The sequence below is a fragment of the Mixophyes fleayi genome, chromosome 5 (assembly GCF_038048845.1).
Source record: "Mixophyes fleayi isolate aMixFle1 chromosome 5, aMixFle1.hap1, whole genome shotgun sequence".
Lineage (NCBI taxonomy): Eukaryota > Metazoa > Chordata > Amphibia > Anura > Limnodynastidae > Mixophyes > Mixophyes fleayi.
In genome coordinates, this window is record NC_134406.1 from 255,604,466 (window position 1) to 255,676,554 (window position 72,089).

The 72,089-nt window shown below is 41.1% G+C and overlaps 1 protein-coding gene across 1 annotated transcript; it reads right to left on the reverse strand.

The window, feature by feature from the left end:
* Positions 1-17,517: 17,517 nt before the first annotated feature.
* Positions 17,518-47,373, reverse strand: EIF3E (eukaryotic translation initiation factor 3 subunit E). The gene is made up of 13 exons (XM_075213961.1): positions 47,238-47,373; positions 45,318-45,435; positions 44,471-44,588; positions 41,171-41,213; positions 40,696-40,800; positions 34,026-34,151; positions 33,468-33,592; positions 28,968-29,094; positions 28,267-28,368; positions 25,750-25,859; positions 19,369-19,471; positions 18,033-18,167; positions 17,518-17,679 (listed from the first exon to the last, which is right to left on the reverse strand). Exons 1-13 carry the CDS (start codon positions 47,325-47,327, stop codon positions 17,641-17,643), a joined length of 1,341 nt encoding a protein of 446 aa, XP_075070062.1. The 5' UTR covers positions 47,328-47,373; the 3' UTR covers positions 17,518-17,640.
* Between the last annotated feature and the right edge of the window lie 24,716 nt (positions 47,374-72,089).

The window sequence follows — 72,089 nt, forward strand, 5'->3', positions numbered from 1 at the left end:
TTTTTACAAGTAAGCCATGGACAGATATGGAGGTTAACCACAAAGTACAAAACATGGAATGTTTATGAAATTATTCAAGACAGAAGCCTAGCCCTACAAGATTGTAATTCAACTGCCCTGAGAGATACACTGCTCAAAACAACCCTTCATTTAAAAATTAAACAGCAAATGAAAAAAAAGTAGGACAATTAGAAAAGCAGATAAGAAATGAATTTCTGAACCAGAGCAAACTCTAAAAAAACATGGTCTACTCTATTATGCGTAGGTTTGTATACATGTATTAGTGTATATGTCTATGCCACTGCATATTACATACATAGATGTTAATACATTGTCACTTTCTATCACAGCCTCGGGTCACTGCACAGTTTCTCTAGACAATCTATCTGATTAGTGGACCACACTTGTATGTGTATTATCTCCGTGATCTTCATACATGTGTCTTTCCTTGTAGACGATTTCAGAAAGTTGACGTCTGAAGTCGGGATTGCAATAACATCGTCCTGCCCCAACTATCCTAGGGACAGTTTGCTGTATTATACAGAGCATCTCATGCTTGGTATGATGGAATATGCCAATAAAAAACATTTATATTGAGTCTTTCTTGAACAACTACTTTCCTAGCTGTGCAAGGGTGTGATGTTGGGTTATAGCCTTTTGAAAGGTTGCCCTAGGCTTTTATTTCAGTTAGGTCTCTGCTCTCCTACATGTTCTAAGTTAAAGCCCCTTGTCTATGGTTGATGTGCCTTGTTTGCCTTCAGATTTCTGATTTCCGGCTTTATTGCCATGATGGACAGAAAGGACTGACCTTCACACTTAGATTGGATCTCCACAGCATAGAGAGGTTCATATCTAGGATCCCAATAGACACTGGGCTATTTCAGGGTAAAGAACAGTGATTTCTCTTCATAGGAACCAGCTTCAGCTGGAGATCACCCCAGCTCCTGACATTGGCGTGCTGGTAAGAATGCTCAGATGTCCTCTGTCTGGGAAACACATCTAAAGAAGAAATGTTCTCTCCCTTCTTATTAACTTATTAGCTTGGGCCTGATCCACCCCAAGTGTGTCCCAGATGGTAGACTTACTCCCTTTAAAGCTTTACTGTAATGCTAAATACTCATTAGTTCAGTTCAATCAAAGCATCACAATGTGGTCTACTCTTAATATCTACCTGTGGTGGCTTCCCCGGACGTTTATAGATCTTACGGCAGTGGGAGCAAGATTGGCTGTGGCTAAATTGGAGTAACTACTAAAAGTCTGCAGGGTCCTTAATGTAGCCCAGGCTATATATAGGTGGCTGTTCCACCACTATAGGTGACCCGTGAATAATTTTATGTAAAATTGTGGAATTCAATCTGTGATAAAGTAACAATAAAAAAAACAAGATAATTTTTTTATTATTATTTATACCTTGTCAACGCTTTAAAAAAAGATGACTCAGTAAAAAAAAAAAAGAGTTTGGGAAACTGATCTAAGTATAGGTCAAACCATCCGTCCTTTGTGTGTAAACTTCCTTCAGAACCCACAGTCAACTTTCATTTTATTGATAACAAATATCTCAGCTCTTCCTATTGCCTTGTGCAATATCACTGAGAGTGATGTAGGGATTTCTCTCCGCAAGATGTGTCAGATACAAGCCCTTAGATCTTCAATGGCATTGTTTACATTGCTATTCTTACTTATCTTTAGTTTTGGTCTCTTAAATACAGCAAGTTACAAGTCCATTAAAAGTGGGATCACATGTTAGCCTGTCACACAAGTTTTATTGCTGTCCCACTATTTGAAGCAGACATCAGAGCTCTCTAAACATTGACTAGGATATTAATCACAGTAAATACATTCTTTCAGGATTCACTGCTAGTACCCCCTGGAGTTGGTCTCTTACTTAAAAGGACATGTTTCATAGTTGGCCTTCAATTAGTGCCATGCAGTAAAAAACGCAGCTCCCATTCAGTAGAAGACAGTCCGTGTAAATTAAGTTGCTCACAAAGAAACATTTCATTACACATAACAGCGTCACCAGATAGTCAGAGTCACTGAAATGTGTCCACTTCTATTGTCGCTTCAGTTAATATATATATATTTTTATGTTCTTTGCATATTACGCCTCGGCAAGTCATAAATGCGTTAAGTTAGGGTCGTATACCTTCATTGAATCCCAGACTACTGTTTGAGTGACCTTTATGTGAATCCGCTGTAAAATTCCAGTCCTAGGCCAGAGGATAGAATTCCAGCTCTACACACTGTTACTTTTTGCATGAACATTAGTTTCAATTCATATTATTGAATATATTTCTGATAAAAAAAATGCCTCTGGAGTACTGTGCGGCACATATTAATTCATTTATCACAGCAGTGTTAAATTGATATTGCTTTATATTGCTAAAAAAAATAAAAAATTACTTGCTGGGTTAGAAAAATGAAAGGCATTTGTTCAGACTTCATTAGAAAGTGCTGATATGCGGAGATTGGCCCAATGTCAGGTTTGGGGCCCTGAAAATGAATGTAATGTCCAATAATGTACTTATACAAATCGATATGATCATTAACAGATAAGTTGGAAAATGTTGTTGGAACCTGACAGCTCTGTGGCTGCATGTGCGGTCTCTTCTGGTAGCACTAATTGGCCATAGTCCATTCTGGAATTTATACAGGGCCCGAGGGGCAAACCTCTAGGGGGTATATTTACTAAACTGCAGGTTTGAAAAAGCGGAGATGTTGCCTATAGCAACCAATCAGATTCTAGCTGTCATTTTGTAGAATGTACTTAATGCACAATAGCTAGAATCTGATTGGTTGCTAAAGGCAACGTCTGCACTTTTTCAAACCCATAGTTTAGCAAAAATATCCCCAGATCTCATTCAATTTGCCCACCTATGTAAGTGGGGTGGCTAATGGGGTCGAGCAGAGGATTGACCTGGGTGTGGCAATCTTTATGCTTTTGCTGGTAATGACAATCTCTTCAGTACATCTAGAGCTGTGGAATGTTAACAAATAATTGTATATTTCATTTGTTTTATTTCTATTTGCTTTGAATAGTGTGCGACCATCTCTTTTGCCTAGTATTTTACTGCACTTAATTTTGTAAAGAAGATGGAAATTGTTCTTTTATCTTATTGGTGGAGAATTAGCTAATATTGTCCAAAGACAATAAAAGTACTATGACATTAATGTATTTTTCCTGTTAATATTGTATTTTTAATGGATTAATGGATATAGTCAAGTTGCTTACTATCTCTTATGAAGCCTTCTTTAATGCCTCTCCTTCCTACATCTCGACCTTGTCAAGAAGTTCTCCCCTACTAGCCCACTGTTCTGTCAATGACATTCACCTCTCCTCATCACCTATCACCACCTCAAACTCCCCCTTCAGGACATTCCCTGCGCTGCTCCCCGCATTTGGAAGTCCCTCCACCCAGTGGCGGATCCGGGGGGGGGGGGGGGGGGGGGGGGCATCGGGGCAGTCGCCCCCCCCCTAGCAGCAGAAAGCCTACCTTTAAAATAGGTCCTAGCCACCCATCAAAACGGGAGGGGCCAATCGTGAACGTAAGGCGGGGCTAAACACGGGCCAGCCAATCAGAGTAAGGGAGGGGCGTGATTATGCAAAATCACCCCACCTAAACATAAAGTCTAGGTCCGCCCCTGCCTCCACCCAATCAGACTCGCCCCCAACCTTGAACGTTTCACACTCTCCCTTAAAAATATATATTTTGCAATGTCATTCATATTACATAAATCTAAAATATTGCCAGCACTGAAACCCCCCAAAAAACATTGCTCCATTTAGAGAGAAAGTCATATATCGGTGTTTTACAGGTATTATCTGGAATGCATGGCACACTAGGTATTCTGGATAAGTGTTTTTTTCCAATAAAATTTAATTAACATCTACTAATTCATTTAAAAGTTCCCCCAGATTCAATGTGCATTTACCCTCCTTATTAAATGTTTAGCAGAGCTCCTCATAGTAACTATTAAAAGAAACATTTGGTGATCGGTTCTGCACGTATCAATTATGACCAACAGGCGTTTTGGGTGAGTGGGCATTGTGGGGGGGTCTCTGTTTTTCTGCTTTGAGATCCACTGTACTTGTACAAGAAAGTTACACAGCGGCTAGGTCTGAGTTTCTACTAATAACTCAGAGAGGTTTCCCACGTACCCTGTGAGTTAAATACTATTAGGTAAATCGCGATAATTCATGTGCCAACTATTTTCACAGTGCAGTATAAAGCACAAATCCATTGAAAGGAAAGTAGAACAGCTATAGAGATAACTACTGTCACCAAGGCAGTTTAAAGAAATTAGTGGATTTATGTGCAAGATTAGTGCTTGGATCCCTTCCCCCCACCACATATGCATATCTCCTGTCACAAACAGCACTCACCTGAGCCTGTGTGATGTGTGTGTGGCAAAGGGTTAATCAAAAACAACCAGGTCTGTCTAAAATGATTAAAACCTTCCTTATCTATGCCACACACTAGCTTTGCCACCAACAAGGTTTTTTCTGAAGAGCTGACTCTTATTTAGGAAGCCTTTGGTTCTTCCTTACAACTAATCTATCACAATTTACTTTAATCAGAGTTTACATTGACCACAATGTTCCGCCGGGTTTTCAACTATGTAGCGTTTTGACCAAACTGAACACCAGAGACTTGAATTTATTAAGTATAATTTAATATGGGAAATACATCCACAATGCTTCAGATAAAACAGTTAGTAAAATGACATACAAATATAATTCAATGGTTTCTTAGAAAATAAAAAGGATGGAACACAGAATTGATAACTCACGTATAATCAAATTCCTGGTGCTGGGAGAAGCAGAAAAATGGGACACCACCCAAAACTTTTTAAGGAAGAATTGGGAGAAAGAAAGGGATGTGGTCTTGCTATAGAGAACCCTGGAGGCATGGCCAGAGAAATGACTTAGCTACTGAATTTCTGGACGTCCCAAGTTAAAAACAGTAGCATTGGGCATGGTAGAAGCTGTTTTTTAAAATACAAGCCCTTGAAAACAAAGCTTGTTCAGAGAAGCGTATTATCAGATATCATATTGGTGTCCTGAAACTTATTTCAATGGACATTTAAGCTTCCCCTTCTTGTTGCTATTAGAGGCATTTTAAACAAATGTTACAAGCTATAACAAATGAATTTGACAATAAAGCAGGAAGGAGCTGGGGGCAGCACAGGTGAGGACCCCTTGTTACCCATCACTAACCTATTCTGTAGGAGGTCCATGCATCTAGTGTTAGTTGATGTTTGTCTGAACCACATTACATATCTAGCATGAAGTTAGCAAGTTGTAAAAGACTTGGGTAAAACTATATATCCTGATATTTTGATATTTGGTCTTTTGAGGGCTGTGATCTGGATTCCCACATGTTTCATAGCTGTATAAAAAATATCTGATAAACAATCCCACATTCAGTGCACATCTACTCAAGACACCTTAAAAAAAGACCGCAATTAGGTTGAAACGCGTTGGTTTTTAACAGCTGAGTCACCAGGATTGTCGGACACACGCATGGATGGATGGTATCGATTGGGGTGAGGGATACATCCACCTTGTTGTTGCACGCGAGAACTAATCCGCTTTCCGGTACGAGCAATATGTATTTGTATTTTATTTGATTGTTATAAAAGGTAATGCACCAGATTGGTTTTATTCTTCTTATTTTTGGGTGAAAATCGCCAAGAGAAACATTTGGATCAAGTGAAATATCGCTATATCCTCTGAGGGCCTGATTATTTCTACCATTGAGTAAGCGCATACCCTATAGGGGACCTCCACAGAGTAAAAACACGGGTGTTATATGTACCATCAATATCTGGCACGGGCATATAGTTATATAGGAGTGTTAAAGATTTATCAAGATCACACTTTTGCCAACATACTTCACCATCAGTTTTCTGTGTATTATGTTTCATACTCCAGATTATTGAAATTTGGACATTGTTCCTATATGAAATACACATCCTTCTTCCCAGTGTGTGTGAAGACAGCGCCTAATGTATGTATCGATCTATATATGTCCATAATAATAATAGTGCTCAATTTTCATGATAGTTTCCCTCAAAAAGGTTTTCATCGACCTTCACTTACTGTTTTTACATGAATTTCTGCAATTTTTACTAAACACATCACCTTTTCTTCCTTGCTTCCTCCGTGCCTTTAGTTCTGTATTTTGTATCATGAGGCAGAGTCTGTGTAGTTATGTTGCCCAGGTCTACTACACAAAGTTGCCGTTTGAATACAAGTCTCAAAGTCAAAGAACATTATGCCACTGTGTCACATCCCAAGGCAACAAAGAATAAATATAAGTCAGATGCTGTACATACATGGCTAAAAAGCATAGGAGGAAGCTATAATGCAATGCATGCAGGATAAAGTTACAGGAGGGTATGTACAAGCCAAAAAAGTCATCTTGAGGTGGTAGAAACTCCCATTAATTCCATCCTGGACTTGGTAGAATTATTTTTGAGCAGCGATTACTAGTATGTAGTAACTAAGTTCAGCAGCTGTTCATATGACAGCTTAACATATGTTTGCATTATGAATTCAGACATAAAATTTACTATCAGGTCCCTTAATATAAAAAAGGGACATTATGCATATCCCAACAGACCTTTTCGCCAGTGTTTCATATACAGAAAATTCTGCGTGCCGATGTGAAAGAATGCTTTGTGTATTTATCCTCTTAAAACCGTGCTATTTTTACGGCGGTTCATATAAAATAAATTCAAATTCTTTTTGTTTAGTAGTAACAGAGATGAATTGAGATCCACACGTCAGTGGTCGGCCAAGCTAAGATAGATAACCGTCAGGATGCAAAGCACGCTATATATCGGACATCATGTATGCTGTTACATAAACACCATTATATATAGTTGACACTTGGTTTAAATTGCTATAATCCTCTTCATATAAATGCTTTACATATGGTGCTTCTTTGGATTTAAATCCCTTTCTTTTTACCAGACTAGACTAGAAATTTTGGCGTTTGATCTCCACGCTCACTGAAGTGTCTTTCCTGCTGCGTAATATAAAGGTAGAAGACGGTACTATTTACAGATGAGCGGCATGAATCTGGACTGTGAGATGTCTTTGCGTGAGGGTCATTGTAGTCCTGCATTTCTCATGTCTCTTCAATAAGATAAACACTCCTTTATAGACAGAAACCATGGATCACTGAAGACAAAGAGGAAAGGGGATGAGTCATACAGCAAACACGGATTTCTACTGCATCACCACCCTGACCTACAAATCAGATATTAGTTATAAAACGGTTCTCTGATGATAGATATAAGTCCGAGTGTGCAATATCTGCAATACCAGCATACCTGCCTACTTACCTAGAACGTCCGGGAGACTCACCAATTTTAAGGAGTCCTCCCAGACTCCCTGGACAGAGGCCACCCTCCCCAATCCCACTTGTCTTTCTTGTGAAGTGGGACGGGGTCGTTGTGATGCATTTTGCTCCATGGGGCCCTGTCTCTGTTTTGGGAGGATGTGATTCTCGCCCTTGGCACCTCTCCTCTGTGGGAGGTACAAAAAGTAGGCGCGTATGATGAATAGCCATAATGAAGGATGAGATAAGATCATACTTGCTAACTTTTCAATGTTGGCCTCCAGGAGATCCGGGGGGCAGGTTGATATGTGGGGGCGGGGCTCGGAAAAGCGCATAATTTAGCTCCTGTGACGCGATGACAAGAAATGCATCATTTTACTGCGGGGGCAGGGCCTAAATGATGCATTTCCTCGAGAATCGTGTCATGGAAGCTCCAAAGCCTGCCTACTTCACTAGGAAGCAGGGCTGCCAAGAGGAATTCAGGGCCCCGGTACAAAAAATTCATGGGGCCCCCCCTTATAGTTGAGTAAGCAACAGTGTGTATGGTCGCACAATTGGGGGTGTGGCAATGCGCCGTTGGGGCGTGTCTAGCACAATAAAATCAATAGGTCCTGAATTCCGCGGAGCGTGACATTTGTCCAAGCATTCCTGACTTTCAGGACATCTAGCACCCTTGTGTAGTATAGGAAGAATGCAGTGTGAACACAAAGAGTTCAGTCTTGGTCTTGGCCTGCGCCCACTGGACTCACCAAACATTGATATTGTCCCTACTAGAATCACAACATTTCACACACTATGCTGCTCTGTCCTACCAGTCCCACCGTTAAATCAATAACATCCATTATTAATAATTAGGCCTTCCTCCAGCCCCAACATTAAAATAGTATTCCCATTACCCCGCAAACAAAATAGCAGCCATTAATTAGCCACCATCTACCTCACACACACTACATTGCCAAAAGCTCCGTGCCATCACACACACATTACTGTGCCCCGTTATCATCACCACGCTATGCCCCCTTATGATCACACTGCACCCTCCATGCTGCCTTTGCCCCTTTCTTTAACCCCCTGTGCCATGCTGCTTGTCCTTTTCTTTAACCCCCTGTGCCATGCTGCTTGTCCCTCTTTTCTTTAACCCCCTGTGCCATGCTGCTTTTGTCCCTCTTTTTTAACCCCTCTGTGTCATGCTGCTATTGTCCCTCTTTTTTTAACCCCTCTGTGTTATACTGCTATTGTCCCTCCTTTCTTTAACCCCTTTGTGTCATGCTGCTATTGTCCCTCTTTTTTTAACCCCTGTGTCATACTGCTATTGTTCCTCCTTTCTTTAACCCCTTTGTGTCATGCTGCTATTGTCCCTTCTTTTTTTAACCCCTTTGTGTCATGCTGCTATTGTCCCTTCTTTTTTTAACCCCTCTGTGTCATACTGCTATTGTTCCTCCTTTCTTTAACCCATTTGTGTCATGCTGCTATGGTCCCTCTTTTTTTAACCCCTCTGTGTCATACTGCTATTGTCCCTCCTTTCTTTAACCCATTTGTGTCATGCTGCTATTGTCCCTTCTTTTTTTAACCCCTTTGTGTCATGCTGCTATTGTCCCTTCTTTTTTTAACCCATTTGTGTCATACTGCTATTGTCCCTCCTTTCTTTAACCCCTTTTTTGTCATGCTGCTATTGTCCCTCTTTTTTTAACCCCTCTGTGTCATACTGCTATTGTCCCTCCTTTCTTTAACCCCTTTGTGTCATGCTGCTATTGTCCCTTCTTTTTTTAACCCATTTGTGTCATACTGCTATTGTCCCTCCTTTCTTTAACCCCTTTGTGTCATGCTGCTATTGTCCCTCTTTTTTTAACCCCTCTGTGTCATACTGCTATTGTCCCTCCTTTCTTTAACCCCTTTGTGTCATGCTGCTATTGTCCCTCTTTTTTTAACCCCTGTGTCATACTGCTATTGTCCCTCCTTTCTTTAACCCCTTTGTGTCATGCTGCTATTGTCCCTTCTTTTTTTAACCCCTTTGTGTCATGCTGCTATTGTCCCTTCTTTTTTTAACCCATTTGTGTCATACTGCTATTGTTCCTCCTTTCTTTAACCCCTTTGTGTCATGCTGCTATTGTCCCTCTTTTTTTTAACCCCTCTGTGTCATACTGCTATTGTCCCTCCTTTCTTTAACCCCTTTGTGTCATGCTGCTATTGTCCCTCTTTTTTTAACCCGTGTCATACTGCTATTGTCCCTCCTTTCTTTAACCCCTTTGTGTCATGCTGCTATTGTCCCTTCTTTTTTTAACCCATTTGTGTCATACTGCTATTGTTCCTCCTTTCTTTAACCCCTTTGCGTCATGCTGTTATTGTCCCTCTTTTTTTAACCCCTCTGTGTTATACTGCTATTGTCCCTCCTTTCTTTAACCCCTTTGTGTCATGCTGCTATTGTCCCTCTTTTTTTAACCCGTGTCATACTGCTATTGTCCCTCCTTTCTTTAACCCCTTTGTGTCATGCTGCCCCCCCCTTTTCCTCCCTTCACTTACCTTTACTTCTCTCTTCCTTCTTGTCTTCTCTGCTGCTCTGTGTTCCATTGCTCCAGACTGACTGAATGCTGGGTGTGACATTGTGACATGATGATGTCACACCCGGCATTCAGTCAGCCTGGAGCAATAGAGCACAGAGCAGCATAGAGGAGGGACGCCGGCGCCGCAATCACGTGAGTATGGTTTTGGTTTTTTTACTACCCTGCTCCCCCCACCAACGACCGCTGCAATCTTCATTCTTTTCTCACGCCCAAGGAGGTTGGGTGCCATGGGCCTTAAACCTCCTAATAACATTACCTACAGTGGAAGGTCTCAGTGGAGCTTGAATGTGTCCATAATCTTCTGTCTGACTATTCTGTTTTACTTTTTACCATGCCCCTTGCAGTACACACAGGACTGGATTCAAGTCCAAATGCAACTTGCACGTAAGGTGCATTAGAAAAGACGAAAAAAAGGATGTAAGTTTTGTGTAGTTCGGACCGTATTTAAATGTAAACAGATCCGTCTCCGTTGAATCTGGGTGGAAGTTTACTTTGCCTAAACAGTTCTTGCCGTACACAGACACACTCAATAGACTGCAGTATATGCACAAGCGCATGTACAATAAAACGTCACATCAGAACGTTTATAAAAAAAAATTTAAGCATAAAATAACAATTGTTATCAGTATTATCATTTATATAAACATTAAAGTTCAAATAATATTTTACAAAAAATCTAGGACTTATATCTGCCTCATCTGTGTTGGAATGCCATAAATGTACGTGGCCTGTGTTAGTCCGCCTCTTCCTCCCCGATCCGCCTCTCGAATCACAGGGAGTGGTGTCGTTTGCGTTCAGACTTGAATTTCATGCAATTGCAGTCATTGCTATAAGGCCCTTTTCAGGGCATTCACAGAGCTAGCTCATGCAAGATTCACTAAGCAAACAGGCTTAGCTAAAATCATGAATCAGGCCCACAGTCCCACAAAATGGGAGAAAGAGTCTTTTTCTCTATTCAAGCACATTTTATTAGTGATTTTTATATTGCAGGCACCTGATACTCACCACAGGTGGGTATCGTTCCAAAGCGAAGGAGAATCACCTGAATGAAATTTAATTATTTTTACTTATGTCTAATAAGTGCCAATAATTTCACCTGGTCCATTTAAACATTTGTGTGGAATAAGCTATGACTTACTAGTTTTCAGTTTTTTTGTGTTTTATTGCACTGCAAACCAAAGAAATACAAATGTGGATACCATTTTTTTCTTTAATTTCAACAGTTTTCTTGAAGTAACGGGGCATTATTAGAAAAAAAAACCTGCAAGGGTGCCAATATATTTGGTCACAATGAAAAATAGTTGTTTAATATCTTAACAAGGTAATAGTACAGGGTTCAAAACTTTTTATTTTATTTATTCACACATGTAAATTTTTGGAAATGTCCTTGTCATTTATCGAAGAGAAAATATACAATCTTTATGAGAAGAGTTGATTAGTTTATTTATCATACCTTTTTCATCCAATGTTCATTAAAGGATAAATTAAAAATGTTGTATGGAATTCTATAAGTAGCAATAAATTCAAAATATTATCTGTATTCTGAGAATCCATCCAATCCGGAGTGTCCTCGACGTATGCTTCAGGCAGGATAGGCTGTCCTCGCTTCTAACGGCAGGGTGCAGCAAGCAACCTGCGTGAAAAAGAGCTGAAGACAGCACCCCAGCAGTCTTAGGATGCTCTCCTAGCTCCTGACCAGCGTGTTTTATCACAGTAGGAAATAAGGACGGCTTACCCTGACCACCACAGATGTTGAGGGGGACCCCATTTATTAGGGGGGGGGGTCACCAGAACACAAGTAATACTTTGCATTTATATTTAACTTATAGTATTCCACGGTATTAGCCTTTAGATGATAAAGGCATACAATATCCTGAACAGAGATCTTTATGTCTTAGCCTACATGCATTCATTAACATGGTGCTTCGGCAGCTGAAATAAAATAGACCATGTAAAATACACAACAATATCTTTATTTTATTGTAAATATTTCCAGACATTTTCAAAAAGGAAGTTGCTTAACAACCGTTTATGAACTCAACTGGGTAAACCTGCAGCAGATCAGACATTACACTTGTCTTGCTCTGATAATAAGGTTGGCTAGACAAGGACATGACACTGACGTCACATTCATGACATCTCATTACGCCTTACACAACAGCCTGGCTGCAGGTATTACCTTATGACACTGTATTGTCAATCTACCAAACTGGCTAAACCTTAACTGGAACTCAGCCCCCAAAAACACATTTTGACATCTTGAATGGGGTAGTACTATGTAGTAGTCTGCATTTCATTAAATTTCAAACAAATGGTTGCTCGCTGCATGCTGACATTTTTTTGTGCTTCACATCCACTCCAACATAAACTGAACAGCAATGATTGTTCCAGTGTTATTTTTTTCACCTTTACAAATTTTTTTTTTTTTAATGAAAGAGACAATAAAAGATAAGTTTCCATTATCAAACAAGGTTATATGCACCAGTACATACAGCACAGTTTGATACTTGCACAATACAAATGTATCTTGTTATTCATGTCTCTTACATGGAGTTTTAAAAATGTGTTCAGATTTTAAGTGCTTCTCTCTGCGGTTCTAGTTTCTCATGAAACAAGGACTTGTTTTGCTCCTATTACAATAGTGAAGGACCTTATAACTTGCATAATGTTCTTTATTCTAGATTTACCATTGTTGGGTAGTAAACGTTCACCAAAAAATTAGCAATATGTATACTTTAATAGCCTGCATATTATGGCCACGATTTCAAGCTCAATACAGGGAATCCCATAATATGGGACTAACTTAATTTGTGCAATAGCCTGGGTCATTTACCTAATCTAATTGGGACATCCTCATTCCTGTGTAATTGCTATAAGGTCCTGTCTGCATGCACTACTTACTAATACCGCTTTCATACTGCAGCCCTGGCAATATCACGGGTTTTTCAAGCTGGGTTTTTGCCGAGGCTCGGAGCATCCCAGCTCAGAAACACCATTCATACTGCACCACGGACCCGGGAATTTCCCGGGTTGACCCCATTCATACTGCACAAGTCTGTGCCCTGGCAATTTGTGGGAGTCATCACCAGAGCAGTTTTCATTGGCTGAAAAATGGTGATGTCACCATCCACCATTTCTCCTAAACTCCTTCTAGAATCTTTCACCGATGACATCATCCTCCAAAGACAGGCAGACAGCCAATCAGCTTGTTTTCTGTGCAACCCGGGTTGAAAAACCCAGGTTGCACCATTGATAGTGCAGGCGACCCGGGAATTACCCCTCGATAAGACCCGGGTTAATAAAGACTTGTACCATTCATATTGCACCAAGAACCGGGTCTTTTGAGCTTGCCCCGGCAAAAACCTGGGATTTTGGTGCAGTATGAATGGGGTATTACAGTGCTGACAGAAGCCATGGCACGTCATAGCTCTAGAATAATAGGAATACACTAGATTTTGACCTCCTTCCTTTGTTTATTGAGCTTTATAATTAATATTCTATAAAAAACAAAACAAAAAAAAAAACAAAAAAAAAAACAAAAAAAAAAAACAAAAAAAAACTTAAATGACGATTTAAAACAGATTGTCTTTCGGATTGTTCTATGTACTTGGGCAGCACAGTGGCTCAGTGGTTAGCACTTCTGTCTCACAGCACTGGGGTCATGAGTTCAATTCCTGACCATGGCCTTATCTGTGAGGAGTTTATATGGTCTCCTCGTGTTTGCGTGGGTTTCCTCCCACACTCCAAAAACATACTAGTAGGTTAATTGGCTGCTATCAAATTGACCCTAGTCTCTCTCTGTGTTAGGGAATTTAACTGTAAGCTCCAATGGGGCAGAGACTGATGCAAGTTCTTTGTACAGCGCTGCGGAATGAGTGGTGCTATATAAATAGCTGACGATGTACTTAATATTCTATAAAATTATATAACATTTTTTCACCAAATAAAATGTTTGCTTGTTCATATATTCTCCGGTGATAGCTTGATGGTTTTCTGATGTTTATATTATGTTAGTTTAGCAAAGTTCCACCAAAAGCAATTTAGGTGGATATTAAAACTTGGTTATGTTCTGTTTCCTCCCCTTGATTTTATTAGCCATTCATTGATGCCACAACAAATTCTCACATGGCCCAATACACAGTAACCCATTGTACTATGTAATTCAAATACAGCTATTGGAACAAGGTGATAATTGTTACTGATGAGTTACAGACATATGGTAAATATGGCATTTTAATCACTGTTCCTTTATTTATACTGTATATTGGTATTGATAACTTACAATGGCTCAAGTGATACCTAGGCATGAGTTATGGTGCCTGAATCGCCCCAACTGAGCACAGCATGGGAAGACTGGTGACCGAGGGAGATGCCATCCTGCCAATGATCTATGTACATAATAAGAGATAATTGAGGGCGCTAATGATGGGATGTGACGAACAGGAGGAGTGGGGGTTAAAAGAGGTGATAATTCTCAGCAAAGCCAGTTGATCTTTTCTGGGTACTTCTTCCTAGAGGATAATTAGTTTTAGTTCCCTTCTGCCCTGTTCAGGAAGCAGTTGAATGCTCCACAAAGTTCACCACAAATGGTCAGAAAGGGCACCTGCTGTTACAGAAGTTATTTTACAGTTACCCCCTCAAAACACGAGATGCATTAAAACAGGCCTGGCCAACCTGTGGCTCTCCAGGTGTTGTGAAACTACAATTCCCAGCATGCCCTTGCAGGCAATCAGCTGGCTATCTATGTGCAAGGCATGCTGTGTCTTGTAGTTTCACAACACCTGGAGAGCCACAGGTTTGGCCAGATCTGCATTAGAACAAAACCCAATAAAAATATAGCCACATAATTGCAAAAGTTACAATGTAAAAAGTGCAGAGCGTTATTATGCCAAAGATAATCAGTTTGATGCCGCTACTGGGTAGATCCACATCTAGTACTGCTGCAAATTTACAAAGGTTATTACTCTGCATACTGGGCAGCTTTCTAATGAGAACACCAGACCACAGTTCATTCACTTTAAATACTTAATATAACCAATGTGTATTCGTGAAGGATGACAGGATGAATTGCTGTCTGAATAGATTTCCTCAATATGATTCCCTTAGAGTGGAGCAAATGGACAAGTTTATAAACAGATTTCAGGAATACAGACCAGTGGCGTTACAGGGCTAGAACCTCATGGTCCAACCTGTGACAAAGGCTCAGACATTCCGACTATCCACGAATCAACTCCTTCACAATCTCCTGCCTGTATCCAATTAAAAGGCCATTGGTGCCTGTTTGTTTTGTTTTAAAGATGTAAATTACATTACAAAAATAAACACCTCTAAAAGGAATACATTTAAAACACAAAAGACTACTTCTGAGGACACTTTCTTGAGCACCACACCCCCTGCTACCACCTGTGCCCCAGACACTCATTCAATACAGCTTTATTACTTTCCACAGAGCTTTGTCTGGAGAACTCCAGGCAGCAGGCTCAGCAGTAGATGCTGTGTTTACTGGAGGGAACTGCAAGCCAGGAAAAGCTGGGGGAATATGCACATCACTGTCCAGTTATTGCTGGACCCAGCCTGGCTAAGTTTTATTTTGGAACATTTCTTCCCCCCCCCCCCCTTTTTACAAATATATTGATGGTCAATATGTCCTAGTTGGATACTAGGTACGGAAGATCGGCGAGGACAGAGAGCTTGGGAGTGATGCAAGTACTAGTTCCAGCCAGGTTTGTGTCCACAACAATGTTTTTTGTTTGCATTAGCTTAGTCTTTACTCATTATCCAGCAGCTATAATTATCCTTTATTTTATAGGGCACCAGAAATAGTCTGCCCTCTGTATGGTGCTACAAACAACAAACTGGTAAAAGAATTACAGCAAACAAATTATACAACTCTCAACTAATAGCCTACCTGGGCAATGTCATGCAAGCGGTATTTTCAATGCAAGCTGAAACCTGTACCCATTAGTGTGGGCGCAACAGGATCAGTGCCACCGATACAGGGGTGAAGACTACGTTTGGAGTGGAGCGAAGGGACAAAAAGCCCAGTGAAGAGGTGCAAAGTGTAGCTGTAACACTACAGGATTCCCTACCACCCTCAGCACTGGTTAACAGACTGGGAGAGGGACAGACACACTGGTCCTTGAATGATTTTAGGGTACATTATGGACAACAAAGATGTACCATATCTGGTGTTTTTCGGCACTAATACATGGAAATAGCCCCACTGACCAGGGGTAATGTGCATGGCAGGACAGTAATTTGCTGGTTACAGATCTGTGTTGGAGCTGGGGAAGGAGATATTAGAGCAAGATAACCAGACATAGCTGCAGAACAGCAAAGTAGAGTCAGTGTTTCATTATGAAGGTTTATAAGCACATGGCCAGAAGAGGGGGCAGGTTGGGATGTCTCCATGTGGAGGACTTCATGGACATTAGTGTTTAATGGCCCTTTGAGAGGAACAAGGGTCTTTCCAGACTGGATACTAGGGGTATTCCGAGTGAAAGTATGAACACTCTCGTATGTGATTATTGGCAGCATCCCAGTATTTTCCAGTTTGTTAGAAAAATGTCAAATCCTTTATTGAATTCAACTAAAGCATCTGTCAACAGAAATTCTCATGTGAGCACATTTCAATGATCACCACTCTTACTGTAAGGAATCCTTTCTACCTACTGATTAAATAAACCCCAGAAAGTAATCTCATGTCCTCTGCAGAGAACAGAGAGTCGCCGTCATGGATGGTATAGAAAACCGACAGCTACCATCTTAAAATGTCACCTTTAGTTTAAATAAATGTAGCTCGCACAGGCTCTTCTTAATGAGATCTTTGAAACCTGACTGATTTAAATCACTTCTCTCTGCAGAACCTACTTATGTATTGGTGCTCACAGGTTTACTGCACAAGATAAAGTCCTCCAAATGCTTTATAAAATGAGTAAAATTACACTTTTCCCCCCTTTAAAAGAAGCAGGATAGTGACTTAATAATGTTGCAGATTGACGCTGTGTGCCGTAGACAAGTCTGACCCGTAAATGCCAAACCCCTCCTCCATCCAGGATACAAAAGAACAGCTCCCTATTTATGGTGTAAGCTCATTTATCAGGTAGGTGTGTAGCCATTTTACTCCCCTTATCAGCTTTGTAAATAAATCAGAATCTGGGTCTGCTCCGCAAACAATACACCTGTTATGTTCATACAAATTGTGACAAATACTTTAATTGTACAAGAAGAGCACAAAAAAAAAAAAAAAAAAAATATGTTTAAAAACAAACAAAAAAACATCCTGACAAAAAGTATTTGGTCGCAATATACTTGGGAGTATAAATGCAGAATTATTAGGTTAGATTATACTCTCCAAAATGATCAGTCAGCACTTTACAACTGTAATACAACACAACTTCTTCCCAGTAGGTAATGGACTGACAAGCGGATATAGAGAAACAATAGTCTATATTGTTCACGATTACTTTGGGTGTTGAGCTAGGTATGAAATTCATACATTCAAAGTGTACTACATAAATACTAGTCATTGCAAGACGTTCGGATCAATTGAGAAATTGCAGAATAAAACATGTATTAAACTAACTTAAAACGCAACAGAGCATTGGTAAAAGCAATTGTAGCCAGTTTTATTCAAAACACACTGTACTTCAATCTTACACGGAGGTGTGAGTTTGTAAGAGAGCACAGGCCAGCACAGAGGGGAAGTTACAGAAATATCTGTTCATTCATCAATAGAATCCAGAGTCTTGAGCTGCCCAGTTAGGTGCCTGTAATGATAAAACAAAAATACTTCATTAATCTCCTTTTTCAGGACACTAGTGTCAAAATGTTCAGTTTATTAGTTTAGATCATTTTATTAAGTTTGGGGTGAGGAGCTCAGAATAGATATAACCACTGCAGGAGACCGCTGCTCTAAGTCAATCCAGGCGCCAGTGATGTTATATAAAGGGCACCTCTATCCAGAACATACAACGCCTCAATTCACTAGGAACCAATACCAATCATTATGTCCCTCATATTTGGCTGAATATTTTTTCAGCCCGCAGTACAGCCAACACCACCACATGCAATTAGTACAAGCCTACAGCCAAATCAGCAAACACAAGTCCACCGTTCTTACCTCGGTGCGTGTATTCTGGTTCATTTTCTTCTCTATATTCATCGCCAGCATCTGACTGCGGAAAGACAGACTCTTGGTCTTCTCGATGACTTGCTGATATGGCGACACGGCATTGTTTCCCATGACAACATGGCCCTACAATATAAGGAGAAGAGCGTTACGTGGAGTCTGGCAGTACTTCGGATCAGACTGCCCAAGCCAAACAAATCAGAAGGCCAGTGTGTGGAAGGAGACTGTTCGGGACAAGGATTTACAAGTTGTATATTGTTGATTGATATTATGTAAATGAGAATCCTTAGTGAAAATAGATAATCTGCCAAGAACAGACTGAATGTATACAATACAAATGTTGAATATAAAGAATAGTGATACAGTGAGTTAATGGCTCAAAAGGGGTCAGCGGCAGAACTATTAAATAGGATGGGGGCAATCAGTGCTCACAACCAATTAAATGTTGCAGTCTATAGCACCAAATTCATACTCCCCATGCCATAGTGTCGCCATTAATCCCTGTTTTTCAGCAGCAGAAGTGAAGGTGTACTTTACTGCTTAATATTAATGTAGCGATATATATTTTATTACTGCAACTACAATAACTAGAGTATCAAAATTCCGATAAAAAGGGAACTTAAAAAGATATATTTAAAAATAATTGATTTCTTTTTTTCAATTCATATACACCAAAGAAAAGGATTTGACATTTTTGCTATTCACTCTTCTGCTGCATACAAAAGTTGTGTCTAACCCATCTAAATGCATGCAGTATGAAGGGATCACACTGCCCTGCTTTCACAGTTCACTAGAAGAGACTTTTTGGAAGGCAAAGGGGATGGATCAACAAGCCTCAGAGGTAATAATGTATCTTACATGGTAAGGGATTAGTAAGTGGAAACACATTCCAATATGAAGCTAAGACTGCACTTTGTATCTCTTGTAGTACTGCATGCGATTTCCAAGGTTCTAAAAAGATTCCATTACGTGAACATTTGTGATACAACAGATCTCGCTTAGTTGGCACTTGTGTCAAGAGCTGGTACTTTACCATCAAGTCTGCAGGTTTTTATGGTGTGCGTAAGTATGTGGAAGAACTAATGCTCAAGTCAGTGTAGAGATTGATGAGAAATACGACTCTTCCATCCCAGCTACTAACTGAATTATTACACTAATTAACAGAAATCTCATGGAGGTGAGGATGACTATGGAAAATAAGGATTTACTCCATTAATGATGATCAAAACCACTTTAAACATAATTAACCACCAAAAAAACAAAGTAGTAAAAAAAAATTAAAAAAAAAAATTGTGAAGGTTCTCTAGAGGGAATAAATAAAACTCACCAGCTTGGAGTCGATCTTGGCGTCCAACCTGGCATTTCGAATTAAATTGACAATCCACCGTTCAGCTTCCTCAGGGCTCATATTCAGCTTGTCAGCCAACATACTGGAAAATAGAGAGAGATTAAGAACAGCCATATAAAAACCTAAAAAACACATACTGCCAGAAATGTTATGGTATAAACAAATGTATAGAAAAAAGTAGGTTCTTGTTGGTAACAAGGGTTAACCCAATAAACCAGGGTTACACCAGACTTCTGAGCATTCTATTAAAAGTCAGACAGTAGTTCTTCTTAAATTTTGCCCAGACCTGTTAGGCCAGAGAGATAATTGGTCTGGAATAGTGTTTCTTATTAAGTCAATTAGTAACATAGTAGCACTCAGCTGGATGTTCACTTTGATGTGTCCACACAACACTTGTTCCCAAAACATCACAAGCCTCTCCATACATTAACATGGCTCTTAAATTATCATACATCCCACGCATTTCCATATTCTCCCCACAAGTCATCAAGCACTAAAGAAACAAAGTGCTTGTAATTACACCAGGGTAGGACAAACATATGTACATTTCCTGACAGCTAATCTCTTTGTCCAATTCCCAGCCTTGCTCAATGTTTGATTAACGCTTGTACCTTAATATGCAAATGAGCAACTATCAAGTCATCGATTATGGCCATTCTACCGCTTATGTTTTACAGTTTCCTGCTTTAATTTACTTCTCGGTTGTCTAAAATAAACAATGAGTAAGTTTCAGGCTGTTTCACTCTCACGCTAGACATGTGAGTACATAAACTTTAAAGTGGCTAGCAGGGAGCACAACTGTGACTCATTCAAAGGTTTAAAGCTCAGATTAGGTTTCCTAAATAAGATTGTTCGCTTGCATGAAAACGATACCATGACAGGCAGACGGAAAACACTGCAATGCTGCGTAAAGAAAGTTTGGAGATATGTTAAGACAGGATCCGTTTAGCTAAAATGTTATGAAACGTCCACCAGGCTGGTTTTCTTCGTTTTTTCATGCCATATTCTGACTAGAACGCAACGCAGGTAAATACTCCGGATCCTGGTGCCGGCACGCGTCTGCTGTTTACACATCCAGCAGTATGAAATGTGTGCCTCAGCGAGATGATGCCTGCAACCCGTCCAATATGGAATATAACATGAGAAAGGTCTCTGCAAGCGCTTGTCTAGCAATTTGACTCTTAGGGCTCCTTCAACTTCCCTAGCTAGCTCCTTATACTTTGTTAGATACACTCTCTAGTGGAGCGGATCTAACCGTTACCATATTGTCAGAATGGTCCTCTGCTTAACTCTATATACATTTCTATATGGGCCCCTCAGCTTTGCGTCCCCATTATTTTGGCATCAACAGCTTGATTGTATGGCCCTCCTTCAACTGTGCCCCCCCTCTCTCCCCACTGCATTATTTTGGACACAGCAATTGGAAAGTGAGAGTCACCAAAACGGCATGCGGAAAATTGAGAAGCGGGTTTGGAGGAGAACAATACAGAGATTGCAAGAAACCAGAGGACCACGTTGCTTAGTCATTTATAGAACAGTTAGAAAACATATAAACTTAAGGAAAACGGCTTTTGGGGGATAATTTAGGTAAACGTCCTCAAAAGGTGGACGAAACCTTGTTCTTTCCTTCAACTAAGAGGCACAAGCCTCAAACAACTCATTATTTGTACAGTGTTCTAAAATTCTGCAGACAGTCCGTATAATAATTCATACATAAAACCAGAACAAGTATTCACGCTGGTGATGGAGAGGGAAACGAGAGGGTCCTACACAGACCATACTTCATTATGCTTCTTATAAAGAACAGATGTATACTTCTGACAGGACAAACCAATATACCACCACATTCCATGATCCTTTAGCCACAGTGTGTACGTACCAGCTGTACTGAAGTCTAATATTTGTAAGCCGATCCCACTCAAGCTAATAAATTACTATATAGATAAATGCTCATATATTCTACGAACGCTACTTAGGTGGAATTTTTGTCAAATTGAATTGTAGAAAAACAGAGTCTCCACCTTTAGGCAACTTTAGTAATTGTAAGAAGCGTGTAAAAACCATTAAGACAGTGTCTGCAATTGTAATGACTGAGCACATGTAACCTTGAGTATGGAACAGGGAAATACAATAGAAGGCAATGAATCCAAGGATAAACTGCAGGCCAATGTACACAAAATTGATAATGCTAAAATGATCAGAAGGTGGAAATCCCCTTAAAAATGTCCAGCTTGAAATTTTATATACAAACCATCATCTAAACAAGATGATTTATCTCTCTCTCTCGAATATGGAAGAGGTCATTAAGCATCCAATACAACTGTACAAGGGAAGGGTTACAAACTCTACCCAGCTTTAATATAATGTAACTACTCATGTTTTAATAAATGTTGTGTCATTAACACAACGTGAAGTAATCAGATTTGATTTGTGCTCGCACCAGTGATTTTATTTCTGTTTCTTCCAGTAACACCTAGAAAATGAGAATCACCGCGGCTGTGAGCTACGCAGAGGGGTCATAAGGCACCAGCACCGAGAGGCTAGGCAAGTTACCACATTAGAAGCAAGGGCAGATCGCGGTTTGTCTCACATTAATCTAAAACGGATTGCAGGCTCCATAACGTTTCACAGCTCCACCATCATATTGCTCTTGTAATAGGCTGTGTGTGACGTGTGTCAGGACAGAGCTGTAGAGAATCTTCCCTGAAGTTGCTCAATAACACCAACATTGTACGCTCTAGAGTGCAGCCAATGGGCCAGTAAAAGCAGTGCAGACCATTACACCTATATATTTGTGATTTGTTTATTGTGCGTTAACGAACTCTGTTCTATAAAGGAACTCCCTCAACGCTACAGAAGAATGTTTTACAGAATTAAAAACAATACATTTTATATAGCATTGTATTATCTTAGATTTTATGTTCAAATAACGATCAGGGTCTTTGTTTAATGTGTACATTTCCTTCAGTGATCTCTTGTAAGGATGCGTCTACTTAGGAGCTCATGTTGGGTTCCAAGCGGAAGGAATCAGAAGACGACAAACAAAGTAACAGTGCATCATCTTCTCCTGGTTACAGCTGCTACATTACATTGCAACCCACAGAGCATCAGCAGCACAAGAATGAGCAAATCGGGCTGTATTTAATTGCGTTGGTAAAATATAGAGTAATCCTTGCAAGGACATAGTCTGGACTGGCCCTTAGGACTTTACAAGGCTGATACTATTAACCTTGAGGTACCGCAGCAACACCCCACGTGTGATCCTAGTGGTGTTTAGCTAATGATCTTCGCTCATTTTTTGCCAGCACCAAAAGTTTTTTGTGCACATAAAACACACTTGAGGCAAATACAGAACCTCAGAGCTAAATGAATGGGCCCCTAAGAGGAGGATAACAAAAGTCTTTCATTACTAAGACCTTGCTTGCTGGTTGATTTTAGGCTTGTCCATCCCTTAAAAAAGGAGTCAGTCTGGTAAATGCGCTCTCATGAAATCCCAACGATCCGAGATTAGATTCAGCAGAGCCGTATGTGACCAACTCAGTCTGATGGGCTACATGTACAGTCACTCTCAGTCCAGTTTCAGAGGGGCCTGATGCCACCAGATGAAAACCGTACAGAGAACGCCAGTGTACACGTGGTCAGACACACCCAGATGCACACTGCAGTGAGAACACCAGATGCCACTAGATGAAAACCGTACAGAGAATGCCAGCGTACACGTGGTCAGATGCCACCAGATGCTGCTCTGCTGGAGAACAAATGTCTACATACCAGGCGTGTGGGACAACCCATTTCAGAACCAATTTTTTTTTTTTTTAATCTTTCTAAGAATTATGGTTTATGTTTTAATAACAAACCAAGTAAACTTTAAATCGCTATGTAATTAAGTTATCTAAATCCTGCAAAACACCTGTCCTCACGGGATAAAACAAAATATCCCGTTGCGATTAGGACCATATAAAGTCATGGAAAAAGCTGGGAGATCACGGAATAATAACTGGGAACAAAACAAATGTTCTAAATACAAGTCATAAATAATTCTAAAAAATTACAAAGACATAGATAAGCCGCAATATCTGACAATTGAAATAATTAAACAGGAATGTTCAAAATACATCAAGCAGCCAGATGTGGAAGTTTAACCTCCCCTCGTCCATCCCTTAACTACACTACTTGTATGGGGACCTCCCGTCCAACCACAAGATTAGACTAGGAGTAGAATTACATGCAATGGTGCATGAGATTTATGTAGAGATATGGGATGGTGTACTAGTTAAAGCTTCACCTGATTGGAAGTACTGCTGAGGATGTCCAATCAGGTGCTCTCATAATACAGTTAATATATCAAGGACAGGCTCGGTACAGCTGTCTGCAAGTCGAACACATGGGACCAAACGCAGAGGTATCGTAAGTTAGAAGTAGACATTCCTATCCAGCTACTTACTGACCACCACAAACACACAAATGGCAGGAGTACTGTATATATAACAGATGAACAATGAAGATAGCTGGATGTTTTCCCATAGTATCAGTTGGAGATTATCAGGTATCACCAATCTCTTCTAACTGGAAGAATTTGGATGCACTATTAGAAATAACATCTGCATCTGTGGAATATCATTTCTTGTATAGAACATTTCAATGTTTATATTCACCTGCATACCAACCACCAACCCTACACCATGCCAGGCCACCTGCGGACCAACCACCAACCCTATACCATGCCAGGCCACCTGCGGACCGACCACCAACCCTATACCATGCCAGGCCACCTGCGGACCGACCACCAACCCTTCACCATGCCAGGCCACCTGCGGACCAACCACCAACCCTTCACCATGCCAGGCCACCTGTGGACCAACCACCAACCCTTCACCATGCCAGGTCACCTGTGGACCAACCACCAACCCTTCACCATGCCAGGCCACCTGTGGACCAACCACCAACCCTTCACCATGCCAGGCCACCTGTGGACCAACCACCAACCCTTCACCATGCCAGGCCACCTGTGGACCAACCACCAACCCTTCACCATGCCAGGCCACCTGTGGACCAACCACCAACCCTTCACCATGCCAGGTCACCTGTGGACCAACCACCAACCCTTCACCATGCCAGGTCACCTGTGGACCAACCACCAACCCAATACATGCCAGGCCACCAGTGGAACCACCACCAACCACTTACTTTGATTGGAATTATATTTTGGAACTGGGAACCATTTCTATTAAGAACCATTTACAACAAACTGGATTACAGGGCTCTCAGAATGATAGGGAGATATTCAATGTTTATGGTTCCATAAACTTTATTTATTTGCATGTCTGATTTTTAATTGATGTAGTAATGAATACAAGACAGGTTTTTTTTTTGGTTTTTTTACTATATCATTGGCTGTATTTGGTCTTTTTGGTAGAGAGATTACAGTTTTTGTTTGGGAAGTAGGATTCCTGTTTCTTGCCTATGCTGCATCCTGAAAACTCTTCTTTGTTTTGGGCACCAGCGGTGTTTTCAGTGTGCGGACTGATTATTTTATATTAGATAAGGAAGGACCTAGAATCAATTGATCGTGACTACAATGAGATCCAGAATTTAATTATAAAGGAACATTTTGAGAACCTTAATCTAAGACCACATGTTTCTTTCAGAACAATCTTAATAAACACATTTTCTGCAATACGGTGCAGTACTAAAAAACTTTTCTTTTAAAAATCTCAAAGAAGCAGCAGCCAAGTAAACCAATGCAGTGAGGTTTCAGCGATACAGTAAATGTATAGTATGGGCAGCACGGTGGCGTAGTGGTTAGCACTTCTGCCTTACAGCAATGAGGTCATGAGTTCAATTCCCGACCATGGCCTTATCTGTGTGGAGTTTGTATGTTCTCCCCATGTTTGCGTGGGTTTCCTCCGGGTGCTCCGGTTTCCTCCCACACTCCAAAAACATACTGGTAGGTTAATTGGCTGCTTACAAATTGACTCTAGTTTGTCCGTCTATGTGTATGTGTGCGTTAGGGAATTTAGACTAAGCTCCAATGGGGCAGGGACTGATGTGAATGAGTTCTCTGTACAGCGCTGCGGAACTAGTGGCGCTATATAAATAAACAGTGATGATGATGATGATAGTATAACAGGACAGATATCTGGAACACTCAAACATTTCTTTGCTGTAGTTTTTGCCTTGGAGCAATAAAATATTCCGTCAAAGTCAGATGGCAGAAACTGTATGGTCATCGCGCGCGCAACTGTATGGTCATCGCGCGCGCAACTGTATGGTCATCGCGCGCGCAACTGGTTTGGATGCAATTAGCCCCACTCTATTCAGCAGGCTTTCATCTATAAAAGTGTAAAACCATGAAATTACCTGATGCTTATACATTGGTGGATGCGGCAGAAAGTCTCAAATATAAAAAGTCTGGCGTTCTCGATGAAGTCTTCCAGGCACGCTACAAGGAAGAAGTCGTTCACGAGCACCTGAGGACAAGGATTACAGCGGAGATTAGCGAAGCACAACATGCCCACTTAGTGTGGGCTATAACACATGTATGTTGGTCACAGGACAAGTCCTTTGTCATTTACATATTCTATACAATAGTCAATGCTCTCTCCTGAACCCCTAAACTGCACTAGATAATCTTCCCTTTTACCTCTATAATAGTTGACCGACTAGGCCTGGATTCCCAGAAGGAGCTGCTAAAAGGGAGCAAAGTGCAGTAACAGCACCCAACCGTGTGCTCATTAGTCTAAACTGTACAGGACCAATAACAACGTAATATTCATATGCTTCTAAGTGATACTATACATTTAAACAACCTTAGTAAGTTGGGAGTCTTGTGCTGGGAGGCCAACCAACCAATGAACTACATCCTGACCAGCCACTGCTTGTCTACAGTCTTAAAGCGGACATATTGCTCTAAGGCGCACAAACTGGTAACAGCGTCTACATTCAAAATCCCTTAAACACATGACTGGAAATGGGGGCTTTGTTCAATGTTCAGTGCCTGTGGGTGCTAGGCAGCCGTGGACATCCCTGGGAATTTCCTTAGGTGTGTGGCAGGGAAGGTCCAGCTTAGATGAAGTGTACCCTGATCTATCAGCAGCTTACATCCAGATAACATTAGCTGCAGCAAGGGGAACACAACAAACTAAACAAATTATTCTGCTCATCAATACCCTCTGCAGCTAGATAAAACCACTTTTGTCATTGTGTGCGACACTTAGATTTGCAATGAGTGTCACATACGGTCAGCTGTCACCACGAAATTTGCCAAAACAGTACCATGACCCCGGCATTCATCTTCCCAACCTCGGGCCTATCCCAACTTACTGCACATGAATACATTGTACCCATGAACAGGGACAGCACAACCTGAAGGAATAAAATATAAGAGAAACAGACCTGTCCTCTGGACCCTGTAACTGTGTAGGAGAACTAGTGGATTACACTTTGGGATAAATATTTAAGGTGGTGCACACTGAGTAAAAGTAACTAGGAGAAGAATCATGCCCATTGTTCCACTACATAATGTCCATAAAATAATAAAATAAATTACACTTCTATGAAGAGAAAGCTAAAAAAAAAAAAAAAAAATCCTGGCAAAACGCCAAAATGTGATAATCGGCTGGTCAAAAAGTGGGGAAATCTATATAGATATATTTAGGAATTCACATGAGAGGGGAAAACGGCTTGCTAGCCTGAAACTTGTAGCTCCACAACATCTGGATGGCCAGAGTTCATAAGTCTGCAATAACCCACATACCAAGCACTCCTATAAACAAAAAGACTCATGTAACATCTTTCACATTTTACTTAAAGAAAAGTATTAATTAAATGCAAAACAGTTTCAGACGTGTCCATACGTTTGCCTGTGAAAGTGTCATTTAAGCTGTTCTGTAGCTGTATGGTGATGGGACCAAGAGAGAACAGTTATTCAGCTAAATGAACATACAAACAGGGAGAACAAACTACTGCATAGGGTTTAAACCTTCATGTGTGTATTTACACATTTCTTGTAACAATTGTACAAGTAGATCACAGCCTACTTTGTGACTAACGATTGACAATCATCCACATGACTCAAGTCGTTGACATTATGAAGTTATAATTTCTCCCCACTTCAAAAACCCCCTAGCTTAATAACTACAGAGAATGCATAATTGTGACCTTTCCTTAACTGATTAATGCTGTCATTTTACCATGTAAGAAGCACTGCACAAACACTGGGAACACTCATCTACTTCCTTCTAAGATTGGTCACCAGTATTAACAAGCCTGCTCGTTAAAGTCAGGTTTACCAAGTAGCTCGCCCATCACATCAAAGTGATGGCATACTGGTAGCCAGGACACCTACCCACTCATGTGAGTAACTGTAGAAGAGAGCCGACTGAGGAGCTTTGAACCCATCAGCGAGCATGTATTTCTAATTAAAGAAGACTGTTAGTGAAGCAGGTTTACTGTACTAATGCTAAACAGGACAAGATAAGTAACTTGCTTTATATAGAAGTGGTTAACAAACGCATGTGGTCAGGTTTCAGTAGCCCATCATTAGGAAAAATATATTTGGGACTGTTGACTGTGTGAGAGGCCTTGACACACCAGTTTGTCAAAATGCATCCTACCAATTCCAACAACCAATAAAAGGTCTATTGACTCAAAATTCTCCAGGTAGCTCTATCTGAAATATAACTTGCCAACAATCTGAAATATAGATTGAAAGGAGGTGCTTCCAGAACAGCGACATGATGCACATTTACACTGGATGAATCAGTTTATGGGTCATTCTCCGACATCTATTGACCCAAAAATGTATCTACTAAAGGATGTACAGAACAACTTTATTTAATACTTATATTTATCAGGTTAACCTCTGCAGCTACTTACAGATTCACACTCTCTTAATTTCTTCTGTGCACCATCAAAGTCAAAATTAACGTATAAACACTCCACAAATTCTGTGATCGGGTCCTTGTAGGTGTACGATTCCTGCAAGAAGAAGTGAAACAAGTGCTATTTTATGACATAAGGCTGGAACATTAACCCTCTGCTTGTGAGCACTTCCTGTCTGTCCCATCAACCTTTAAAGGCACCATTCCCCCTTCGCTGGCTGCAATGTCGTCACAGACATTGTACTTGCACCAAATAAAAGCACAACACATTTAGCGACTACCAGATATCAAGGTAAATAGACCAACAAGGTGACCGCTAACTATGGCATCATCTGTCTGTGCCAACTGTACATAGTCCCTGCCTGTAGGTTATACAGTGCCAAAGAACTATGCAGTACCTTATGTTTAAACCGGTACATACCACACTGTACGCGGGCTCTTGTCGCTTCGGTTACTACATCAAACTGATGGGAGTGTGCTTTGTAGTCTTAGCTTGTAACAGTCTCACGTGTGAGATGCACATCCATATAGCGATAATAAGACATAGGTTATACAAATTACACTCCAATCAATGGAAATCAATCATTGGAACTGAACAAAAAGCCTTTAAACAAAAAGGAAGATAATTCGGTGTCCTCCTGTCTAGTGACACAAGGATATAAAGAAACATTCCCCGTACTGACGCTTCTCTCTTACCTGCTGGATAACCTTCACCAAGTCTTTTAGGACTTGCCTCCTTTTCCGGACGTCTTTGTTGGTGATAACAGCTGTGGTCAAGTACCGGAGGATGTGTGGACACATGGTCTGTATGGCGTTAAGGTAACTGAAAAAACACAACAGAACTCCGGATTCAGGTTCATCAGGTCGTTACTGTAACACTTACAATGTGAATATATTTACAAATTTCAGTCGGCAGTGACAACAAATCCACCTAAACAAGGATCAGAGTAACTTGCTGTGTAACACAGTGAAACATGCAAATAAGAAGGAACAATTCATCCCTACTGGAGCGCTCTGACCTACATAGCAGAACACTTACATTTATAGGGTCACAGAAAGTCCCGCCAACGTGTAATATCCTTAGGGGCCAATTCAATTCCCTCCGAATTAGCGCTGCGTTAAAGTTATTACGGTAATTTTAACCCGGCTTTCTGCTTGCAGCCAAAATGCCGGTTTTGAAACTACCGTAATAACGACAATGCGCAGGTCACGCTACTCTTACCTGTAACGCGTCTCATTGAATTCCCCCCTTAGAGATTAAAGTAGATTACTTTATCACATATATACATCATAATAGGTTGCATATGAATCTGGTCAATGCCATCTTGATAACCTTAATAATTTTAAAATCAGTTTTAATAAGACTCTTCAAGTAGAATGACTTTTCTCCAATACATTTTCATAAACATGATGGGTTACAACACAAGGTGTTGAGGAAAGTTCATATCACTTTACCACTGACCATATGAATACGATTGACAGATTATTAATGATATTTAAGGGGAGTCTTTATAAAGCAACTTATTCTAAACAAAATGTACAGATTCCACGCACACGAACAGCGAGCACAACATCGCTCCTAGAAATCATCATCATCATTTATTTATATAGCGCCACTAATTCCGCAGCGCTGTACAGAGAACTCACTCACATCAGTAAAAAAATAAAAGCCAAATGTGACGGATGCGTTTCGGTAGCATGTGGACATCTGTACGGCTCTGTTTTCTTTTCTCGCTCTAGCAGACAAAACGCGAATGGCAAACAGATGTTCCATGAACTGGAGGCTTAGAGAGATTGGCTTAAACTTTGATGTGCAGCTGTAATCTCGGGCAATACAAGCTACACACAAGAATGGCTCCTAGTCAGGTAGAAAGCACCATAAAACTGGAGTAACCCGTTCCACACCGAATTGTATAAAGTACAATGGAGAGCAAAGTATAAAGATGGAATCTGCAGAGCACACCAGCCCCGCTATTTGGACTTCTAGCTATTTTTTAACCATAACCCTGATGTTACACGTAACGTTCTATACCAGCACCCCCCATGTGAATCTATGCAGAGGTTCATCTTGCTACATTATAAACACGTAAGTGTACATTAACAGTCTTCGAGTGGTGGGCAACAAGCAGCCCCCAGCTCCTGCCCGCTGTATTGTACCACTTCACCACTTTTAACTCTGCACTCCAGCTACCAGCCCTCCTCCTCGAGAACCCTCTTCCCCGTCCCCCTGTCCCCTCTCGCTCCCTCTGGGAGTTTTCCTGTCACCCGTGCCCTCCCTCCTGGGCTCCGTCGTATGCGGACTCTCCCCTCCCCCTACCCTAGCGTTGAGCTCATTGAGTTACTGTACTGTGCTGTCTCACCTCGTATTGTAATTTTGTTTGTCCCTGTACGGCGCCACGGACACCTAGTGGCGCCCTATAAATAAAAATTAATAATAATAATAATTTGTAGTGTGTAACTTGATTACATTGCCTGTTGATATGTTATTACAGATCGGTGTCTTTCTTTGATTAAATGTATTGTTTTATCTTATTGCCAAGATGAAAGGTAATGAGTGGCCCTTTTGAATGCTGGAGGGCCCCACCATGCCCCCACGAAGCGCATCAGGCTGCCCATCACTGCTCTTACAGCAAATTCTTTTACTCAATGTTACGTAAAGCAGACAGTTTCTTCTATGTTCCCCTTTTTCACTTGTCTGTATGACTTTTTCCATCTTCTGGACCAGTACACGCTTTGTCCGATACAAAATCAGCCTTCTACCCGATCTCCACACTTTTTTGCTAATAGTAGTTGCAGATGAAGGATTATGGATGTTGAGGTGTATTACGTAGCATATCTAATATATAAAAGCCTAGCGGCGTGTGTCTGTGTGGCGATGAAGATGACAAGAACCTTTTTAACACCTTAAGTAGCTTGATTTGACTAGAATGCATGAGTATCATGCACGGGTTAACCTGTCTGTAATAAGCCTCCACCCGAGATTAGTGACATATAGACCACAGCTAGGTTAAAGTAACGATCACGGTATAGCAGGAAGTACATCACAGAGGCAGCAGTATAGTTTCCTACCCAATTCTCTGATCAGAAAAATGTGCCAATAATTGTACAGTTTAATTAGGTTCTTCAGGCTCTGCTATTTCACATTTCTTAAAACCTGTAAAGCAGATATTTCTATCAGTATTGTAGTAAAGTTGCTTCTTGTGTACTGATCACTGTATGGTAAAGGGAATGGTCCAAGTGAGCGCTGTTTCGGTAAATAAGTGACGGACAAGAACAACGCAAGGAGCCAACCGGTCGCATCTAGAAGCTGCAGGAAGGGAAGATGTGCATCACCCAACCGGACACCCAAAAGTTAAGCACCAGCATTAATGTTTGTGCACACTGGTTACTGGGAATTGTACAGCCCTCCGTCCAAATCATTGAGATTTTTGAACCGGAAGAACATTTTAATAAGAAAGTAGAATATAGTCACTGTAAATTTTAGAGACCAAGCAAAAAACCAGATACTATAAATGCATGTGTAAAATATATCTCGGGACAGGGGTGCTCAAAAGCTACTAACGGGTCATGTTCTCAGGATTTCTGTATGTGGAAACAGAAGGGATAAATGGTGACTCATAAAAATAGATAACTTGCCTGTGCATAAAGAAATCCTGAACACATGAACTGTGAGTAGCTCTTGAGGACTAAGTATAGGCACCTCTGTCAGACAAGGTTAGTTAGGATTGTACACAGTGGCAGTCACTGCTCTATTTACCTTTATTGCTTAAAATGAGCGCTGCCCAAGCAAGACCAGCTACAGAGGTTTTAATGTACACACAATATACTGCAGACCTCTCCAGGAAGGAGGAAGTCTCAAAGCAGCGTTGTTGAATTCATGACAATACTAAGGACATAATTGTACTCTTGTGTCGACTAATTTCTACTGTAACTTAACATGAAAGCCAGTAACAAAATATAGGTTTAATACATATTGTACTACAGACAAGAAAAAAAAAAGAAAAGAGATTACATTGCTCTTTACAGAGCCTACATGTGTACACTATAGGACAGTTACACAAATTAAATCCAACAGCCGTGCATGTGGCTAACTAGTCAGACAAGATGTGAGAATGTTACGATGAAAGTAGAACTAACCACATATCAGCATCTAACGTTCTTTATAATCAGTTGCTGTTAATCAAGGCCCTATCCATGGCCTGCGGGCAGGAGGATATATGAAACATTTGTTAGTATTTATAGGACCAGAAAAGAGCTGCAGAGTTGTGAAACAGCAGATGCACTTTTCCTCCCAAGCCTTTGGTTGGGTTTACAATCGTTCACCTACAAACAGAGCATTTTAGGAATTCACCACAATCGTCCAAAACGATCTAATGCGAGATAAAGCTGTACTACAAGTGCAGGCAGGTTTACAGACGTTATGGAACTACAAGCTTCAGCATGCCTTCAAACCATTGGGTAGTAGGCAGCAACCTGTAAGCTCTACAGTCTACATGGAACTTAAAAGCCCCAGCATGCAATGAGAGCCAGAGACTGGCTCAACAAGTTTTATATAAGGCATAGGTTGATAGCCTCAGCTAGAATGTAATTCATCTAATACCAAGTGTGTGTAGAGGACAGAAGATGAATAATCTGAACATTCTTTCAAGGACAGAAAAATACTGCGTCATTTAATAGGGTTAAAATAAGTCTCTTAATGCATCACTTTCGTGTTTTATGTGCAGAGTACAGCAGACAGGCTGGGAATTACAACTCATTACTCAAAAACCTTCACCTTTTATTTTGTATTGTGGACAAGTAGATTCTGGTGTTCCACAACTCCAAATTCCATCAGGAAAAGGGGTCAATAACAGACCTCAAAAACACTTCTATCCCCCTTGGAGAAACTGTTTTTTACAGTATTGTGCAAGACAGTATCCAGTGAAAATATGAGTTAATATTAACAGATAGTGGAGGTCTGCATGAGGCTTTCGGAATGTCAGGCCGCTCCTATACTAAAATAAAACTAAACTGACATAGGATTGGGCAACAACAGAAATGCATTGACTCATTAATGGAAAAAGGGCACAATGTTTTAGGGCAAACATGGATCCTCTGTCTGTCCAGAAATGCTAGAGGCTGAGAATCCATGGTCTGGGCTCAGAAGCACCACACAAAGAGTGTCTCCTGCACTTATATACAGATCAGCTTACTTACTGGGGCTGGTAGAGGAACAGGTCGATGATATTGTCTCGCCCCTTGGGATGGTTGAAGAACACGAATAAAGACCAGTGTATGAGCCAGGTCCTGTGCTGAAGAGACTGGAGTGGAGAACTGACGGACTGGAAAGAGAGCATGAAAAGGGTGAGCTAGAACATGTAGTGCGCTTGTAGAAACAGCTCAAGAAAGAAAAGCAATCACTACCATTGCATAAGCCCTGCTATTTAGCCAGCACCCCTCAAATTAACCTTTAGTAGGTTCCCCACTGAGACCATCAACATAAGCTTCCATATAAAACACCCCTAGCGTAGCTTCTTGTACTGCAAGGATAAATTTAGTCTAAATCTGAAAGCCGGCTCACAATGCTTGGTCTTGGAGCCAATTGTAAACATCAATGAGTTTCTTGAGGGATGGGGGGGGAATGGCTAGATAACATGTGAATATATAGCTTTCTACTGCTATGATAAATACGACATGGCAATAAAACGGTTGTCCCATTTGAAGTTGAGATGACCAGAGATTTCTGCCTAAAGACCACAAGAGAAGGTTACTTACGTTGTTATCTATGGTTTCTTTAAGTCTGGTCAGATCTTCCATAGCGGCGTCCCAATTCTGCATTAAGATCTCTGAAGCCAGCTTTCCCCAGAGAGAGCTGAGGGCATTTCTGTCTGTTGAAGGAACCTGTTACAAAGAAAATGAAGTTAGCTGTAAGAACTTTGTTTTATGTAGTAGAACCTTTCACAGCACAATCTTCCAGCCTCACATTATTACTCTGTTCTGCCAGGTGACCCATCTTCTAGCATCGAATGCTCCGGATGTGGCATCACCCTCTCATGACACAGCCAGTCCCATACAATTGAGCAGTCCCCTATTTATCGCACACCACACTCCTCCTTTGTAACATTCCTATTACTTTATTGTGTTACAAGTTGTTTCTTTTCACAGAAATGTATTAACTGTGCACATATAGATAGATTAGAAATTGCACCTGTGGCTTACACATGAACTTTCCATTTAATCATATGGGAAATTAAGGGGAAGTGTTTCCACATCAGCACTGAACTCATTTCTCCGCCGTGAGCCTCCATATATCACCGTAATGTCCGACTGCACTAATTTCTGGGTATTAAGTTACTTGAACATCACAGACTTTCCTGCAAACCTTTATGGAGCGAGAGAGAAAAAATAAGTGAGGCGACACCGTCGCAGAGTGCCCACATGACCAACACGTAGGCACGCTCTGGGCAATTTAATCTGCCCTTAAGTCTGTAAAAAATGCTCTGTAGGAGCGAGGATTCCAGATATTAAACAGCTATAGTCATCAGAAATGCTGCTGAACCTGGTAATCTCAGGAGTGTATATAATATTACTGTTTGTAGATCAACGGGTCAATTTTTAGCTTTGGATGTTATGACCCTTTAAAAGAAATGGGTTTTTTTTTCCCCGATCCATACACCGCTTAACCCAAACCAAACGAGAGGCATTCAGCGACTTCTCTGCGTATATGTGATGGGTGGACTGTAATATGAAATACACCTTAAGGTAACAATTTTGTGGGCCGTATTCAGCCTATCAATTCACTGTGCTTCACTGATGTCCCTACTTCCAATTGAATTGATCATCAATATTCACGAGAATTTAACCCAAGCCCATAAAACTACTGACTATACTGTGTAGGTGATGGATCCACTTAGGTCCATTCAAAAGTAATTTGCAAATATGCAGTACTCAAACTACAATAATGAAAACCAGGCCTAGCGACCTTGCTACAAGCTTGCCAATTAAATCTCTATGAAACAGAAGCCCATATCCCCCCCAAGATCAACAGAAGCACCCACCACCCACTCTGCTCCGTCCTGAGAGCAGGTCTAGTTATTTTTTTTTTTTTAAATCAAGCTCAGTTCAAGTCTTCTGAAAGCCAGGGTAACGCCGGGGTCATAAAGCTGTAATTTATACAACACTGAACTACACTAGGTCATTCAAAGTGTCAAATTCTAATCTCAGAGAGCAAGTACAATGAGCCTTTCATAGCTTCTGTTTCTTCAGCCATCAGTTTAAATGAATCTTCACCCAACAAACTAGTCCCACAGTGCGTTGCTGCAGCAGTCGTCCTGTTTCACACAGAAGCCTGTCTCTCTTTCCGATTCACTAGCGATCCCTTATGTAGCCGCTTCAATACAGACAGGAACATTTACAAGTCATTTCGCTGGGCGACTTGTAATATATAATTAACCGTTACGTTCCACTTATTAGTTTCAGAAAGTGAACATTTAAATTTAAAACCCATCATTGTCAATACAGTATTCTATAGAGTCGTAGGCAACCTGATAAACATTAAACTTTTATTCCAAGCAATGCCACATAACAGAGAAAATATGGGCAGTGAGTTGTATCATCTAGGTTTGGGTACCTTGAATCTACCATGGCATTTATATGCACGCACCCTCCCCAGTGGAGAAACAAACGGACTATTGGGAGCCAGGGACTGGATGGAACAACAGGCCCTACATAGAACATTAATATAAAATCTTCTCATGTCTTTGTTAATTCACCAACTTGAATGGATAACGTCAACATACTTCTTTGTAGATATAATATACAAGCGCTCCCAACATATGTAGAGACCACAGTAAACAATTATATAGAAAAAAAATTATGGAATACCATGGCGATATATTAGTATAGTAGGGAGTACATTACACAATAAATAGGGGCAGATTCAATTTGGCGCAAGGTGACGTGATGTGACCATGGACTGTTCCGGGGAAACAGAATTCTCCCAGAAAATGCCGCTCCTTTTCCCTCGCATCCAATAGAGGTGCATAGAAAAACGAGCCGAGATTTCTTACTGTAATAACTGGAAATATGAAGAATCTGGTGACGTTCAGCTGCACCGGATCTGTCCTATTGGCTATAACATGGCTGGGCTTTATCCAGGAGTCCAGTGGCCCTGGTGGCCTAAAAATCAAAATTTGTCCACACTGAACTGCATTGGACAGAGAAGGGGAGCGGCTAAAGCTGGGTACACACTACACTGTTTTCATCCAATAATCGGCTCAAACAGCCGACATACGATCGCTCGTTCAAAAGTCGGGTCAGTGTGTGCAGTGACACAATGGTCGGAAGTCTGCCCAAATGGACGATTGTCGCCTCATTTGGTTGGTCGTACAGTTTAATATTTTCAGTCCAATCTCGTTTCCGCTGTGTAGTGTGTATAAACTTCCGACCGATCCACAACAGCGAGTACGAAATTACAGTCATTGCTCACGACAACATGGCTGTAAAAAGTCGCTAAAGGGACGTCCGCTCTTCCCTTTATCGTCCTAAACAAGGCCAGTGTGTATGCAGTCCATGGACCGAGTGATCGGAACATCCATCGCATGTAAAATCGCTCGGCATAAAAAGTTGGTCGAAATTTCTGTAGTGTGTACCCAGCTTAACACTGAGTCAACTAGTAAAACAATGTGATTGGGCTGTGCACTGCATGAACATTCCTGGGTGTTTACCAGCACTACAAAATGTGAGATAAGCCCAGCTCACTATACAAATGAATTCCTTCTAGAATTACTTGGATGAGTAAGGTGGTGAAAAGTGAGTTGCAAAGAATGGATTCTAACCAGTGGCGTTTTTCATTAAACTTCCGTCACTATCCCTGACTCACTCTGGAGGGATGAGGATTAATAGGAGATGATCAAGTCCTGCAGGAGGTCTATGCCAGGCTGTGGACAGACCCTGGCAGCCATGTATTCAGCCCATTCTTCTACACAGATTATGGTGACAAACAGTTATCCCAGGAGAATTAGAAACAGATTAAACCGATACAATGCTTAAGGTCACGGATGTCTTTTCTTCTCTCCTTTAACAAACTGATGACTTAGTGTTTCTGCAGAGGCTGTACGGTAACATCCGTATTGTAGACAACACAAAACCACCTCAACATGTGGCTGACAGCCTTTGTTCAGTGCCAATTATAGTGGTTCAGCCGGGGAACAGATTTGGATGTCTGTACCATTGTAGTTAGTCATGTACAATACAGACTCTGCGTTCACTGCTGGACAGACAGCGAGCTTGGACTAGGAGACTGTCCCTACTTGATATTAGGATTTAAACTTCTGAAGGATTAACTTTCACAACACACCACTGGCAACAACAGCCAGGAATACAGACTACTGAATCTAACTAGTATAAGCAACAAACATTTGCAAAATCTATTTTTTATTTTTTTTTAATATATATTTTTATGACAGCACATTATATCGATACAGGGATAACTAAAGTGGCAGTGCGAGTTTCTTCAATTAATTTTAATCGGAAGCTCAACTGAATAAGAATTTTATGATTTATCTAGTTACTTCTCCTGATGCAGTGGATTAGTTAGTAAAAAAATAGTGTGAAACTGAGGATTTAGTGCATTTAAAAAAAAAACAAAAAACCCCACTAGTGCGGCAGAGGAGACGCGTTTCCCAAAGAGTACAGCGTTCGTACTTTCCTGTAGAACGCTGAAGTTTATCAAGTTGTAAAAATGCAGCTTCCCTAAATGCTGATTTGACCAAAAAAAAAAAAAAAAATCTTTAGGGGGAGTGTACACTCACATTGCACTCTCTTGATAGGGATCCCCGAGGAGCCAATTGGGGTCCCAACATGGGCAGACCAAGACTCGTAGCTTCTTTATCCAACAAGGGCATTATCACCAGCTTTATAGGTTATCATTATTACATTGCAGTAATATGCTATTTGTATTATTAGACTGCTAATTCATTTAAAATATATTTATCAAATAGAATTTTTATTTTTTAATCCTGCAACATTTTTAGTGTATTAAGTTTGTAATAAAAAACTTGTTTTTGCACTTCCCACAACAATTTACACACTAACTAATATAGAATCCATTCCTCTACATCAGCATTGTCTGAACAGGTTTAAACACTGGACATTTCATTTAAACAGTGAAAACACAAATATCAACTCCAAAACTTTATTACCACAAACGATAGGACTATTCCAATGTATTAGAAACATCAGTCTCAGCTTTTCCTATAATGTATACAGATTAAACTCCACACACTCACTAGCTGCCGGTTTACGAGGTTCTGCAGCACATTTTTGCAATGCTCGTTTTGCTTTTTAAAAGCAAAGCTTCATGTGAGCTCCTTGGCCCGACTCCATGTCATTACAGTTGGCTCTGCATACTAACCTTTCAGGCGAGGATATGGTAGAATAGTTTCAATATCTGGATTTTACAGGGGTTACCTTAAGTTTCCATTTGCGAGGGGAATGGCACATTCAGTCACTGGCCAGCAACAATAAATTGACTGTGCTGAGCCCCGAACAAGACATTAAATCTTCATTCTCAAAATTCACTCCCAGCATTAACAAATGATATGAATAACCAGCTCTTTTCAGGGCCTTGTAATGAAACCACGGCTCTGGTTTTATTAACCTCATTTAAGCTGTTTACATTTCCCAAGTAAATGACTCTTACGCTCTTAAATCCGTAGTAATATTCAGCAGGGGCCTGATGGAAGTGGCTGATAAGGAGGCCAGGCCTCTGTGGGACATTACTGACGATTACCTTCAATTTGCCAGTCTGCTTTTCAACATTTGAATTTTGTGCTGTAGATTTAGATTACAATCTCTGATGTAGTCCACCTGCCCTACAAATGTCCCACGTCCTTTAAGTGCGGCGGGGACTAGAAGTTTAATGTATCCCATCTGTACAGAATACAGCTTCACCCATTATGGTTTATAGTAGCAGAGCGGAAAAAAACAACCCAAAAACCTTGAAGAAATAGCCAAGAATAAATATTTATAACTGGACCTTTATAGCTAATAAAATACTTCTAAGACAGACGAGTGTAGGGATTGTCGCAACAAGCTCTATATACGAAGTGATCCACAAATCCAATTGTGATTTGTATTTACAGTGTTCTCCCCAGCACCTATTTCCCAGTGCTCTACCCGGCTCTTGGAGCCCAATAGAGTCCTATTGTAACAGGATAAATCATTGTTTCTCCTATTAGATCAGGCACTATGTGAGCACTCAGCCAGCAGTGTGTGTGTTAGACCACCAGTCTGACCAGTCCTGGCGGGCATGGGCAATAGCCGCCAACATTTTTCAATATTATTGCAAAGTATTACAACTGCCCCCACCCGGCTGCTTCTTAATGCCACCCAGTTGGCCACATTTTCTAGGGAGAACACTGGATTTAGTATTACACATTCCACAGCGCACAGCTTCAGAGTGACAGCGCAGGGCTGTCTAAACGGTACATCCACAGACTGAGCAACAACACAGACAGATCCAATTGTAACAGACAATCCTGCACTTCCCATGCCATTGGTATGTCCCCATATTACAAGGCAGCAGAATAAATAAAAAAATCATTCCAAAAATTAAGGCGTTTCAATGAAAAGCACTTATGTGTCGTGTTTCACAGAGAAGACGTAAGAGTGTATTAGTGCAGGGGAGGGGGGAGTCTCAGGTTCGAGAAACTGCTCTTTAATAAGAAACATTACGTCACACTACAACTCAATCTCTGCTCTCCTTGGGAACACCATGATGCTTGTGTTTCCCTAAATACCTAGCTTGGTCTACACCTTAGAAGCTTGTTGTCATCAGGATATACAAGTTATATGCTGGTTTTAGCACACATGCAGCCACAGTAAAATAAATGCCTTTTTTCAGGTTCATTTTAACAATGACCATTACAGCTATGAATGTTCCCAAAACAAAAAAAACGTACATGCAGCAAGTTACATTAGCAGTCCTAACAATTACATACAGAGTGCCATGTTCTTCCCTGCTCACTTCTAAGCAGAAGGACATAGAACACTTTGCTTTGGTACACTTAGGGGCATATTCAATAAGCCGGGGTGCACTCCCCGGCCATGTAACATTGCGGATTTCTCTTTTCCCTCCATAGAGGTGCGAGAAGACATCTGATGTTGAAGCACCGTAGTACCTAAAAACGTGTGCAGCCATAAGGAACCGCACAAGGCAAATCACAGAAGAGACTTTTCTGTGATCACACACAACACAAGTTGTAACATGGTGAAATATTCGTTAGAGCCCATTATATATGGATGAAAAACAGAGCTCCCCGAGCACTGACCATGTGTCACAGACTACGCACACTGGAAGAGAACACAACAAGCCAAATCTGTTGCACACGTTTCATCACAAACACACAAACCTAGTAAGAAAGCACAAACCAAGCAGACTCACCAGAACCCTGAAGAAGTACAGGTACTCTGCCGCTCCGGAGTAGTTTCCGCACTCGTACTGGAACTTGGCGTATCGGTACAGCGTGTCCAGGTACTCCTGTCTGAACTAGAGAGAGGCATGACATTGGATGCAATGGGCGACAGCTATATATTGGCAGACAAGTGCATTTAAAAGTGACCTGACAAGTTTGTGTAAAAGTCTTATACACGCAGAATCTACACTGTAAGAAAAAAGTTAAAGACCCTGTAAGCTCCTAGACAGAGAGCAAAACCTAGTGACAGACCACAGATCATAATGATGGCTTCAAAAAAACAAACATCTTGTTATACACACTTAAACAATGAAGTTCTAGATACATTACAGCATACACTGACTGGTGCATTATCAGCACAGCTACTGAATGCATTGTAAATGACTGGTAACCTATGTTCATCATGCATTTAGAAGCACTCATAATAAAAATCACAATCCATACCCCATGTTTATCAGCAAGGTGTTCAAACAGCATCCGGCCATCCCTGTAGAAAGAAAAACATAGCTCTGATTATATATCTTACATGGGTTATGTAGTTAGAGAACACTAGTGCGATACAAGTAGTGGCTGCTGTATGAGACCACTGATAAGTATGTCATGTGTGCGGTTCTGAGATCAGCACAATTCCCAACCCCCAGCTTTTTATGTCACGGTCTTACCATCACCAAAACACAACCGTATACAGTAACTGTACGAGGACATAACTCCTAAGCTGCTCTGTACTGGACCACTTTGTCTGGCACTAAATATCTACAAATACTGACCAAAAACACAATTATAGGAACGAGAAGCGAAAAGAATTGAGTCACTTCATATGAATCTCAAGTCGCTGAAAGTTATAGCAAACCCCTTCATGGGCCAAGCCTCTGCCCAGAAGGGCTCAACTCAGAGCAGTTCATCCATATTTCTACTTCTCTCTTGATATAATCCCCTCACAGCTAACACAATAAACAGCTTCTGCACACTGTAGCGCATGACTGCATTGGCCATCAATGTAAGTGCTGGTCGGCAACCATAGAACAACATGATCTCCTCTCCCTTCTCAGAATCCAGAGCCAACTTATGAATTCCTTTTTGTCTGCCCATTTGGGATTTCCCGCCATCTCTAATTAGCTTTAGTGTGCACTAAAAGCCTGCAATCTCATTAGCAAACTTTACAAGGTAAAATCCAACAACGCTTACAGCTTTGAAGGCAGCTTCAGATGCCTAGCAGCAGAGGGATGACTTGCATTATATAAAACATTGCCCTCCAGGCCTTACAGTGACACCACTTAACATCACCAAAAACAATTCTAACAGTCAGCATTCTGATGTACGGTAAAGCGACAGAGCACCATAATGAACAAATCAGCCTCTCAATCACTTAAAGGGACAATCAAAAATGTATCATTTAATAAGGTTTTATTAAGATCACAGTTCTCCACTTTATGTAGGCAAAAACTTGCACAGAAGTCATTTTTCCCTTTATTAAGGACCACATAAAGCTACAGTTATTATGACTTTCTCCATTAGCTTTCAAAGCTTGTTGCTGCACTGTGATTATCAGCAATCGTGTTATTCCCTTCATACTGCTTTCGTCAATATACTCGGGACCTGATTCATTAAGGATCTTAACTTGAGAAACTCCTTATTTCAGTCTCCTGGACAAGCCCATGTTACAATGCAAGGGGTGCAAATTAGTATTCTATTTTGCACATAAGTTAAATACTGACTGTTTTTTCATGTAGCACACAAATATCAACTTTAAATTTCAGTGTACAAATAAGCTAGCAAGTATTTGTGTGCTACATGAAAAAACAGTCAGTATTTAACTAATGTGCAAAACAGAATACTAATTTGCACCCCTTGCATTGTAACATGGTTTTGTCCAGGAGACTGAAATAAGAAGTTTCTCAAGTTAAGATCCTTAATGAATCAGGCCCTAGATAGCCAAGTGTGGCCCCCAAGGAGTTTGGTGACTGAACTGCACCCAATGGCAAAGTGATCCAGTTGCTTAGATCAGTGCCAAACAGCTAGACTTGGCTAGTTCGGTCACCCACTTGTGTAGCCGGGATCGGCTCAGGAGTGCCGAGCATTAGATTTGTACAACACCATAGTGTGAAGCAGCAGTCAGCCCTTCTGCTGGGTTCATCTCATTAGTATATGCTCTCAGAATATGTGATGCCCCGAGCCAGGCTCATTTAAATGAACAAAAACAAATATATTATAACTTATGTGGGACACGGTTGTAGAAACACGAGACTTCAAACAAGTTCCTAAACAAAAGATTGATCGCTTAATACTCCGTAAAACTTCTCCTTAGTATTTCTAGGTTTAAATCTGAACCAACTCTTCCTAAAAATTCAGAAATTCAAAATTCAGAATTTAACGTTAGATAAACAAAAGAGGCCAATAGCAGCAATTATCAGTCACTGTGCCTTTGGTGAGTTTATGCGGTCCAGTTGTTTTGGTAGTATGTATTATAAATGAGGACAGACATGAGAACCTTTAATTGCAGTAAAAACAAACAAGGATGAAGGCGAGTATATGGCATAATGTACCACACACCCGATGCTATTAAATTGCTGGACGCTGCAGGGTTTGAACCATGAAAGGCAGACAATCCCCTGTAACCTTTAATAAGTTACTAAAGAAATACAAACATTTGGAGATAATTACACAGAAGAAACAATTTCCTCATTAAAAAGGACACACTGGTGAGCACTAACTACTTGAAGACAATTACTGCAATAGACAGCGGGATCAGCAATACAGGTGGAACAGGGTTTGAGGCAGCCCATATAGAAGTTCTACACAGGAACTAGTCTTCAGCTGCATTCCCTTCTGTCCTATTTATTAACCTTTCTTTATATAGCTCCAACATATTACATAGCACTTTAAAGAAGAGATTTTTATCATTCGCATCATTGTTCCACTGGAGCTGAGAGAAATTAGACTACCACAACCAATATGAAACAAAGTATGTATTTGGGAGCAAAGCTGAGGAACTGGGGGTAGCCACAAACATGGAGGGGGGGGGACATGCAAACTCCACACACAGCACCCTGGATGGAATAAAACCCATGGCCTTAGTGCTGTGAGGCAGCAATGCTAGCCACTGTGCCACCATATCTAGACAGCTTTCATTTACCACAACGCGCCAAAGTGGAGAATTCAAAATACAGGTGTCTGTATGCCAAGCAGTTTGCAGATCCTAAGCCTGCTATTCAGGAGCAGACTAATAATAAAAGCAACGGTTTTTCTTAAATAAGCTTTACTACACCAGAGTAGATGCAGAAACACAATAGCCTGGTGACAAATCATTGTTATTCTTATTCATCTACTCAAATGGCAGGATACATCGATCACGTAGGGCCTTAAATAAGTATCTGCAATAAACGTTAGTCTCCAGCACACAGAGGAAGTAGCTGGAACAAATGTTCAGCCAGTCAATTTACTAGGAACATTAAGGAGGCAAAACATTCCTAGTGAACGGATAAGCTGAAGATTGGTTCAGTACACAACATCTCAGAGCTCAGTGATATCACTAGTGACTTAAAAGGCCAAACATTGGTTTAACATAAAAAGTGGCTGTACCCAGTACAGTGTACAGGTGATGGGTGCAATTTAAAATCAAATATACTTGTTGTTGAGACTCACGCCCTAATAGCATTGTCATACGGGCGCTTCCTAATGAATATTTTTTGGGTTCTATTACATTACGAAACATTCCCAAATAAGAATGAAGCCACCATTTCATACCTAGTAGATTGCATCTGTCGCGTTGTTTCAGGATCTTCAAACATCTTCACTATAGGCTCCGTTTCTGCCTGAAGTTGTTTCAATTGTGCAACGACTGTAGTTCTCTTCTCCCTCAAAGCTGCACAGAATTACCCATGTTAGACAATGCAACAGTCTAGCACATGTAATATCAATGGACAACAGTATATAACGGCAGGTAGAGAGGATTGTGGGAAATTTTATGTTGGGTACAAAAAATAATTTTTAGATAAAAGGTAAATAAATAGACAGTTACATGACTGCAGCTTATTTTTAACCTACAAATTTAAGTGAATGATGCAAATAAAACAAACACACAAACAGATATACAAAAAAAACAACAAGGTTCACTAATTAAAAACAACTATTGTAATGAGAACTGGAAGACAGATACAGACTAAATCAGCAAATGTCAGCATTAGAGGATCACATCTCAACTTATCTTACTATTAGGATCTGCACTGGACATGTGGTAGGGCAAAATGTGAAAATGTGGGACCTTTGTACAGAATGAGAAGCAGTCTTATGTGGGGGGGGGGGGGGGGGCTTAAATTACAGGATGATAACATAAAAATGTTAATGGGGCATATAAAAGGAGGGACTGTTCAATCTAATCGGTGACACAATTTTAGCACTGGATTGGAAATTAAGTCAGTAAAGAAATTGTTCCACTGCTCGCTGACTATCAGTCAATACATACTACCCAGTACTCAGCGTAGTGTGGCCTAACCATACTCTCCGCCAGCCTCAGGTAAGAGCGACTGTTCCTCTCTTCTTTGCATCAGAGTTATGTATTGAAGTACGTTAAACGGTATGAATAAATAATTACCATGAGGGATCTCCTTGTCAGGAAAAAGATTTTTATACACATCCATGGCAAAGTCCACCATGTTGGTATCACTAAGCAGGTCCAACTTTCCATGAAGGAGTTCTTTCTCATTGTAAATCTGCAAAAATAAATTCACAATATGAAGTTAAAGCTTGTGCAGTGGATGGAACAATCATGTAATAATATTCTACATGCCACCAATGAAACGCATGCATTTAAAATTACTTTTCTTCATTACCACGGGAATGACAGAGACAGAGCGTTTGATACAAACAACTCTGCCCCCCAATAAAAAAAAAAAAGGGCATAAAACCTACAAAGGAAATCGGAAGATAAATTTGCATGTAAGCCAACCATATCGTAACAATTCATCTGAAGCTGGAAAAAAAACTTTTCTTTAGGGTTTAATGTAAAAAAAAATGTAATGTTAGGACTAGTAAATTTGGGGCTAGTTTTAAACTCATCAAAACAAACCCAAAGATTCATAACTATCTGGACACACTTGTGTTATGACACTAGGATATATGGGGCACATGAATTTTAGGGAACCTGTTACATTAAGCGGAATACACAATGGAGATTATGAACAGAACAATTAATTATGTTAAATACTTCAGTTTAAAGCTGCACCACCACCAAAACATTTCACCAATGCCCCTTCCCCCAATCAGAGCCAAAGCTGCCCCTCTCCCCTCCTCTAACCAACTTTGAATGATAGTAGGGGGTGTGGCAGGGACACATTAGTAAAATATTTTCCTCGGTGGTGATGAAGCTTTAACTATGATTCTGATTTTTCTTATTACAATATTTTAACACCAGTGTGCGTGACAAAATGCTCCCAGCGTCTCTTCAGCTGCCTAGTAGTTCCACAGCTGCTGGGGAGCTGTGCAGGTGATATTTCTCTAGTTTATACAAATCTTAAGCGTTCACTGACTAGCGTGTGGTTCTTGGGACTTTAAGTTCCACAACTGCAAGAGAGCTGTACTATATATCATCATTTATTTATATAGCGCCACTAATTCCGCAGCACTGTACAGAGAACTCACTCACTAAAGTCCCTGCCCCATTGGAGCTTACAGTCTAAATCCCCTAAAATACACACACACACAGACTAGGGTCAATTTGTTAGCAACCAATTAACCTACCAGTATGTTTTTGGAGTGTGGGAGGAAACCGGAGCACCCGGAGGAAACCCACGCAAACACGGGGAGAACATACAAACTCCTCACAGATAAGGCCATGGTCAGCAATTGAACGCATGACCCCAGTGCTGTAAGGCAGAAGTGCTAACCAATAGGCCACCGTGCTGCCCACTGGTTTATACAGAGCTTAAGCATCCGTGTAGCACTGAGACATGTAACCTGTACAGCTCTCCAGCAATGGTGGAGCTACAAGTCTCAGCACTACATGCACGCTTAAGATCTGTATAATCCACACATGTATAACCTGTGCAGCTCTCCAGCAGTTGTGGAGCTACATCTATGGACTATCCAGCTCTTAAGCGTTCATTGATGTGCATGTAATACTGGGACTTGCAGTTCCACAACTGCTGGAGAATATATATATATATATATATATATATATATATATATATATATATATATATATATATATATATATATATTATACCGATCTTAGCCGTCCACGGCCTTGCAGCAGAGTAGCAGGATGGAGCTAGAGATGAGAACAACAGATAGAGCCACAGAGATAAAGCACAAGCTCCCCAGGCCCAGCTCGAACATATTATATCTCCCAGCCTGGGATGACTGTGCAGGGCCCATGTATCCGGGGCTCTCTCCAGCAGGGACCGCGGGAGATACATAAGGCTGCCCCATGTGCCTCACACGCCGCCGCCGCCTCCCGCCCCGCTCACCGCGGCACACACCCACCCGTACACACCGCTCACACACAATACATCACCTCTTTCACGGACAGGAACTCGAGGAGGGGGAAGACCAGGTGCCGATCCAGAAAGTGGGCGATTTTAGTGGTCAGATCGTATTCCGCCATGGTTGCCGGCTTGAAGAGAAGGAGTTCAAACTCGGCAAAACTTTATCAAAACGACGGAAGAGGAAGCACGGGAGAAACAAACAGTAGAGGAAAACTCGTCTACATCCGTTGTCCCCTTGAGAGACGCCATTTTGTCGGAGTCATGCGTCTCAGTTTTCTTGCTTGCTGTAATAGTTATTCAACCACCCTGTACATTTCCCACTGTCTCTAATCTGCAGGGGGATTCCCAGGTTTTAAAGACTTGTCCTTGAAAATGTTTGTACCACTAAACATTTCTGTCTTTCATCATTGACCAACTAACTGCACTATTAGATTTCTCTTTTCCTACACGTTTTGATGTAATTCTTACAATATATTGGTATTCTGTAGGTTTTATTAGATAATAATATATTTGCCTAATTTACAGACTACGTGGGATGGCACTGATTTCTTTATCAGGCCCTTGCACATTTGGTGTTCACGTAGGTGATTTGGAAAATATAATTATCGGGTATTGCTGGTGTTTTTGATCCATACACACTGCAATAACGGTATCAGGCCATTGTTTGGATATCAGCTGTGATATTGCAGTGTTTATGGGCCCCTAATCTGCAGGTTGTCCCAGATGTGCATCCATAGATCTGTATTGTAGAATGTTATGGTAATGGATTCTGTTATAATCAGTAAACCATACTTGCCCATTTCTCCTAACTACCCTGGAGGGGAGGTCGGGTCGCGGCTGCGGTGGTGCGGTGGCCCCCCCTTCCCCCCAAACGATGGTAAATTGTGATTGCGCCATTGTGTCATAAAGGGCTGGTCCAGAATGACACTACTTGCTTCATTGAGACTCCCATCCTGTCCACATCACTAGGAATTGAGCAGGACATGGTAGGGTGGCCTGCATTACTGGGACTACAATGACATTCTGGAACAGTAGACGGGTATGTAGTACGCATAGGTCTAATTACATAGTTGCCAGTATTGAGAAATTAGTTCCAGGAGAACCTTTCTTTAAAATAACAATGAAAATAAATTGGGGGACTCTGCAGAACATTGCAGTGTGGATATGCAAATTAGCCTTTGTGGCTTGGGCAATGTGTTTTTTTCTAACATAAATTATGACACATGTATTTCACAGCAAGGTGTTAAGGGGGTAATTTAAGGATGTGCCAGTTGTACAGTGTGCTTTACAAATCATTGTACATTGTACAGCCGGTGCCTCTCTACATTACCACCTTAACAGCACGAATCATTGTGTCGCCCTTCAAAGTGACGTCATTGCATATGCCTGGGATCTTTATTGATCGGAATTCTTTTAAGTCTCTTTGCAAGCAGTTGGTATGCACAGTCTGTCGGGGATGACAGCTTTGGTGTCCTCATGTCGGGGTATGTGTTGTCGGTGTTTAGAACGTCACTATAATGTACCCAACCCATGTATCACACCCGTTGGTATTTGATATGCGTTTTTACTAGCATTAATAAAACACATCTGAAACACCTGTGGGTATGTAACGTAACACTGTCAATTAAAATGGGTATTATTCTTTCAATAAGGTGTAACCCTGTCCATATTGATGAGCTTGAGATTTACAGTCAGACTTGTTTTTACCATGTGTAGATACCGGTGGCATATCTACCATGGATGCATGAGCCACTGAGTTAGGGTGGTCTTGCACCGGCCACTTGCTTTATGGGCCCACCTGCACCCATGGAACTGACCCATCGCCATCTGTTCTCTTTGTTTTTTCCCAGCAGGTAGTACTGTCTTTTCTGTCCCTGCCATTTCTCCTAAGTCACAGTAGAAGTACTAGACAGTAGAAGAGCTAGAGTCCCTGCAGCTCATCACGTTATGCAGGAGCTCCCTGTCACTGATTAATGGGCGGATCCAGGGGAGATGATTGGGGTGATCACCCCCCCAGCACACTGCTGCCTCTATTGATACGGGACGCACTGTCCCTCCTCCCCACTGACTGTTGGGCATTACATCATCATCACATCCTGACGCTGTCAGTGAGGAGCTGCGCTGAGAGGGGCAGCCGACAGACAAGAAGACAGAAGAAAAGAAGACCATAGGTAAGCAAAGAATTGTGTGAAGAGGGGGACAGTGTTATAAGAGGGCACAGTGTGATGAAGGGGGAACTGTGTGATGAAGGGGGCACAGTGTGATGAAGGGGGCAGCAGTGTGATGAAGGGGAACAGTGTGATGAAAGGGGCAGCAGTGTGATGAAAGGGGCAGCAGTGTGATGAAAGGGGCAGCAGTGTGATGAAAGGGGGCAGCAGTGTGATGAAGGAGGCAGCAGTGTGATGAAGGGGGCAGCAGTGTGATGGTGGGGCAGAGATATCTGCTATTTGTTGTTCTTATTGTTGTGATTTTATAGCTATATAGAGCTTTACTTAAAATAAAGCAAAGAGCAAGCCTGACCAACTTGTATCCCAAAACACATTAATTTGTGTAACACTTAATGTTGTAGAGCACAGGGCCTATAGGAGTAGGGACTGGAGAGGGGAGGAGTTGTGATTAATCAATAGACCCCCTCCCCCTAAAAAAAAAAGTCTAGATCCACCCATTCACTGATTGGTGGGATTCTGGTGCTGCGGTGACCTCATCACTGTGCACCAAGCTCCAGCTCTATAAGTATCTGGGAGAGGTGAGGGCTGAAAAGAGATAGTAAGTGTGAGGTATGTGATGAATAACAGGGGTGAGGGGGATGGTAAAGGGAGTTAATGAAGGGGGTGATTAATAACAGGTGGGGGGTGATGTACAATGACTTGAGGATTGATGAAGAGAGATGGTGAGGGGCTGATGCATTAGAGAGAAGGTGGCAGAATGGGGGATGGAATTGCAGGGAAGGTTGGTGGTGCTGTGGGCTATTGGTTTAATATGAGGTCTCTTTTTATTAAATGTGAAGCTATTCATGTAATTTGGGGTTGATGATGGCTTGTTATATATTGTAGAGGCTAATAACACAATGTGGGGGTCTCTGTATTAAGTGGTGAGGTTAGTTGGGGGAAGGATGGCTATTTATGAAATGCTGGGGCTGGTTGGGAGGAAGTAGAGCTAGATTGTTCACTTGTTACTTAGCTTTCCGTAGGTGAATAGGACCTATACGTTTTCCAAACAGTTTCCCGACATTCTAGGATCTAGCCAAGCAGCAGAGTTTAAAATGTCATCATCAGCAGCAGGTTGTCAAAGCTTCAAGAGCAGGTGGAAGAGCTCAGCACAGTCTTTCAAATGTCCTGAATCTGGTGGAAGAGTCATGATTTTGGGGATCTGTCCATAACAGTTAGGATTTTATCGGGAAATATGTCCTGCTTCACAATGGTCTCCCACTCTATAAGCTCTTACCTGCTGCAGTGTCTGGTGGAGGAGGGGTCAGAGTGCTGCATTGCACTGCTCTACACATGCTACTGCTCCATGATGTGGGCGGTCTGTGCAGAGCACTGGTGACATCATCCGTGGGAATCACTGGTGCCTTCCCAGAGGTGGGAGCTGCCATGACGACCAGGACCCTCCTCCACCAGACACCGCAGCAGGTAGGAACAGGTTTAGGGGTAGATCTCTATAGATCCCTATAGAGATCTTTGGGGGTGTGAAGATATATTATTTATCCTGGGGTGAAAATTTCCTCCTTTTTCACTGTGATAAATAGTTTTCACCAAAAATTAAAGGAAAGCACCGATAAAATAATAATTTATTGATTAAATTATTTTTTTTTCAATGGACTGGTCTCTTTAAAATGAATTGGGCTATGGCCCGGCCCCTAGAAAAAAAAATATATATTGTAGGAGACAAGGGGGATGATAGATTTCATTTAACTTCTATATTATATACACATATTTACAAGAAACTCTACAGTATGTCCATAGTAAATGACAAGGTGTGAATATATGTCGGAAATCTCTGTACATGTGCATTTTGTGAAAATCTGTTAACAAAAATGAGAAGATAAAACATGACTATTTAAGGAAGGTATTGATATGCTTAGGGGCCTATTTATGGCAACATGGGGATAACCTAGATGCCTATCAAAGCTGAGATCATCATAATTTATTTATTTATATAGTGCCACTAATTTCGCTGCGCTGTACATAGAACTCATTTACATCAGTTCCTGCCCCAATAGAGCTTACAGTCTAAATTCCCTAACATACACACACAGACTAAGATGGACTAAGGTCAATTTAATAGCAGCCAATTAACCTGCTAGTATGTTTTTGGAATGTGGGAGGAAATCAGAGCACCTGGAGAAAACCGACGCAAACACGGGGAGAACATACAAACTCCACACAGATAAGGCCATGGTCGGGAATCAAACGCATGACCCCAGTGCTGTGAGGCAGAAGTGCTAACCACTAAGCCACCGTGCTTACCTCTTACAATGCCAGTGCGGGGTCTATCTGTGCTTGCGTAAGCCAGCATGCTGGTTGCACATGCGCATTAGAACTGGAAGCCTGGGCTTGGGGTTCCAGTACCAGATAGGTGGAAGGAAAGAAATAATAAATAAAAAAAAATGGTAAAAAATAGCTAAAGAAATCACTTTATTAAAAGAAAAAGAAAAATGCTTTATTTTACTAATAAAGCTTTTTTCCCCCTGTACTATGCCATCCTGAGAGGTAGCAATGGGAGGACAGCGGCTGTACTGTTGAATGGTTTTTCGCTTGACACTTTTCGTATATGTTTTCACTTAAATGTTACAGCTACTTTGTCCCATGAACGTGTTTAATGCATAGTCCACAGTCATTAACAGACAAGTCAGTACAAAATTACAACCCAAAAGAATAGTCGGTTCCAAAGCAGAAGGTTGTTATGAATCTAAGAGTAGTTCTGTTATATCTAAGGATCAAAGCAGGCAGCAAATGAGCAACAAACAAATAAGTTTACAATAAACAGTTTACCAATAAACAAAACAAATACATTCTGGACAGGGGGGACCTAGTTAAATGAAAGGATCAAAGCAGGCAGCAAATGAGCACAAGAGATACAATCAGTAATCACCCATTACTAAAGCTGGGTACACATTACAGAATTTTCCACCAACTTTTTATGCCGATTAGTTTTACACCCGATCGATGGTCCGATTGCCCGGTCCATGGACTGCATACACACTAGCCTTGTTTTAGACGATAAAGGGAAGAACCACAGTCCTGTTAGCAACTTTTTACAGCCATGTTGTCATAAGCAATGATTGTAATTTCGCACTCACTGTCGTGGATCGGTCGAAAGTTTATACACACTACACAACGGAAACGAGATTGGAACGAAAATATTTAACGGTACGACCAACCAAATGAGGCGACAATCGTCCATTTGGTCAGACTTTCGACCATCGTGTCACAACACACACTGACCTGACTTTTTTTACGAGCGGTCGTATGTCGGCTGATTGAGCCGATTATTGGACGAAAACCGTGTAGTGTGTACCTAGCTTAAAAGTAGAACATATCCCGGGCTAGGATAGAATGCTAGACTTAATTCAGATCTTTGTCACCAGAAAGTACTGCATTACATATTGCAATCCACACCCAAGCATCATTGCTCTTTGGAAGGCATAGGCTCAGGAAACAACTTGCTTGTGTCCCTGCAAATGAAATAGTTGTAGAAGAAGGCGAAGACAGGGGAAGAAAACCACAGATCACTGCGTTGCAGGTCAGATTTCTTCACAACATGAAATCCAGCTCCTCGAACTTCACAACTCACTGTCATATTCTGCACGTGTGAGAAAGCATGGAATCAATCACCTCCCCATATAAACAACGAAGGTGTGATCTCAGCATGCTATCGCGATTAATTTGAGCATAAAATCTAATGAAACCTGAAAATATGCCAGTAATTTTGGATTTCTGAAATGTTGGCACGATCACAATGAAAATTGTCACTTAAAGCTCAAAAGACAACATTTGGAAGCTATTAAAGGCTTGTTCTGGTTAGCAGTATATTCTCTTGTGCAGCCATCATGAACGCTGTTCTTGATGAAACCTTAAAACAATTTAATCTGATCTATGTGGACGCGGAGATTATCCTATCACTTTTGCAAATTGCACCTCCCGATGACTTTCCCAATTGAGTGAGTCATTCATTTTATGGATGCTTGGGAGATTATAAACATAGGAAAGTTAAAGGCTGCATTGGTCCCCGCTGACTGCAGTTCAACAAAAGAATGACATATTTTATACATTTTAAAAAGGAAATTAACCCTCAAGGGAGCCCGAAGTGATGTTGAGTGTGGAAAATATCTAACATAAGACATGTTTGAGAAATACGATACGAAAAGAAGACTTTTAAAAACCATGACTTTATTTTTTAAGCAAGTAACACGTTAACAGTATCTTAAGAGGCTTATGAATCTGTACTTCATTGACCCAATTCACTGGAAGAGATCAAAATGAAGACAGAGAGACAAAAAGTAAAACATATTACTACTGAACAGAAATCTGAGATCTGACATTTGGATCCAAATTCACCAATACAAAAATAAGTTTACAATAAACAGTTCACCAATAAACAAGACATTCTGGACAGGGGCGGACCTAGATTTGTTTGTGCGTGTGCGTGTGTTGGTGGTGGGGGTTAGGGGTAATTGAGTAACATGTGTCTGTCCACAGAGACAACCAAACACAGGATAGTACTGCCGCTCTAGATCTATATAGACAAATTTGTTTGTTTCTATCAGCTCCCAAACCTTAAATATATAAGGTCTAATTCATCAAGGCAGGTATACGGAGCTCAACACTCGTTCAGTATTATACGCACATATTTAAGCTTTGTGTCCGCCCGAATTTAGTAAGAAACGGATCTCAAGATGAGTGTGCTTTTGAAATCGGGGTAGGTCTTTTGTGCTTTATTACAGCAGACGCAGTAGGATGCGGATTGTGGATTATAAATTCGCAAAATAACGCACAAAGGAACTTTTTTTTTAAAAAACTCTTACATTATTGTTACCTGATAATAATAAAAGCATTAATGTTAAAACAGTTAAAAAAAAGTTTTCTTTTCATGAAATACTTTCATTAGAATGTTGTTAATGTCTACTGAGCATAAAATAAATTTTTGCAGTTATTGCAAACACATGTTATAGCATGCATCAATAGCCGTCATCACTACTAACCAGGACTTAGACTGGTGCAAGAGATACGGCAGAAAAACAAGTAACTTCCAGACGATCAGAGCTGGATTCGGATGTGACTTAGTGCTCTTGAGTTTGGCACGCCCCTACTGTAAATTCACTAGGGTAAAAAGCCTCTTCCAAAGGTTAGGGGCAGCACGGCAGAAGCCTTGGAGGCGAGCATGGGAAGTGAGAATGAGAGATGAGTTGAGGCGGAGGTCAGAGGCAGAGCAGAGTGGCCGGGTGGGTATGTACCTCGAGAGATGGTCAGAGAAGTCTTGGTAAGGGCTTTGTAAGTGAGGGTAAGGAGCTGGAACTGAATTCTGAAACGCATAGAGAGCCAATGAAGAGAAGCGGAAGAGGTGCGATGGGAGAGGAAGATGAACCTAGCTGCAACTTTCTGTATGGATTGAAGGTCAAAAATGTGAGAGAAAAATGTTTTTGCAATAGTCCAGGCCAGAAATGATGAGTGAATGGAGCAGGATTTTGGTTGCTTCTTGAGAGAGGAAGGGATGGATTTTCGTGATGCTACGAAGGAGGCAGTGGCACCATTTGGTGAGGGACTGGATATGAGGGGTAATGCTGAGGGCTGACTCCAATGCAGCGGGCTTGGGTGACAGGAGAAAGAGTGATGTTGTCAACTAACAGGGAGATATTGGGAGGGATAGCGACATTGGCAGGAGGAAAGATGATGAGCTCGGATTTGGAGATGTTGAGTTTCAGGAAGCGCTGTGACTTCCAGATAGTTACAGCAGAGAGACAGCTAGATACCTGGGATAGATAGTGAACGTAGGTGCAAAAAGACTCATGGCATCTATATGTGTCAGGCATCATCCCTGCACTCACAGGAACAGATTTCCCCTTCTAGCTGACACACCCCGCTGCCCGGCGACGGTACACACCCTCCTCTCTAGAAATCGGAGCATCCTGTTGCTAGATAACAGTGTCCTCTTAGTACCGTTGAGGAGCTGAGCATCGCACAGCTGCCCCGCCGACACTTTCTTCTTAAATTGTGAAATTCAGCAATAGAAAATCTTCCATATCGCCCAATATTGATAAATAAAACCCTTAATCAATCTTGTTCCACAAAGGAAAATCTGATAAATCCTACAGTGATACACTGTTTAGGCATTTTTTCCCCTTTTGGCTGCATAATACTATCTGAATAAGGGGAAGAAGGAGAGAGAACAGAATGATTTGGGAAATGTAACCACCTACTGGCATGGACCTAATGGGAGCAGAACAATACAATAAGGCACAGGCTCCTTAAACTTTATGTAGGCTTTTGGGGTACCTCTTAGTGAGTTAGCTCTCAATTTAAAAACACATATGTATGGCCCAATATAGGGGTTCTCACTGTTTAGAGTTAAGACAACCCTATTAGCAGAATCACCGTGGAGTGGCGGGTGACTTACCAGACATTTGCAAATGTGTGCAACTGAGACTTCTGCATTTTTATGTACAAGTAGAAATGGCAGCTCCTTTGCTGGTTATAGCAGTGTGCTGGGGGAATTTTTCTGCATTTGTTCCTTTCAGGATAACCCCGCCCTTTCAAGCACCTGCTATGAACCTATAAATTGATTGAGCAACTTCCACTTCTGCATCATAGGTGTATAGGTCAAGTATCTATTTTTCTTTACCAACAGTACTTCAATGTCTTTTCTGTTTTTCCATCTTTCTCATGTGAATGCAAATGGAGGACCGAGACTTATCTAGAGACCAGGGACGAAATTGGAAGAAAATTTGACCACAGTTGCGACAGTTTGTTCCAAAAGTTTGCATAATATGATGTACGGATGGAAACCGTGGATCTGATTCATTAAGTCACGCAAAACAAACGTAAATTGATGTTTTTAAAACGTGTAAATCATGCATACGCACGTCCATATTCGACTGCTGAGCAGACCTGAAGAAATGTCTCTTGTTGAATATGGATCTAGGTCCACTCTGCTCTAACAGACAATACACTGCAGGATGCATCCAATACATATGTGGAATATAAATTCCCAAAAGAACGCACAAAAAAAAAGAAAATTTCAATGATTGTCTCCTATTCATAATATAGTCACTAATAACATAATGATAAATGTTTTGTTGTTAATGTCCACTGTCCATAGAATGCATTTTTACAGTTGCTTCTGATCGCAAACACATGTTCTAGCATGCATTAGCCACCATCATTACTAGTAATCAGCACTTACGACCTGTAACTGGTACAAGTGATACGACAGAATAATACGTACCTTTGAGATGCCCAAAGCTTGAATCGGACGCTGCCGTGTGCGCTCAAGCCTGGCACGCGCTTACTGTACATTGACTATGTGCATACGCCCATTCCCCTCCTCATTCCGCCGCTGAAATCGTAGAGGCTGCCATAGGTGTCTTTTGCGCTCGAAGATTAATTGGATGTTGCTGCGTTCACTGGAGTTTGACCCGATGGCCAAGTGATGTAAAAAAAACCTGCATTTGCTCTGTTCTTTTCCGAAATGAGTCTTAGGGCTAGATTTACTAAGCTGCGGGTTTGAAAAAGTGGGGATGTTGCCTATAGCAACCAATCAGATTCTAGCTGTCATTTATTTAGTGCACTCTACAAAATGACAGCTAGAATCTGATTGGTTGCTATAGGCAACATCCCCACTTTTTCAAACCCGCAGCTTAGTAAATCTAGCCCTTACTGTTATAATTTATTTTTTTCTTCAAACCCTTGCAAGCGTAAAAATGTATTTAATATATGGACATCTTGGACAATTGGCAGGTAAAGTAATATAATTTAATCCAGAAAAAGACAGATGCCTTCAGTCTTTAAGGAATAATCAATAGGAATGGCATGGCTGATTGCACACACTAATGATTTCTCTAGAAGCAAAGTACAAAAGTTCCCAGCTCCAGATTTTGTGATTTCTCTTTCCTCTAAATAACACTGTGGGTCACTCAAAAACAATCAGAATATTTTTCACGTCTTCCCTTTTCTGCAGTAGGATTTCTAAACCAAGTGCTGGACAAAATGATGTTTTATTTAGCAGCAGGGCCTGATTAAGGGTTCTGGCCGCCCTAGGCTAATACGGCCGCAGCGCCCCCCCCCCCCTCCTCCAAATATATAGGTGTATAGGAACACTCCTGAATATGAATGTTCAGGTGTATTCTCCAGCATTCAAATTTAGACAGATTGTGCCATTGTCTCTTACCTGTTCTTGCTCTTCTCTCTTGCAACTTTGTTATCCTCTCGCTGGCTTCTGGAAAGTTGGCATTTTTTTGAAAATGCAAAAATGTATTATAATGCAAACCCTGAATGATTAGGCCCTTTAGTTAAAACAAAACACTCCATTATGGCCAGCTAAAAGTATCCCATTGGACAGGCATATATAAGCAATATCTGAATATTTGTTGTCAATCAAATACAAACCTCTACCAGCCCCATCTCACTAATATTTAGTATTCTAGTGATTGCTGAGTCCACCCATGTGACCACCACACAATCATGAGATTCTGCCCCCCAAAGCTGCTGTATTTTTTAAATACCCCCTGCAGCCATTTTCCTTAACCACAACCCCCCCCCACAGCCATTTTCCTTAACCTCCGCTGCAGCCATTTTCTTTACCTCCCATCCTGCATCCATCCCCCTTGCAGCTATTTTCCTTACCTCCACTCTGCTAGCTAGCTATCCCCTCCTCTCCCTCCCTATAGATATGCAGGGTAGTCCCCCCCTCCCTATAGATATGCAGGGTAGTCCCCCCCCCCTATAGATATGCAGGGCAGTTCCCCCCCCTCCCTATAGATATGCAGGGCAGTTCCCCCCCCCCTATAGATATGCAGGGCAGTTCCCCCCCCTCCCTATAGATATGCAGGGCAGTCCCCCCCCCCTCCCTATAGATATGCAGGGCAGTTCCCCCCCCCCTATAGATATGCAGGGCAGTTCCCCCCCCCTCCCTATAGATATGCAGGGCAGTTCCCCCCCCCCCCCCTCCCTATAGATATGCAGGGCAGTTCCCCCCCCCTCCCTATAGATATGCAGGGCAGTTCCCCCCCCCCCTCCCTATAGATATGCAGGGCAGTTCCCCCCCCCCTCCCTATAGATATGCAGGGCAGTCCCCCCCCCCTCCCTATAGATATGCAGGGCAGTTCCCCCCCCCCTCCCTATAGATATGCAGGGCAGTTCCCCCCTTCAATTACCTGTAGTTGTGCCAGCGTCGCTCCTCTCCTCAGAACAGCAGATAGGAAGTGAACACGTCCTGCTTCCTGTCTGCTGCACAGCAACAGGCAGCCTGGCGATTGGCTGTGTGTTGCTAACCACTGACCACCATTGCTTTTGATTGTCGAGCCTTCCACCCCCCCGTGGCGACCCCCCCCTCCCCCACCCCGAAAAAAAAAATGAATGAAGAAAAAAAAAAAAAATTAAAAAAAAAAATTTTTTTTTTTATTTTTATTTTTTTAAAAAAATACCCACAGGGCAGCGCCCCCCGGGACCCAGCGCCCCAGGCTGCAGCCTGGTCAGCCTAGTGGTTGATCAGGCCCTGTTCAGCAGCCTGTGAAACAAGTTTCAGGTTTTACTCAGACAGGGATGCACTCACCGAAATCACTAATCCCAAAATGCTTATCACAATGAGGACATTGCTAGGCCCTATGACTAAATTACTTCTTGGATTTGTCACTATCTACCGTAGCAAAACTTTTCACAAGCCGGTTCCCCAAAATCTTCAGCAGGACAAGAACTCTTGGAACATTCATACAAAACTGTTTACACCTATTGGTTTAGAACACTGCCCATTGTCTGAGTATTTTTTTAAATATATTTTATATTCAATAGGCTGCTTATTTTGCACACATTGGCTACAAAACTGTAGTTACTTACTTGCCTGCTTTTTGGCTCTCCCTTCCCCTTGCTATGGGCATCATTTCCACTTTTTCATTTTAGAAGATTTGATTAATCTACCCGTTAGAGAGCCCACAGTTCACAACATATTGGTAATCCCAAGCAACATCACTGTATAAATTGTGTGCATATACTATCATATAAGATAACTTAGATATCAATTACAAAAAAGGAAACATAAAACAAGGTATTCAATTGTCAGCGAGTTTTTTTTTGGACCATGTTAAGTCATTTTAACGCTGTTAACTTTACCCTCAATTCAATTACATTTTTACCGCTACATTTTTTTCCATCAAACGGTCCTCTCGCGCTCCAGTAGAAGGTCTATTGAAAGTATAGGGTGTGCGAGAGGCAGCCGCGTTAAAAGCTATTCAATTGTTTTTTAACGCGGCGGGTAAAACAGGCAAATATGCTGTTTTATCTCGCTCGGGATGTGTTAAAAATAAAAAACCTCTGAAAAGTATTTGAAATCATGTAAAAATGTGGAAAAAAAGGTAAACTTATGTTTATCACTAATGCCTAACTTGTGTAAGTTGATTTTCTTGTGAAAAAATAATGAAATAAAAAAAAACATTAAAACAATAATAAAATAAAATCACTAACTAATTGTATTTATGTATGTTCTTGGTACAAATATGAATGTAGTAATGTGTTTTGGCATGGTATAGATGATTGAATGGCAAAAAACAGTTCAATTAAAAAATATGCTAAAGAATGTACTGTAATGTAGATCAATGTGTAATGCGATCTAATGTATGGAAATGTATGTAAAACCCTATTTTTTTGTTATACATGACCGCGTTAAAACTCCCATTCACTGGTTTTCTCCGGAGCATATATAGAACATGCTCATAGTTCTTGTTCGCACTGTTGAAAAGTTTATATGTTTGAACTGTTTTGACATCTTTTTAGCTGATGTTTATATTATGCTATTTATATCACTTTGTTTTGATAATTTCTTGTGCAGTCCACCTCGCCCATGCTCATCTTACCCGCACCCGCGTGCCTTGAAAGAGCTCAAAGTGCAGATTTTGATAGTTATCTGCATTATTTTCCACGAAAAACCACTACCCCCACTAATATTTCCACTACCAAAGAGATGGTATCACGCAACCCGCCACATCTCTTTTATCTAGGTCCTGGAACTCACCCCGAGATCAGGACCGCCATACGTTCCCATCCCCTTTTTCCTAATGTGTCTTCCTTTCCCCACATCCAGCTACTAGTCTCAAATAAAGGCTTCAACCTCATTGTTAAAATAGAGCTTCTCTTTCATCAATATCCCCCATGAGTCTTAAAATAAAACTCCCATTCACTCCCCTAAAATCTCGCAAACACAATTTTTAATACACGGGGGCAGCGTTCCCTCTTTTTCAATTGAATTGCACAAGTTTTCCCGCTGCGCTAACTCAAAACAGTCGCTATTGGCGTCAAAATCTCGGGGGAGTTTTTTTTTTACGCAGCGGGGAAAAAAGAACTCGCTAACAATTTAATACCCCCCCCCCAAACAGTACCTTTAAAGCAATAGACATACAATGAAATAAATATACAGTTAAACAATGTACATAATCAACTAAACTATATCTGACTACGGCTGGGTACGCACTAGAGAAAATTTCTCCCAAGGCCATATCGATAACAATTTTACTAACGACTGGAGAAACAAAGTCCCGATCAGCAGCCGATTCATGTGTACACACTATGCACGTTTTACACGGATTACCTTCAGTTCTGTGCTCTACATCTGTCATAACCATAAGCTGAAAATATGGTGACTCTGCTCACTCCATAGAGATCTATGGACACTGCCGGTCCTGAGTGCATATACAGTGTAGGATTTCAACAACATTGTTCCATCGCTTGAACAAGATTTTAAGTCCGGTTTAAAAAGCAAATGAAACGACACGATTTGCTTTGGAACGATAATCGTCCATGGTTGCAGCGTACACAATAATGCGATATCGGACCGAACAGTTTTTTTATCGTTTGATTGGCCCGACAATCAGCTGAAAACACTGTAGTGTGTACCCAGTCTAATACAGAGTGATCTTGGATAATTAATAATTAATTGCAAATGATTAGTTATTCCATACAATTACAGATGACATAGCATCGATTCTGTTGTTGGCATTACAATCTAAACATGCATATTATAAACAGTTAAAACCACACCCTCTTCTCTGTTTCTTCCTTTTCAGCAATTTTATTTGACCTCTTATCAAAGCAGAATGCTTCTCTAATGAGACAAGTGTAACCATTCTCCTGAGACTTTTTTTATCCTCCATTAAGGACATATTTAAACCATACCTCCCAACATTTAGAATCCCGAAAGTGGGACAAAATAAGCCCCACCCTGTTCTGCCCAAGCCCCGCCCACAAACGGGCAAATTTATGTAGAACACCACCTACTTTCCTGTTAAGCCCCCGCTCCTTTCGTGGTCCGCTTATCGGGATGTCCCCCCGTAATCAGGACCATTGGGAAGTATGTCTAAGCACTTGTCCAATTCATTCACTAATTTACCTTCTGAGCAGACTAAACTGGTATGTCATTTATATTGTATAGTATGCCCGTGAGTTTGAATGGGCATGAGTACATACATGTGCTATTTGGATACATGCAATTCCAGTGCTCCCGTGACATTACTGAATGTTAAATTTTCCTTTTAAATCCCACTTTCTGTGCCTCTTACTATGGTTGATGCAATATGATTAAAAATGAATGCAAGAGGAAAATGTGCTTTTCATTGTCATATAACAATGTTCTCTCCACATATTGAGCAAAATAGAATTTGGACTAGAAAGAAACATTTATCTAGTGCCAAGTAGTTGCAGTTTGTATGTATTTTAATGGATTGGCATGAAAATATTCAGAATGTAATTACCAGAAACAATAACTTGGTAGGGCATGAACTCAATGAGGATTCTAGATATTAAAATGTGTTTGTAACAAATGGTGTCATAGCTTGCAGCTTTGAAAATCTCAAAAAGTGATTCTGATGATATAGCACCATGTAATGGAGATGTATTGGGGTGTGTGGCCAGTTCAGATGTCATAAACTACTGCATTTTTTTAAACAGTCCTAAAAATGAATCTTTAAGGAACAATAGAAAAGGTGATTTGAATGCAATAAGGAGACTGGGAAACACATTAGCATTTACCAGACACTAGAGAGGGGTCAATGCCTATCATTTACTAACAGTGCATTTTGTTGCAAAATTGACAATAAATTGCAACCAATCAGACACGTACTTGCTTTGTCTAACATGCTCTAACAATGAATTACTGACTGGTGGCTTTGGTTCAGTGCAAATCTTGCACATAAGTTACATTATAGCAAATGATATCTAATGAGAACAACTGCTTGCAGTGTATAAAGTGGGTGCTGAACACAGCCACACCATGACGACGGCTCGGACGCAGGGCCAGCGAGGAGAGTGAGTTGCGGCGGTGCCCGGAGCCGCGGCGGCTCGTGACAGGGACAAATCCAAGAAGTCCAAACCAAAGCAAATGTATTGTCTTTATCAGTAGATGATGTGTGATTTTTTTCTCCAAGTGTGCAACAAACCTTATTTAGGATTTAAGAGAAGAGATTGAAGGAGGTTCCCGCTCCTTCCAGCTTCTGGCTATAAGGCATTTTGCAGTCACCAGGATATGAGATATTAGCTTAACAGACTCTTTAATCAGACCTTGCGGTGGAGAGCAGAGGAGGAAGTGCAGTGGTCTTTGGGAGTGGGTGCCTCTAGCATTGCATTTAGGAGAATGTGAACTTTATGTTGGGCAGGATCACCATATCTGATAGTCCCGCTATGACCATAATTCATTCAGCAATTGGTTAAAGGTTTTATGCATTTTAGAGAGTTTATCTGAAGTATAGTAAAATCTACAGTAAATCTATAGTATAATCTACAGTAAAGTTTATATGTTGTTTCTTCACTGTGAGTTAAAATTGAGCTACAACCTATTTTTTCTCTCAACCCCTTCCCGATAGTCTTCCCCTGTGGGAGGGACAAGATCTATTTGGCATTCACGGTGGCTTAGTGGGCAGCACGGTGGCTCAGTGGTTAGCACTTCTCCCTCACAGCACTGGGGTCATGAGTTCAATTCCCGACCATGGCCTTATCTGTGTGGAGTTTGTATGTTCTCCCCCTGTTTGCGTGGGTTTCCTCCGGGTGCTCCGGTTTCCTCCCACACTCCAAAACCATACTAGTAGGTTAATTGGCTGTTAACAAATTGACCCTAGTCTGTCTGTCTGTGTATGTGTGTTAGGGAATTTAGACTGTAAGCCCCAATGGGGCAGGGACTGATGTGAGTGAGTTCTCTGTACAGCGCTGCGGAATTAGTGCCGTTATATAAATAAATGGTAATAATAATAATTCCTGTTAATGTTTTTCTTGTGTTTCTAGAGATAGATCAAAGAGTAAATTATAAATGAAGGAGAGAATGCCTTGTTGTGTTGGGAAATGGAAGCAGGACGCTGCTCATAAGAACTATGGCCCCCCTGACGAATTTTGGTCCTGAGCCACCTCTCCTTGGGAGATGAGTTTATTTAGATCTAAAATTTAAAGTGAAGGTTCAGTGGTCTGTACTCTACGACTCACATACAGATATAGATCAAAGTATTACGGTGGTTAATATCAATGATACCGTTGGATTTGTACACCAGACTCTGTGATTGTAGGTGATATGTGCATCCCGGGGGGAATTTTCCCTCCCAGTCACTTTAAAATCACTGTGGGCAGAGAGAGAACTTTATAGTAAATCACTTCACCTGTTTTACGCTGGCGGTTTTCTAGCAGGCGGGTGGTAAGCCATGAACTGGGTATTCCCAACTACTGCAGGTCAGAAGATTAGCTGTAGACTGTAGCTGGTGCTGTAACTTTTAATGTACTGTGAAAAACGAGTAGCAGGACTGTATATCGGTGGTGGGAAGGTGTAGTGATCTTTTCACTTGACAACGCTGCACAGCAGGCTGGTAGCCACATGGCCCGCACATCACACAATCGTGACAGCATAGTTGTGACACATAGGACTTCTGGCCTTCGGGAGCATCATGACTGTATGTTGGCAGCATGATTGATTTCTTCTGTGCCCCAAAAATTAAAATTTATAATAATCGCTGTGGGGCCACTGGACATGTCATCCCCCCTGTCCCTCCTTATGGGCGGCCCTGAATTTCCTTTTTCAGAGCACCTCTTCTGCCTCTCCTCTCTGCCTTGCCCTACACTGGCTCCCCTTCCCCTACAGAATCCTTTTTAAACTTCTTACCCTCACCTACAAGGCTCTCTCTCAGTCTACTGCCCATTACATCTCTAACCTCCTCTCCATTCACACTCCTGCCCGCTCCCTGCGCTCAGCCAATGACCGTCGCCTCTCCTACACTCTGATCACCTCATCCCACCAATGCAAGACTTCTCCCGAGCTGCCCCCCTGCACTGGAAGGACTCCCCATGCTCCATCCATTTGTCCCCTAACTTGTGCTCCTTCAAACAGGCACTCAAAACTCATCTCTTCCTCAAAGACTACCAGCCTTCCACCTAACCCTCTCTTCATGCTCGCTCTCATCACCTCATTCCTCCTCAGACGAGGGGAGCTCTTGCTCCCCTCTCCTGACTCCCTGTGCCAGCCGTTTGTTTCCCCTCCCTTTAGGATGTAAGCTCTTATGAGCAGGGCCCTACTCCCTCCTGTCTCTACCTTCTCTTCTGCTCCAACTTCAATATATTTGCTTTGCCTGGAGCTTCTAAAGTCTTGGTATTACTCGTTTATTGTTCTGTACTGTTATTCCCTGTACTGTCCATTGTTTGTACTGTGTACGGCGTTGCGGAAACCTTGTGGCGCCTTATAAATAAATTATAATAATAATAATAATAATAATAATAATAAAGTAGGGAGGTCTCAAAGAGCTTATCCCAGGAAAAACATGTGTAAGGGAAATTTGCAGGTATAAATCTTAATTTCAGGTTTATTTAGGAAGATTTTTCTTCTATGAGGGCTATGGGGAAGGGGGGGCAAGTCCATACCTCAGTAATGTTTATAATATTCCGGATGCCAGCTTTGCACCAACAATGAACGTTTGGGTTATTCCACACAGGGGTGACAAGGGAGTAAGCATTAGAAAATGTTTTCATTTTGTGGCGCACGTATCCAATATCTTAACAAAAAAGTTATGTTTCGGGAAAAATCTCTGAATATCCATAATTTTGATTTAACATTATCCAGGGAAGGAAGAGATTAAAAACCCCTAACATATATCCATGTATTGAGAGATCCCCAGAGGAGACTCTCTATAGACTCTTCTCTGAGCTTCAATTGGTTTAAAGTAGAGATGCTTACTGAACCCCGTGAACTGGTTTTGGTTTTGGATCTGGATGAGCTTCGTGTTTTGGTTTTGGTTTTGGCAAAACCGCCCTCGTGTGTTTTGGTTTTGGTTTTGGATTTTTTAGGAAAAAACTTAAACTATGCTAAAATCAAATATTTTTACTCTTTTTTTCCCCCCTACATTATTATTAACCTCAATAACACTAATTTCAAGTCATTTGCAGTCAATTTTGACCACCTCCCAGATCACAATATTATTTTCATACACTTTCGGAAAAATACTGCAGCGACCTGGCTGGATGGTAAGAGACAGAGCAATGACTCAAACACACAGCCGTTCCTAGCACATCTAGGACACATTGGCACACAGCAGTGACAGAAAAGAAAAATGGTGCAAGATGGGATTGTCCTTGGGCCTGCCCTTCCTCCCACCCACCGTTATTTTGGATCTTAAAAAGGAATCCAAAAATCGCGAGATCCGAGATCCGACGATGTAACAATGATGTTTTGCCTCGTTTTCGATTCCGAGGGCGTGCAAAAGTACCAAACCGCTCGGCTCAGTACTCGGATCCCCTAAGTTCGGGTGTGTTCGGTTCTTGAGGAACCGAGCCTGAACATCTCTAGTTTAAAGATTCAATCATTCAGAGATTGTTGGAGAAATGTTAAAGACTTTATCCACCACTTCTCATACATCTGAATGGATTAAAGTGGCAATCAATACGATTCAAGTGAAATTAAATATCTTCATATTTCTCCCACTACTTTCCACGATTTTCATTCAACAAGTTTGGACCCATGTGTCCTTTCACCTGTCACCACAGTAACTGTAGGAGGGGGTTGAAGTCTCTCTGATTTGTCTTTTCTTAAGAGGAACATTAAAGTTGCAACAATGTTGCCATTATCCGATTAGAAAGACCAGACAATGTATTTTACTCTATATAATACCACTTTTTAATATACGCATTTATATTTTATTTAGACATTTGTATTCTTTTATTCTCCATTAGGTAAAGCATTTTTCCTTACTGTGAGTTAATGCTTTTCTCTTTAATACTACACATTAAATCATCTGACTTTAAGTCAAGCTGAATTGATATAAATATTGTCCGATTTTTTTATTTTTACAAACATATTATCTCCATATAACACAAACTGTATACATTTCAGTGTAACATATGTTTCCGTTAAAGTAGTGAATAAAATAGCAAAATATATCTGCTCACAGTTTAGTGTGTGAGCGCTTTTACTGTGCTTTCCTGCCGAGCCGTAGGTGTCCTCCTGATTTACAGTCATTTTCTTTGCAAGATGTTCAAAAACAACCCAAGCAAAAATTATTTATACAGAAACTGTCCAATAAAATGAAAATTCATTGTTTTCTTTTACAAGTCTTTTTTTTTTTTTTATATATCACAAATCTTATTTCACCAGAAATGGAGAAATAAACGGTCAGACGTGACTCTGGGCTCCATGCCGCCTTTAACGGAAATACCACTTATTAGTAGAATTTATTTTATGTCTCTTTAAATGTTCAATAAATTATATTGACGTAGATTATTCTGCAGATGCACAATATGTAGGGGCTTAATAAATAAAAAAGATCAAGTTCTTAAATATTTGTTGCACGCAAATAGAGATACAACTCAAATCATTTCCAAGAGTCAACTGGCATTGGAGCATTTAAGGGATCTGCACCACAGCTTGGAACAGGCTCAATACATTGGCTATTAACATCTAAAGCTAGACATTTTGAGAATTATATCTCTTTTACTTGCTTTAAGGAGCATGCATAATGGTGCTGGGGATAGGCCAGCAAATAGTAGCTACGAGAACACATTATATATATATATATATATATATATATATATATATATATATATATATCTCTATATATAGATATATATATATATATATATATATAGATATATAGATATATAGATATATAGATATATAGATATATAGATATATATATATATATATACACATATCTTATATATTATCTTTTAGTACTGGGTAAGACCCCTCTCCTTGTCCCCAGAACGGTCTGAATTCTCCGTGGCATGGATATTACCAAGGTGCTGGACACATTCCTGCGTACTTAGTGGCGCTATATAAATAAATAGATGTTGATGATGATTCTGGTCCATGATGACATCACGCAGTCGCTGCAGATTTGTCGGGTGCACATTCATGCTGCGATTTTCCTGTTCCACTACATCCGAAGTATGTATTTTAGTTGTTTTAAGCCAAATTCTGATCCTACTATCTGCATATCGCAGTAGAAAATTGAGATTCATCAGACCAGGCAACGTTTTTTTAAAACATCTCAACTGTCCAGGTTTGGTAAACCTGTGTCTGCTGTAGCCTCAGTTTCCTCTTCTTAGCTGACAGGAGTGTGGTCTTCTGCTGCTAAAGCCCATCCACATCAACGTTCGACATGTTCAGAGATGCTCTTCTGCATACCATTGTTGTAACGCATGTCTGATCGTTCTCCTCTGAGCTCTGTCATTGACAAGGCATTGTCACTCACAGAACTGCCGCTCACTGGATGTTTTTTAATTTGCTCACCGTTCTCTGTGAAAGTCCTAGAGGATCAGCAGAGAGTTTCTGAGATTCTCAAACCACCCGTCTGGCACCAATAATCCATGGTCATAGTCATTTAGATCATATTTCTTCCGAATTCTGGCGTTTGGCCTTAACAACAACTGAACCACTTGACCATGTCTTCATTATTTTATGCATTGAGTTGCTGCTACATTATTGGTTGCTACATACAATACATATTATTACCCCTATCCAATGGGTGGGATTGGACACCCATTACCTAGTGTAAGTAGAAAGAATATATTTTTTAACGGTGAGGAGCATGACCAATAATACCTTATTGTATTATTGCTCCGGAAGAGCTTTTTCAGCGTCTAAAAAAAAAAAACCTCAGAAATCCTCAAAAATTAATTGCTTATTTGCAGAAACAGATTCGGGCCAACTGAGGTTTCTTAGATACAAAATATTTGGTACCCACAGCCCAAATGTACCGAGAAGAGCTTCAGTTTCAGCACAGAGCTGGCAGTCATATCTTTATGTCCACCGATGTCACCCATTTTTTTGCCAAGCCAAGGTGGCGATAAGTATACAGGGTTGAGGCCACTTAGGTGGCTAGTAAATAAGCTGATCCTGATATTTTAACTAGTATATAATGCTGAGCCCTATATTATGACTAGGAAATAAAATTGAGCCCTTGCTGGTGGCTAGTAAAATAAGCTGCACCCTATTTGGTGGTTAATATATAAAGCTGAGCCCATGGTGGTGGCTAGTAAACAAAGTTGTGCTAAAACTGAATACAAGAAAGAAAAGCTGACCCCTATCGTGTGGCTAGCATATAAGATTGAGTCCAATATAGTGCTGGCTGATAGTATATGACGTTCAGCTAAATCTAGTGGCTAGTAAATAAAACCCAGCATACTAGTAAATAAAGTCCCTTAATGTACTCACCATCCTCTGAATGCTCTATCTTCTGCCAGCTCTTGGAGCTGATATCAGCTTGACGACCTCCTTCCTCACTGGCGGCTCCCGCTGAAACCGCATGGCACTTCCGAATTATAAATCATGTAGTCATGTGATCGCAACTCCAGGGGTGGGACATTGGAACTTGCATCACTATTTAAATAGGCTCAGAACACTGATTTAGTGGCAGAGAAATAGGTTCCCCTCCCACAGTTTCTGACGCCCTTTTGCCTGTGGTACTTCCTACCTGACTATTCTCACTGGAACTCCTGATTTGATCTCAGCTTCCTATTTGTCTATGCTCTTGGAATCTGATTGGGCACCTTGCATGTCCACCTGTGTACCAGACCCCGGATTGTTGACTTCCCCTATTTGCCATTGTTCTATATGATTACCTCTCTACATTATGCCAGAAAGAGGTACAGAGGGCCGCGACCTGTGAACTCCCGGCAGCGAAGCCAATAGCACCTTGCGGCAGTTGCTGATGAAAATCAGGGGTGCTCGTTAGACTCCAAACCTCCGTACTACTAGTGCAAATTCTGGCTGACCAGATTTATTGAAACGGTTTTCTTACTCTTTATAAACATATTTGTAGGAGTAAACTCTGGCCACTTTCATAGGATCAATTCCTTTGTTATCAGAAATGGTAAAATAAAATATAATTTAATAGGTGCAGTGAAAGTTTTTACATTGTCAATATATTCTAGGTTCTAGTATTATTACATACTGTATGAAAAATCCATCACTAGAGATTTGAAAATGGATACAGTGGTACAAATAACCTGGCAGCTAATTATATGTCTTTGAAACTCATTTATCGTCTTTACGTGAGACTTCTGCAAAACTAAAGCATAAAGTGCAAAGAGATAAAACAGAATTTACCATGCTGCAGTGAACTTTACAGAGCAAATAATATGTTACAGGTGTAGTGTCTGCCCACGCTGAGAATGGAAACAGGTGTTCCTTATCTCCCAGATCTGGATTACAGGCCCTGTACCAAACAAAATATCTACAACCCTTTAAAATGATTTTATTGTGTAAAGCACCAAATGAACCACTTTGTGCAGTAAACAGTTTGATTATGAGGTTTGTGCAACTGTTCTGCTAATATCTGGGTGCATACATGAGTGAGTCTGTGGACACAAGGGTCTAAATGCTCACTCTACAGCAGGCACGAGGTCACTGTACAGCGGGCACAAGGTCACTGTACAGCAGGCACGAGGTCACTGTACAGCGGGCACAAGGTCACTGTACAGCGGGCACGAGGTCACTGTACAATGGGCACAAGGTCACTGTACATCAGGCATGAGGTAACTGTACAGCGGGCACAAGTTCACTGTACAGCAGGCATGAGGTAACTGTACAGCGGGCACAAGGTCACTGTACAGCAGGCATGAGGTAACTGTACAGCGGGCACAAGGTCACTGTACAGCAGGCACGAGGTCACTGTACAGCGGGCACAAGGTCACTGTACAGCGGGCACGAGGTCACTGTACAATGGGCACAAGGTCACTGTACAGCAGGCATGAGGTAACTGTACAGCGGGCACAAGGTCACTGTACAGCGGGCACGAGCAAACACATGCGCAATGAGCGCTCAGATAGATGCATGTCTGTTGGTAGGCTAAATCTTATATTGACTTACATGCCCATAGACTATATAAGGATGTCCTCATTCAGTGATTAGATATCTTCAGCCTCTCTATTGCTCCTGGACTTTTCCTGCTTTTGGATTTCTGTTGCTGACTTGATTTCTACTGACCACTCTATATGCTGCATGATACATCTGGTGCATTATACCGTTCTCTTGCCCGTTTCTTGGCGTTCTTTGTCTGCTTCTGTCCCTGATTTCTGGCCTGTCTGATTACAACTCTCATCCTTTGGGTTTGTACGTATGCAGATTCTCCTGCCAATCTGGTCTTCCTCAATCAAGGCTCCAGTGCCGAACCCGAGAGGTCCTCAGTGAATGAGAGGTGTATGACCTTCTCTACGTCTGGCTCGCCAACTAAACAGGTAGTTTACAGAACATCCAAGTAATTCACAAAGGATTTAAAATTGTGAGAACATTCTAAGCCATGGGACTCCCTCCCAAAAGAAAACCAATCACTACATCTTTACACCACCACCAGCAGCCATCACCATTGACACAAGGCAGGATGGATCCATGGATTTATGCAGTCTATGCCAAATTCTGATCTCCTCATATGCATATTGCAGCAGAAATCGAGATTCGTCAAACCAATTGTCCAGTTTTGGTGAGCCTGTGCCCGCTGTAGACTCAGTTTCCTTAGCTGATAGGATTGGAACTCGGTGGTCTCCTGCTGTTGTAGCCCTTCCATTTCAAGTTTCCATGTGCTGTGCAAATGGAGATTCTGCATGGAACTGTTGTAACGCGTTGATTATTTCAGTTACTGTCACCTTCCTGTCAGCTTGAGCCAGCCTGGTCATTCTCCTCTGACCTCTTTCATTAAAAAAGTGTTTTCACCAACAGGTGTGCCACTCACTGGATGGTTTTTACTTTGCACACTATTCTCTGTAAACTCTAGAAACTGAAAGTCTCAGGAAATCAGCAGCTTCTGAAGTACTCAAACCACCCCGTTGTCACAAATCAATGCAGGAATACAGCTACGGAGCCACGAATAAGGTGAAATTCAATGTTTATTTGCTGAAGAGTATAAACAGTGGGTGTAATAATGAGCTTTGCAGTAATTGCCAGGTACACGGCTGTTGCCGGTAAGCAGAATGTATGGAGAGATCCCAAGCAGCATAAACCCAGGAGCACAGCAGAAGGAAGTAACAACAATGTAACAACAGGATGTGACAACAATAACCAGCAATGTGTTCTGGGAGTGACAGGTATAAATAGGGAAAACACCCAGGTGCAAGGAATAATGGTGCAGCAAGGTTAACTCCTAAAAGACATGAAGCAGGCACAGTAGCAGCACCTCTGGTGATCAGAAGTACTGCTGCAAACACACAATAATAAAGTCTAAT

Bases quoted from the DNA above. Each gene is read 5' to 3' on its own strand.
- EIF3E (XM_075213961.1), bottom strand. From the start codon at position 47,327: ATGGCGGAATACGATCTGACCACTAAAATCGCCCACTTTCTGGATCGG. The intron at 28,369-28,967 runs GTAAGAGAGAAG...TTCTTCTTGCAG, and splicing joins TGGTGAAGGTTATCCAGCAG to GAATCGTACACCTACAAGGA. The intron at 18,168-19,368 runs GTGAGTTTTATT...CTTATATTGTAG, and splicing joins CCAAGATCGACTCCAAGCTG to GGCCATGTTGTCATGGGAAA.